The sequence below is a fragment of the Nothobranchius furzeri genome, chromosome 13 (genome assembly GCF_043380555.1).
Source record: "Nothobranchius furzeri strain GRZ-AD chromosome 13, NfurGRZ-RIMD1, whole genome shotgun sequence".
NCBI lineage: Eukaryota > Metazoa > Chordata > Actinopteri > Cyprinodontiformes > Nothobranchiidae > Nothobranchius > Nothobranchius furzeri.
In genome coordinates, this window is record NC_091753.1 from 36,085,686 (window position 1) to 36,157,774 (window position 72,089).

The window sequence follows — 72,089 nt, forward strand, 5'->3', positions numbered from 1 at the left end:
TGACTCACAGTGGTGAAGGTTATTGTTGTTTTAACGTCCAGGACACAGGAGACAACTTCCGGATTAGCAAAAGCTAACCGTTAGCATTAGCAACTCCACTAGGCTTGTGTTATTTGTAGAGATAAAACAAATTCATTGCAAATCAGTGATAGAGGTGCGTTGCTGTTATCCAATCTGAGGCAAGATGTCCAAATATCAGGTAAGACTGCAGCAGCAGACTTGTTGGTGCTGATCCAAACAATGCTGGGCTTTTTTTTTTTTTTGCACCTTGAGTACAGCTTGTAAGGCATTCATTCCTACCAGAGACCAATGCAAATGAAATGATTAACCAAGTTTACCACACCTTTAACAGCAAATAACCACCAGCACCCTTTATTTAAATCATTTTAAAGTTCTCCATTAAATATTAATTATTAAACTGTCATATTTAAATGTCAGCCTCTCATACAGGATGTGAGCTCCCTTCTTTCTCATCTCCTAGAGCTGAACCAAAACTTTATTTTCTAGGGTCGTTAATTCTGTCTCACATTAAACCATAGCGATCATTAATGCTCATTTGGTGCAAATAAATTTCGCTCTGCTTTTTAGGATCTGTGAAACTGTCCATCCCTCTTCTCTGACCATGCCAGCTGTGATTTCTGAGGTGTGGCGTGCATTTCCTTCAAGTGAAATAATTGTTAGGCTGCAGAATCCCATCCAAACACTACGAGGGGCTGTGTAATGCATAATTCATTCTGTTACTCTCACATGATTTTATTCTCCTCACACATGCATTCATTCTTCTCATACACACACACGATGCACTCATACACACATATTCTCTACACACACACACACACACACACACACACACACACACACACACACACACATATATTATCTGTGCGAAGCTCATCTTTAGCTGAGCCAGCGTCGGGTGGCTTGACTGCGTATTTAAGTATCAGCTTACATGACCACGGTCCCTGACGAGAGGATCATCGTGTCTGGTGTAAACTCCATTTTTATAAACTTTAAACAGTAAACTAGAAGTTGTGAGATCAGAGGCAGCTCTCATCTGCTCCCTGCGCTGAGCACACAGAACACACATGCAAGGGAGTTAGTGCATGCGCTCTGCCTAAATCTGTTAGTGTGTGCAGAGCTGGTGCAGCTCAGTGGGAGTTTTACGGCTTGTTAGTGCATCCCCTCGCTCTTCTGCTTTGCAATTGATCAGGAATCACGTAAATTCAGCGATTTTGACCATAAACTTGATGAAATCATACAGAAAACAAATGTATGAACCAGTCAGTGGCAGGGGCGGCATTAGGCCCGGCTACTTGGGCTGAAGCCCCGGATGTTTTATGAAAAGCCCCGGATCTAAATGGTGGAAGTAACATGCAGTACCAAAGTCCAACAGAGAGGAAGCAGCTGGCAGTAGTTTGTATACAGCCTGCCTGAGCCTCCACCACTGAAGAAGAAGCCCTTCAGCAGCCGGCTTCTTCCACACTCTCTGCCTGAAACGCATGTGTGAAGATGGACATAAGGACATTTTTTAGACCAAAAGTACAACGTCAGAACCCCAGCTTTGATGAGACTGTTGTTGACTCAGGTTTGTGAGTCTTATTTGAAAATATTTGTTGTGTTGCTGGTTTGCCTAAAGTTAGCTTATCAGGTAACGTTGATGGAGAAAGAAAGGGAATATTTACTATCATCTCACACTAAACACTAACAGGAACGATACTCTGTCCTGAATATGCTTAATATGTAGCTTCAGATTAAAAATTATGTAGTACAAGACAAATATATATGATGTTGACTAGTGCGTGTCACGTGTGTGCGCGTGCGTGCACGCGTGTGTGTATTAAGCCCCGGATCTTCTTCAGTCCTAAATCCGCCCTTGGTCAGTGGAAACGTTGATTTTCTATCATAGAATTTAAGCTGTCACGAAGACAGGAGGCAGAGCCTGCTTTGCCTCTTCTGACCACACATCTTCAGTGTGTTTTCTACAGCCATTGGTCAAAGCTTGAGGTTGCTGAGCCATTGTTGGACTAGTACTGCCATTGCTATAGAAACCTCATGCTACTGCCTTGCACTTTTCCTGGTTAACACGCAGACATTCATCCTCCTCTCTTCAGAGTAAAGTTCAGCTTGATCAGTTGTCACGTGCGATCCATGTTAGAATAATAAACGTATCATTTTCTGATGCCACCCACAACCTGAACAATAGGTAGCAAAACTCTTCTTTCATTTTTTTTCATCAAAATAAAAGGTAATCCATGTCTGGTTAGCTGGAATCGAGGCGCAGTTGACGGAAACACAGTTTCTAACCGGCTGGCCTGCAGAGGGGTTTCTTCTGAAAGGATCTCTCATGCCATTTTCAGCCACGCTTCAAAGTCAAAGTCAAAGTCATTTATTGTCATCTTCTACCACATGTGCAGGACATACGGAGAAATGAAATTCAGTTTCAGCACACACAATTCAAAGATCAGACATATGTGGGTAAGACACATAACAAGAATTGGTGACTGTGGTCATTCGCAACATGAGTCGCGCTTTGAGTAACATTAGGGAGAGGTGAGCTTGTCCTTTGCTGCTCAAGAGCTGAAGATGATTATTTCAGGACCAGATAATTCCCTAACATCTCCATTACCTGCTGAAGCCTCCTGCTTTGTCTTCACCGTTCATGATGAGAGCGCTTCTGTTTTGACTATGACCCGCCCTCGAACCTTTCAACCAATCACAGAGCAGTAAGGTGTCCTGCCTTCCGTTTCATCCAAACTAACATTTCAGCCAAGCTTTCTCTCACAACCATATATTCTCCTCCAATACACACATATTCTCACTTGCACATTAATACTTTCTGGTTTGACATTATAAGAATATCAGAGATTATATATATGTGTGTGTGAAAATGATGAATGTGTGTGTGCATGTAAAGATAATGTGTGTGTGTGTGTGTGTGTGTGTGTGTGTGTGTGTGTGTGTGTGTGTGTGTGTGTGTGTGTGTGTTTGCATGTAGAGAACATATGTGTGTCTCTATGTAGAGAATGTGTATGTGTGTGCAGAGAATATACATGCGTGCGTGTGTGTGTGTGTGTGTGTGTGTAGAGAATATACGTGTGTATGTCTGAGTGTATAATGTGTGTATGAGAAGAATGTATGCATGTGTGAGCAGAATATATGTGTAAATGTATATATATATATATATATATATATATATATATATTTATTTATATATGTATATATATGAAACATGGCTTACACGACCCCTCATAAAAGACTGTGTTGTGATTTTCTTGCCTCATCCAAATGTCCATTTAGGCAAACATGCAAACACCTACCTGACAGGGAAATAAGTGAGCATCTCTTCTTTTCATTCCTTCTACGTGGGAGGTTGTACCTAGGACGAGATTGCTCCTGGGATCTGTAGAAGCCATTTCCCATAGTTTGTGGGCTCTAACAACCCATTCACAGGCTTTTCACAGTTTTTCTATTTCCTCTTTCATCCATCCAGCCATTATCTGTACCCACTTATCCATGCAGGGTCAGCGAGCATACACGCAGGGTACACCCTGTACAGGTTGCCAGTCCATCACAGGTTTATTCTTACAGGTTTTGCGATTCTTGAGCTTCTCATTTTTCTTCCTGATGTTACTATAAGTTGAGATCTATCACCACTACCTTGGTCTGCAGTTTATCCTAGCCATGTAGCCTCCCACTTTTACCAATGAATGCTTAAAACATCTTTATGCATGCGATACTCTCACCAGTTTTCTCTGTGTGCTCTCAAACTGTCTCAGAGGGCTGCAGATAATTTCCTCATTAGCATTCTGAATGTTCAACATACACCACACTACCAGAGCTTGTGATAAAAAAGAAAATTGAATTGAATTAAAAAGCAAACGAGATAGATGGCTTTCACAGACTGCAGTTATTTCATTTTTTTTTTTATCTGAGTTTAGCTGAAATTAGGACAATCTTTTGATCGGTTAACTCTGCAGCGGATAAAGTTTTATTTCTAATGTTTTAAGACCTCTTTCTCTTTAACAGGATTAGTACTTTCCTCATAAACCTATTAAATTCTATTTGTGTCTGCTGCGCTCTGGTGGATGATTCATGTACTGCAGTTGGCAAATGCAAATTTCACTTTGGTATAAAACGTTTATCTTAATATTTTTTTCAATTGTTATATAAACGCAGAGACTTCAAAGTTCCAAAACTTCGATTTTTAATTCATCATTTAATGTTTCAAAGAGGTATAAATCTTGCACAAAGTGTAATATCCATGTCTGAGTTCAAAGTAATTCATCTATTATTTCTTCTCCTCTTCACCCTCCCACCCGTTTCCTCCCGTCCCCACAGGCGTCTTGCCCTCTCGCGGTGGGGTCTTGTGATGGTAACCATGATCCCCGGCGGCCACTATGTCTGCAGCTCTCACGCAAGAGAGGATGACTCCACTAACGACCGCGAGGAGCGGATTTTAGCTGTGCTGGGCATCATCGGGACCATCCTTAATCTGTTAGTGGTCATATTTGTCTACATCTACACCTCCGTCACTTGAGGTTTTCTGCAAGACTTCAGCGAGAAATGCCGGTGGAAAAGTTGCCTCACCATGCCACCGTTTGTCTTTCATGAACCTGAGAGGTTTGACCACATCTGTTTGCCGCCTGTTCACCTGGAGAGCTTTACAAATCTGCCTCATTCCTTCTGCAGCCTGGAGGGTAAAGCTGGTGAGGACATTTTGCACTGTTAATACTAAATAGTATTGCTGCAAACTGATTTTAAATGACTGCCGGTAGCATTGATCAGCTATTGATATCTTTCTACAGAAAAGCTTTCTGCATCACCCATTTTTCGTGAAAAGTGTCTTTTATACGCGTTTCCATTTATTTCATTTTTATTATTTGTGACCTTTAGAATAATATCACTGCCAGATTAAATTTATGAAGCAATTGCATGAATGGTTGGAACAAACCAAGAGATGAGGAGGAAGGAAATCTCACAATTAAAACTTTTATTGTTGGTAAAAAAGCATAAATCAGTGTTTTGAGTTATTGGGTGTCTATAAATCTACACCAACATCACAGGTTTAATAAGTTTAATCAGTTAAACTCCCACTAAAGGTTTTGAATGGAACTGATGTGCCCAAATCCGAGCACACCAGAGGAGAGATTCCTGGCTCTGCTGGGTCTTATCGGCATCGTTCTGAATTTACTGCTGCTGGTTTTTGTTTACATATACGCCTCTATCTGATGCAGCCCTACTCCCACATCTCCTTTGTTTAACAGATTAATACTGCACAGCCACACGTGCACACACTGAAATTTGAGCTTAATTCCCAGACTAGGTTGAGATTTTCTGTCAACGATGCAGTTAAAGTGGTGAGAAGATGCCAATTGCTTGTCTGCGCCAGAAGGTGTTTACTTAAGTTTCTACTGCTTCAAGTGTTCCAAATAACAATAAAAGCTGCCAGTTTAACAAATGCAGAGACATGGAAGATGTTCGCGATTGAGTTTTTAATCCCTGCAGAGACGCTGCACCTCAGCTGAGACCCTTCTTTAAATCTCCGGTGCTGCAGAGTAACCGGGTGTTTTCTGGTGTTGTGTTTCTCTGGTTTGATGTGGGAGCCAGACACGGAGCAGCGTGAGAAAGAGCAAAGCCTGAAGCTGACAGGTTGCTGCACGAGGAAAGAAAGAAGGCTTCTGCAGTGTGACTCAAATAAAGAAAATGACCAATATGCAACATCCATTCAAGGAGAGCTGGAGGTGTTTCCAAACGGCTGCAGCATCAGCCTCAGAGGTGAAACAAAGAGTGTCCTGCAACGCTGCGTCTACATGTCTGACAGAGCTGCCCGCCGTTGTGAGTCTAAGTTCCCAGACTCTGCCTCGGCTGGAGATGCGGAGGCAGCTGACAGGCGAGCTGCAAGGACCAGGCTGAATCTGTACTTTTTCTTGCCATTCTCTTTTCCACCAACAAGCTAACACCAGAGAAGACATAGTAACACATGAGTCTCTCCTTTCATTTCACACACGGTTGCAGAAAAACAGCTCCAGACTCCACCTAACCGTCTGCAGTTTATAACATGCTGGCTTTTGTGGGAAAAGTGTTTGCATTTTGATAATTATTGCATTTAAATGCTTGTTACGCTGGAAATAGATTTAAATCGCTTTAGTTTTAGAACCAGTTTTATCTTTCAGCGTTGTGTTTGGTTTGCGATCGAACGCAGAAACCTGAATCACTAACTTGGTCATTTATGTGGAATCAAGCTAATCAAATATATTTCTGGTGATTACAGTATATTTTTATAATTGTTAAAAGTACAGATGCAACGTATGGGATTGTGGAGCAGCTGCTTTAAAGTTTAGAAAAATATAATGGTTAAATTGTTGGCTTAAAAGTCAGCAAAGAAGATACATTCATCATAAATCTGTTAAAGGGAATATGTTTCTTGCTTTTGAATTCCACTTCAGGCAAACATGTCTACTACTTCCCCTCTTGTGGATTTCATTTCTTAACTGAAAGGCACACAGTCCGTTTGGCTATTGCACTTGGTTTGTTTTTTATATGCCATCTTGTTGAAGTCATTGTCATGGCTGTGATGATAAATATTAGGGATGCACCGATGCCACTTTTTTCCAGACCAATACGATACCGATACTTGGATCTGAGTACTCGCCGATACCGATTACGGATACCGATACTTCTACCACACAAAACAATACAATGAATTATAATACAGGTTTTATTTTCTTCTCTGCTTTCAACAGGAAAAGACAGTGAGGTAAATAAAAAAATGTAATCTATAACTAGATATGATCACAAATCTAAAAAGGTGAACCTAAATGACAAGTTACAGTGATGCTCCTTTCAAGCAACGGCAATGGTATCAGTTCCTGGTATCAGTTAACTTTTACTGATACCAGCATTTATATTTATTACCGACAATATTTATGCTACCACTGCATCCCTAATAAATATAAATGCAGAAATAGATGTTTTTTCTTTACAGTTAAATCTTAAAAAAAGAAACCATTTGGTAAAAAAAATAATAAAATTCCATCTTAAAGAGATGGTGTGTATTTACCCTGGCAATAGGGGGCAGTACATACATAAACCACTGCAAACAAGGGTTAGGGTTAAGACCTTACCAACAGATAGCCATTAGAGTCAAAAATCCCTGGGAGCAAAATATTTGAACGAGTACTTTGTCAGATCGTTCAACCTCCAGCAAAATAACCAGCGCATCAGACTCTCTTTATCACTGGCAACAAGTGAAGAGGTAAATGTGTAAAACAACATTTATGAATGGTGAAAGTTTTCTAACCGTTTGTTACAAATCAGTAAATGTGTTTTGTCCTCATGGGCTCCCATAGAAGGAAACATTATATGGCATCACCCAGAGACTTAGACCCATGCTCATGTATTTTTTTACCCAATTTTTGTGGTTATATTTTACAAAGTCACCAATATTTTTCAAAAACTGGGCATCATTGAATTCATTTTCAATCACATTTTGATGGATATTTCCAGAGGTTAAAGGTAAAACCTACACATTGTCACTTCAAAAATACAGCCCAAACTTAATCATTGCTTTCTTTAAAAAGAAAAAAGCCCCCTACTAAGATAATAATACTCATACAATAATAATTTCATTTCCAATCAAAAAAAAAATCTAAATATTAACCCCCCTTTAGGAGTAAAATACAATGAATGGGGCAACATTCCTTCATTAAGTCACAATAATGCACAGATCAGATGCTTTTGACCTAATTAAGATAGAAAGAAATGTAAAATATATTTTTATAATAATCAAGAATTTGAGCAATCCTGCTTATGAGTATAAAGATGAAATGAAAGATTTCATATTGAAGCTGAGTAGAACTGTGTTTTTAACAAATGAGCATTTCTGCACTGACTCGTGCTGGATGAAATATTCTGGCTACTTTTATTAAGCTGACAGGATGTTGTGGTTGGTGTGTCTGAGCCGAGCCCAAACGCAATTCCAGATTTCACTGGGGACCCGTCTTAGTTTTAGTGTTCTGTGGACCAATCAGAGAAGAGAACCCAGGGGGTGAATCCCGACCATCTGCAGTCCAAACAGACACCGAGTGCACGCACATCAACAGAACAACACAGCTCAAACTCTCACCCTTCATTGGCTCCGTTCATGCACAGAGACATTTCTCATTTGACAGAATAAAATCAAATCTGCGCTCCTCAGACCAGAAACTGAGTCAGATTTAAAACGCTTCTGAGTGTTTAGGAAGAAGAAGCTGCATTATTTTATTTTATTTTATTTTTGGAAAGACAACACTTATTTTTTAGAGCAAGTATGGCAAAAATAAGTGCCTGGAGGATAAAAGACAACCACATGGAAGGAAATTTGGCCAATTTTAATATCCTTTTTTAAATGTTTTTGCATTATTTTGTAGCACAAATTCACTTAGAGGGGAAGGCTGTGCAATAAAAAAATGTAATTTATATTTTTGCCAGCAAATGAAACTGGACTGGTTTTGAACAATGACAGAAGCAACGATAATTATAATAATATTAATAATTAAAAAAAATAAGGTTTATTACAGAAGATTTGACTGTCTTGTTTTTTAGGTTTGCTTTTGTCCATTTTTAATCAAAGATCCTTTTTTTTTGTTGATTATGAAATTATATAAAAAAATTGATTCAACAACTTGGAGCAAGAATTTTAAATATCTTTTTGAGATCTGCTGTACTTTCATAAAATTGATAAATGTATGTATAACTAAAAGAAATATTAATAAAAATGTTAAAAATGCTTCTGTTGATTCTGTTATATGTCTTATAGAACCTCTGAAAATTCTCCTGAGATGTGTGATCTGTTCCCACCGGATCATTTCTCACACAGCTCAGAGCTCACATGATAGTTTGGTAATTGAATAAGGGAACACAAAGATACAATTGCAACCAATTGTTCAACTGCTCAGAAACGTCAGGGATGTAGTCTGAGTTGACAGATGTCTTGTGTGGGAACCTCTGCAGCAGTGATTTGTAATCCTGACCTTCGAAGGATGGACCCTGGATTATTGGATTGGATTTGGTGGCAGAATCCTTGTTCTACAGTTGGAAGATCAGGAGCTTAGTCTACCTGGGCTTACCCCTGCACCACTGGGATGACACAGTATCTAAAGTATTTATGTGTCATAGTTTTAAAGTCAAACTCCCCATTAGTCACCATCACAGATTGGTGAAATTACATCTCTGCATTTGACCCATCCCTGGGGATGTGATGAGTTGCAGCTGTGGCTGCGCTCAGGAACTATTGGGTGGTTTAACCCCCCAATCCAACCTCTTAAAGCTGAGCATCAAGCAGGGAGGCATTGGGTCCATTTTTAAAGTCTTTGTATGACCCGACCAGATTTGAACCTCAAACTCCCAGTCCCAGGGCGGACACTCACTAGGCCACTGAGCATTTTTAAGTGTAATTATGAGTGTTAATAGTGAACAGAGTGGGGCTCTCGATGGCCTTCGTCGCCTTTGTTACTGCTTCTTGGTGTCTGCCACACACTCCTCCTCAGGATACAAAAAGTGTACTAAAAATCTCTCAAGATCATTTTCTCATCCAAAATGGAAGGTAAAGCCAGACTTCAGTTCAACCCAGTAGAACTCCGTGTTCACAAGGAATGTTGAAATTATCTATAAGTGGACAATCCAGTCACTCCTTCTGATCTCCAGTGACTCCAGTTCTGCCTCTGTGCCCCAAAACTTCCATTGAGAGGATCAGATTACAATCTGGATTAAATCCAACCTGTTAACAAACCCCTTTGTACACAGAAAAACAGCTGTGACCTGCACCTTAGTGAAACGGTCTAAGGGACTGTTTCAAAACTAGGTGGGATTAAACTCAGACATCACCGATGGAAGGATATTTATGATGAATGGAAAGAGAACACCTTTAATGGTGTATGAAGTAAGAATGACATCCTGTGGTCAAATGTGGTTATTGTACATGTATCAAAACAATCAAGTCCACTCTGAGCAGCTGTTGCCTGGCAAACCAGACTAAATAAATATTTATTTACAATCTCTGCATGCTACTGGACAATGAACAACGATAATGAAAAATGTGACGTACTCACTGCAATGAATGAGGCAGTCTGCTGTTGAAGAGGAAGAAATTACATTTTTTTCTAAATAATAAAGGACTTAAATACATATATCTGCTTCTGATTCTAATAAAGCCCAAGTCCAAATAGTCCAAAATTTGATGGAAAAGTCGTTTTAAATAAGCTGTCGCCATCTTGTTCAAGTCCGTGGCATCATCCCACCCACCAGACAAATGAAGGGCCTGATTGGCCCACAAAGCGGATAGAGTGCTGTGATTGGCCCACAAAGCAGATAGAGCACAATGATTGGCCCACCACTGTGGACCAATCACAATGCTCTACCAGTTTGAAACCCCTATAGATAGCCGTGATTGGCCGGCTGGAATGCTGCTGGGGAAGTGCTGGAGTGTTCCTAGACCAAACTTTGCAAAGCAAGATTTTGGTCTAGTTCACTAGGCTAGCTGGTGCCAGCTATGGCCAGAAAATCCTAGATGACAAGTGAAGACGAGTCATAGACAGTGAGTTGATAAACAGATAAAGAGATTTCATGATTATATCAAGTTGAAAAAAGTAGGCTGAGATCATTTTAGAGCAAGGTATTCTTTTTCTAATTCATCATTGGCCTTGTTAGCTCACCGTTAGCCTCTAGCCTTCTATACCTGATTTTAAAGTAAAACAAAACAGATGCTGTGGCTTCTTAGGAGGTACAAAAAACAAATTCTGGGTCACTCCTGTTACTTGCTTTCATTATGTCCACAATGCTGTTGCTCTGTTTTGGCTGATGTCGAAGACTTGAGTTGAAGACTTTACAACTTTGCAGGCTCAAATGTGATTGGCTCTAGAACTAGGAAGTATGGAGGTGGTAGCCTGGCAAGCCATTCTATATATGTGAATAAACCACGACCCATAGACAGAACTCAGTCGTGGGTCGGAATCTATGGTTGTTTTTCAAACTGTCTCCACATACATTGGACAATGATCAACGTGACGTACTCACCGCTACATAGGCCAATGGGTCAGTTTGCTATACCCCATCGAAAAATACGCAAATACGTACCTCTGTCTGCTCTTGATTCTGGGGAAAGCCCAAGTCTCAATGGTCCAAAGCTGATGCCAAAGCTGTTTCAAACGAACCATCGCCATCTTAGTTCTGCTCTGTCACATCATCCCACCCACTAAACTGATAGAGCTCTGTGATTGGCATAACACCATACTGATAGTAGACCTGCTGACTCTCCTATGCAGACCAAAATCATTTTGCTTTAGCTGTCTAGATTTTTCTGCTATGGAGGTGGCACTGACTGTAAAGAATGACAAAGTCGCGCTTCTGCCTTTTTAATAAGAGAAAACCTGACAACCTGCCAGCCAGCTGCTAAGGGAATTTGTTTCTATGTAACCTTCCCTCCAACATGATTGAGACATTAGACTGTTTTGTGACTATTTCAATGTAAAATTCTTACTTATTGCACCTTTAATAACTGCGTGTTTCTTCAGCAAACTGCAAACCATTAAAAAACCCAATCAGGCTAGCAAGAACCAAAAATTGAAGGCTGTGCAAAGACTATTCCTTCAGTCCACAAGTATGATTCTCCAATTTTTCATTCTTTGACAGCAAATACACAGAGGAACACAAAGTTATCGCTGGACTCTTGTAACGCACAAAAAGTGCCCAATTTCAGGCTGTAGAGCAGACGTCTGACTACTATGAACTCAGCTGCGAAAAGTGACTCACTTTCACTCATTGTTGCCTTTAATGTTCTGATATGTTTGACAATTACAAAGCAATTAATAAATGTTGTTGATTAAAAAAAGATACACTGGATGCATGTTTTCCAAAAAATAGTTCAGTTCGGGCTTTTTTACTTACAGAAAACCCAAACTGTAATAAACTAAAGATTCTGTTTTAATTTGCAGGAACACTAAAGTTTATATTACTTGTTTCCCATCTGATTAGATAATGGAGAGCAAGTAGCACCCTTTAAACTTAAAGCGCATGGTGTTGTTAACCTCCTGAGACCCGACCATTGTTTTCTTGTGCATTTTTTATTTTTCTTAGTTGTTTCAGTTTAATAGGACTTATAAGTATAATAACAAAACTTTTATGTCCTGGTTCATCCTTGTTCAGAGCTGATGCAAAAAAACACAAACTTTTTTTTATTAATGCACTTGTAATTTTAAAGCAATTGAAGAGTCAAGGTGAAAATGTAACAGAATTGTCCTCTGGCTCACATTCATTCTCAACACGCTGTCGTTGACACCCATGTTTGTGCACATGTGGATGGAGTGGCTCATTGTTATCATTGCTGTCAGCATCTCCTTCAGATGGTCTATAATCTTGATCTGAATCATCCTCTGGTGAATGTTCTTCAGAATCATCAGGATGATGCTCCACAGTCATATCATCAAACAAATGTGGAACATTTCCATCCAAAGCCAGATCATTGTCTTCACCATCTGATAAACCTTCAACATCAGAGTTTTCTGCAATTGCATTGAGCAGTTGTTCTGCTATTGACAATGAAAGTATTCCTGTAACAATAAAATAATAAAATAATCTCCAAACTGCAGTAATATTTTATAAAAACATAGATTGCATACATATGACTCAGACTTGCTTGCTGGTTAGCTAGCTAATTATTTCTAAAGCTGAATAAAGGTCTCACTTGCGAGAAGTAATTGGTTTTTTTATGCTCAAAACATTTTCAAGCTTATCTGAACACATAATTGTAAAAAATTTTTTTTAATTACAATATTTATTTTCACCTGAAAATTTTTGCAAAAGTTTGCAAGTTTATCTTACTGCATGGCACAATTGAGAACCTAACATAATCCCGATGTCCTCAAACAAGTACTTCAAGTTTAGGTATGTTTTATTTGGCTAATCTTTTCAAAATATCACACATTTGCAATTCATATGAAGCAATAGACTTTACTTTGCATAAATACTACAGATTCATTCATGGACGTAATTTTCACTTTAGGGGGGGGGGGGGGGCGTCTTTACAGTATGCTCTAATGGGAAACAGGCTTCAACACAAACGGTTGTTTTCCGCTTGGTCCTAGAGCTCAACCAGTGTCAATTTAATATAGCGTAATATTGTTTTTGGATGGTAACAAGTGCAGGGGTCAACCCCCCCCCCCCCCCCCCCAAATTACGTCCATGGATTCATTGATGAAAAATGAATTTAACTCTTACCTGGCTCTTTTTTGTTTCAGGACTGGGCTGGCCATAGAAGCAGGGGCGGATTTAGGACTGAAAAAGATCCGGGGCTTAACACACACGCGCGCGCACACACACACATGTGACACGCACTAGTCAACATCATATATATTTGTCTTGTACCACATAATTTTTAATCTGAAGCTACATATTAAGCATTTTCAGGGCAGAGTATTGTTCCTGTTAGTGTTTAGTGTGAGATGATAGTAAATATTCCCTTTCTTTCTCCAACAACGTTACCTGATAAGCTAACTTTAGGCAAACCAGCAGCACAACAAATATTTTCAAATAAGACTCACAAACCTGAGTCAACACCAGTCTCATCAAAGCTGGGGTTCTGTCGTTGTACTTTTTGTCTAAAAAACGTCCTTATGTCCATCTTCACTCATGCGTTTCAGGCAGAGAGTGTAGAAGAAGCCAGCTGCTAAAGGGCTTCTTCTTCACTGGTGGAGGCTCAGGCAGGCTGTATACAAACTACTGCCAGCTGCTTCCTCTCTGTTGGACTTTAGTACTGCATGTTACTTCCGCGATTTAGATCCGGGGCTTTTCATAAAACATCCGGGACTTCAGCCCAAGTAGCCGGGCCTAACGCCGCCCCTGCATAGAAGTTTTTGGCTGACACTCGCTCCATTTTATTTTCAGGTAAATGGGTGTAGTGTTGTTCTTTGACCACTAGATGGTGCTGCCAGTGGCCCCAAATGAGGCCAATAGGTCAAAGTTTTAAAAAAAGAATTATTACAGTGCGGAAGGATACAAATTTAATGTCCTCATATGAGTTCGCAGGGTAGTTTTTTTAATTTGTTTTTGTGAAAATTAGTCAAATTGTTACTAAGACTTTGTGGAAGGGAAGAAAACAGATTTTTTTTGTTTGTTTTTTAAACGAGTTGTAAAATAAAGGCTTCTTTTTAAGATAGAAGTGTAGTACCCTAGATGACACCTATTTAACAAAATCTCAAAGAAGACGAGTCTCAGTGAATACTTCTAAAAAAACTAGTAACTCTCCTCCAAGGTTGTAATTTAATTAGTAACTGGTAACGGATCAGAGATGTTTAAGCCTTTGGACATCAACCCTGAATTGGGCTAATTATGGGTGATTTGTGTGTAGTACCAAGTATAGTGTTGGGTGAGTGGGCAGAGGAGCAAGATGTGGGTAAAAGGTGTAAAGCAGGGGTATTAGCATAGAGCCCTGAGGGATACCGATAGAAGCTGTTTAATTTTTCTGAAAAATCTGAGATTTCTCCAGTTTCCACATCATCATAAATGCAACAGAAGACAAGATCATCACCCAAAGTAAAGCTCTTCCGGTTCCTTTGGCAAACCTGGACTGTTGTGTGCAGATATGTTCACCCAGCCATGTAAACTATTAGTGTGTCCTCAGGCGCCCCATGAGACAGCCACTGACCTAGCTGATATGGGTGCTGGCCTCTGTGCACATGCATGCACGCACCTACACACACACACGGACTTGACCACAGCTGAAATGCTTTCTGGTCTAGTGTCTGTCCTCTCCGCCTCACTCTCTGCTCTTTAATGTTCCACAGACATTTCTGCTCTTTCCTCAGCACCCTTCTGTGCTGTTTGCTGCGTTACTATTTTAGACGTTAGATCGTTAGCCAGCTCGAGCATGAACCCCGTCCTCATGTGCAAGCCTGGAGCCACTGTTGCTGGAACAAAAGAAGATGTTTTATATAAAACTGTAACATTTTATGTTCTACTTGCCTGTTGAGTGTAACAAAAAATAGTAAAGAATATGGAAGTGTTAAATAAAAAATGAAAAAATAAAATAAAATAAAATAAAATAAAATAAAAATTACATTTACATTGATTTGACCTTATTATTAACACTATATATTTATATTAATATTGATTTACATTTTATTATAAACCATTTTTTTGTGTTTTAATACAAAACAACTGTTTCATTAATATTTTTTATTCTTGGTGTGGACGTTAAGGGGGAGGTGGGGTTTTGACTTTCACAAAAGTTCATGCAACTCTTATATGTTTTAATCCTGCTATGACACTAGTGTTGTTCTTTCTCTGTGATTGAGTGCCTGAAACAACTGGGACACACACACACAAACACACACACACACACACACACACACACACACACACACACACTGGTGATATACGTTATAAATGTGTGATAATGTAACTTTATTGGTCTTGTTCGTTATCTAACTAGTAATCTTATCTTTATTTCAGTTATTAATGTAGACCATACTACAACGTACATTTTAGGACATCCTTAGGACATTTTCCTGAGTCCTTTTTGTTTGATGCCATTTTGTCAAAAGTCTGATGGGTTTTTGAATGAAACCTGAGTTATTTTTTATCTTTATGGTCTTATATCTGACATCTGAGGATTGTCTCAAATGTATACGGCCCCTAACTGAAATACTGATGGATCTTTGGAGCAAATCATCTCAGACAAAAGAAATTAAAGCAGAGGATGAATGCCAACCTTTATTCTATCTACGTTGAGCATGGAAACATGAATAACAACAATCTGCTGTGTAAAACGTGTTCTTTCCAGCCTGGAAATCATGTTACTTTTCTCTTTTCTCTGCAGCTTTTCACAGATTGTCTGCATATGCACACATTTTGCTCACAAATGATCTACTTAGTGATGATTAGACACACATATGAGTCCTTCTGGCATTAGAGACCTCCACAACGGCCTGTGTCCCCACTGGGCACAAACAGCCATGTCTGAGCCAACTATGCATGTATGACCTAACACAGACGTTGCAGCTGGGCAGCTTCTTGGCCTTCTGTGTCACTCTGTGCAGTTCAAAGTGCAATAAAACAAACCAGCGTTCCTTTTATACTCTCATTTATTACAGACCTGTGAGCCTCTGTAGCCTCAGGAGAAGTGAAGACACAGAAGGTTTCAGCTCCAATAGCTACCAGGGGTGCGTCACACTCATATTTTCTGGGACAGTTGTGATCGGCTCGTTTTTAGGGACTTGAGAAACTGACATAGAAAGTGTAGCTATTACTGCTTTTAAGGGTTGGAGATTGAAAAATGGAGCCTACCGGGGTGATGAGAGACAAGAGAGGACAGAGGAACGCCAGAGAGGTAAACAAAAGCATTAGAAACATTTTTAATGTTGTTTGAGAAATGCTGGTTATTACAAACATTTTAGAGCAACGTGGGAATTGATGCTATGCTTTCTTAATTTAATTTAATTGATAATTTCATAAAAATTATCCATTTTAATTTAATGAAACAAAATTAAGTACAATGGAAACTATGCACATGACTTAAAACAAATTTGAATACTTATATTTAACATTTTTTATTTTATGAGGCTTAATTTAAATCCATCTTTCATAAAAACTGTTTTAAATAAAAATATTTCAGGAACATGTTCCTAGAAATGAATTTTTATCTAAATTCGTCATTAGAAATAAGATCAGTAGGTGCAGATTTGAAATAAGGTCTTTAGAAAATCAGATATACTCTGATGTTTTAACATAAAAAAAACTGTGTTTTTACTTGAGTTATGGTGAATACAATTTATAAATAAAAAGCAATAAATCAGGGAATAAAAAAATAACCTATAAAAACAAAAACAATAAGAAATGAAAATGCACAATGAGAAGTTTTATGTTTAACAGTTGGGTCCTTCTTTTATTTTAATCTATTAAACATGTGCATGCTCAAAAATAAACATTTTCTTCTGCATCGGGATGAGCAGTTCTTTGTTAAGACCAGGGAAGATTGTGGAATGTAAGTGGCGCCATCACGTGGGCAAAAATAGTACTTCACTTAATTCTGATCCACTTGTGTGTTGTTGTTTTTTTTCCCAGCCAGCTGATCGTCATGTGATTTATACCAACGGGCCGCGGTGCAAAGTTGACCCTGACCACCTGCTTGGCATTGCGGGTATCGTGGGCACTGTTCTCAACCTGCTGGTCGTGGTGCTGGTGTACGTTTACACTCCTGTGTAACGTGCACAAAGCGATGTGTAGCTTGTTGCATCATAATGAACTTTATGGTTGTTTTGCTCATTGTAATTAGTTTTAGACCACCACTTATGTTGACTTGTTTTTGGTTTCATACACCATGGAAGTGTTTTATTTAGCAAAATGTCTGCAAGAACTTTTTTTTTTATCAATTTGTAAAAATAACACACTTTGACTTGAAATTAGCTATTTTAACACATTTGTAGGTATTTTATTTGTGCTCATAAATTGCAGTGTTGTACATTGGTTTGTGAGAACAATGCATTTATTTTTGTAAACAAAAACATTTAAGAGGCAAATCTTTACTTATTCAGCAACATCTGTGAACCAAGCTGCTGGTTTCCAAATAAATATGGGGTCAGGACTTAAATTTGGGTGATGGAACATTAAGTGAGGAGACTTTGTTCGAATCTACAGGTTGTTTTCAGCTAATTCAAAAAGTCTAAACAAACATTAATGTTGTTACACAAAAATCTCCTTAGGCAGCTTCATTTGGCCCGCTGTTGTCTCCAGGCAACTGGTGTAAGTTATAGATGAAAGAAAATGCATTTTTAAAATCTGTTTCTTCTTAAGATTTATTAAACACCCTGATGTTTCAGTTGTGTTGAAGTATCTCTGGTGGACGTCTTCAAAGTACAGCAGCTGTCACATGACTGGGATCACTGATGTTAATGTCCGGTAGTATCTGACAGCTGGTGATGATGTCGATCTTCTCGGACACGGCCTTCAGGTCATCCAGGATCAACCTGATGTTGTGGGAAGCGTTTATGATAGAGCTCTGAGAGGCATTCAGCTGGGACGTTGCACTGTGTACCTTAAAATCATTCAAAAAGTTAGATTAAAACTGTGACATTATTTTATGTTCATCCTAATATGCGACGTAACTATTCAGAGCATAAATTACATTTGAACCATTAAATGCTTAAATAAGACACATTGAAACAGAATGTACCTCTCTGCTGGCGCTGCCGTACACCTGCCGTAACATCTGACCTACATCAGAATACAGCCGACTGTTTGATTCCTGCAGCTTCTGCTGCAAAAGGGTTTTACCTGTGAACAAAACCAGAGGTGATTCCTGGACTTTTTCTTTCTCCTTCTCCCTTATTTGTTTCCAGCGATCCTTTGTTTTGTGTCTGATCACTTGCTTATGTGCCCTCCAGATGTATTTTCTTTCTTGTTATACTTGACTACCTCTGATCATGGTTTTAGGAGAGTTATAGGCTGGAAATAAGAAAACAAAGTGGGGACTCACTTTCAAACTTCCTATCTAGTCTGTGCCACTTTAAACTGAAACTGAACGATCAAAACACGTTTTGTGTTACAAATAAACCTCTAAAATTGCTGCTTCTATGATCAAAACAAATGCATATGATGTGAACTCCTCACCATGGGGTTTGTGTGAAGGACTGGGCCTGTCTTCCACTATGGATTGTACAGTAGGATGGTCTCGAACCACAATAAGGGGTGGCAGGTCTCTCCTGAGGATCTGGGTGCTGTCCTGACCCGCTGCTGAGGTTCTGACTGTCTTATCTGGGTCGTCCTCACTGTCTGTCTCAGAGGCCTCCCCAACAACCTGAGAGTATCCACAAAAACAATCAGTGTGCACAACACCCCCATGTTTCTTTCTATTATTTAAAATCACACAACCAAGAAGAAAACCTTGGCTCCGACCGTGGCTGTTTGGTGAGACGACAGTGAGGTGATGTAGACTTCATCATCAGAGTCTGTTTCTGAGGCTTCGCCCTGCACTACCATAGAGTATCTGCTAGACATGATCGATCAAACGCACAGACACACACAGACTGGACTACAACTGCTGCTAGAATTGCATAGCAAAAAAAACTAGAAACCTCACCTACATTCTTTTCTCTAAGTCCTAGTTTATTCTGCTAATAAACACCATGTGTTATAGCTAAAACAGGAAGACTAGCAAAAGCTGTTTCCCTTCCAAAACATAAATCACATGATGGCGAGGATGTACCTTTTTATTCAAGGTCCAATCTGATTTGAGCTCTTTTAACACGTGATAAGGACGTTTTGTGTTTGATTGGTCCCCATGAAGGGCACCTCAAGGGGTTGGTTTGATAAATTCACCAATACTCGCCGGAATTTTAAGTAGTCACGTAACCGTGCGTAATTTGATGTTCATTTTAATTTAAAATGCTGTGCGAGGAAAATAACATTATCACTGACTACATAACTATTTATGAGCTTGACCTGGATGTTGTTCAGACGTCTGTCTAATCGATGAGGGATATTCTTGTCCAAAGTCAGTACCAGTTGGTGGCGGTATTGCACCAATTTGTTGTTTGTCAACCGCAATTAAGCAAGCAGAAGAAGGAGAAGGAAAAGCGTTTGGCAGCTACGGTAGTTGTAGCCCTCAGCTGTATTTAAAACTAGCATTTTTGGTATAGTGAACTCGTACGTTGATTTTTGTCTTGTTTTTATTGATAATATGCACAAATCAATGTATATAAAATAGGCTATCGCGACTTAAACTGTTTGTTAGGAAACAACTTACACCATTTAGCTAATAGCTGAAGCTAATCAGAGAGCTATCACATCCGAGTGTTTGTTAGAATGGCAGACGAGTCCCTGTTTGAATTTCTCCATTTGGAGATTGTTTCCCATATTTTTAGTCAGCAGTCAGGCAAAGGAGAGATGGACAACAAGGTGAGCTTGAATTACATCCAATATGCGAAAATTCTAGTTAGTCTTCAGTTTTCTGTATGAGCAAGCATTTGTTTGGCTTTTCCCCGTCTGTTTTTTTAACATATACTTTATTTATGCAGTGTTTAGCAGCAGCATTATAAGTTTACAGGACTCGCCGTGTGTAGGTAAAAATGTAGGTTTCTGTCTAATGTTTACGATTTATTTTTCCTCTTTAGGACAGAGCTGTCTGTATTTCTGTTTTGGAAGCCATGGGCTTCAGGGTGGGACAAGGTCTCATTGAGAGGTAGATAATAGAAACCACACTGCATGGACAGCAGTAAATGGGTGTGTGTAATCTTTTGTTTAGTAAATATCTGCATTGTTTGTAGGTTGACCCGGGACTCTCCCAGCTTTAAAGATGAATTGGACATCATGAAGTTTGTCTGCAAAGACTTCTGGACCAAAGTGTTCAGGAGGCAGGTGGACAACCTCAGAACAAACCATCAGGTACCAGAGCACACTTACTGAAAGTTTAGTTTAAAAGTTAACTACAAACTGACAAAATATAAATTTCAAATCAGTATTTATTATTCATGGTCCAAAGCCTTCAAAAGCTCTTGGAAAAATTAAAACCACATGTTATTGAGTCTTCTTTGGATCATTACACCATGATAGATTTATTTTTGTAATGGTTACCAGTTAAGTGTTGAGCGTTTTGTTGTTTTTCTACTTTTGTGCATTGACACAAATTAAGAATGTTAGCATTATCTGCTAATTCTTACATTTTAAGTGCAGGTTTATAATGAAAAGCTTTTATTATCCCATAGGCTTTGTAACCCCTTCTTTCCACCGCACAAGAAAGCGTTGTGTAACGGCCGCAAAACGCACTACTCAGCATTTAGCCGCCATGGCCATGGATGAGATCCTTTGCACTGGCGGCAAAGTGTAACATTTTGGATTCGCCCTAGAAACGAGGGGGCGCTATCATTATGTTATTATTATTATTGTGTGCGGACTTCTGAACTCGTGTGTCGTGTTGCAAATCTCTCATGATTTAGTGACCTCACAGAATCAACTGTGTGGAGTGCTTTGGCTCTCATTTTGCATCAGAATAGCTCCCGATTGGGAATGAGCTTGCGGGCCGGTGAAAGAAGGGGTTATTTATGTCTGGGAATGTGTCTGCTGTTCTAGAACTCTATAATTTGCACCACAGGGTACCTATGTCCTTCAAGATAACAAGTTTGCGCTACTAACTCAGCTCTCCAATGGAAAACAATATCTGGATCAGGCCCCTAAGGTATACCATATTCACACACATACACTAGTAGATGCTATTTAACTTCCTCTTGTACCATGTTCAGCGCCTTGGGCTTCCCGATAGGGTTGCGGAAGGCGCTTTATAAATAAAGCTTTGATTTATTGATTGATTGGTTGATTGATGAGTAGACTGCTTTTCCATATTAGATGATAGAAATGTGACTATTTGTTGACTAAAATTGAAAGAAATTGGATATTTTTTCTATGCGGTGGTGTTCATCTGAGATGTTTTTCTTTTTAAATATATTTTTAGTATCTTGCGTTTTCGTGCGGTGTGGTGAGAGGAGCTCTGTCTAACCTCGGTCTGGAGAGCGTGGTGACAGCCGAGGTTTCTAGCATGCCTTCATGTGAGTGCGAGCACAAAGCCGACATGTAATTTGTTTCCCTGTAGGCGAGAGTTCAACAGCATCACATGATCACCATCCACAACTTGTAAAGTGTGGATGGTTGTGTTGCCAGTTAATAGAAAAGCCCATTGAACTCCAGTCTTTGAGCATTTTCACATGTAAATGACACTAAACGTGGTTTATTTATGTTTTTTAAACCATTACAGAAATAAATCACGTAACATTTTGTCTCCACAGGTAAGTTTCAGGTGGTGATCCAGAAGTCGTGAACCAATTATGTTTACGGCAGAAGATGAGTGCATCGTAGTTCTTGCTCTTTCATCAAGCATCACGGCTGCAGAAGGGATCAAATATCACAACCGGACTACACGGATTGTCCCTCTAAGAGAGTGAAACAGACTTTTAAATTGGGTTGCAGATAATGGACAGAGAATGTCTGTTTCCTTCTTTATTTTGATTGAGGTTTTGTTCATTTTTACTGTTTAGTAAATGACAGGATCTCTAGTTTACAGAGGACCTTGATTCTGGTTCACCTTATTCAGCTTATTAGAAATGTTCCAGTTACTACATCAGCATACATTTAAATGTTTTTGTCAATGCACTGTATTTTTTGTAATGTGTTGCAGAGTTTAGTCTTGTAAATGTTACTGGAAAACCTCTAAACACATAAAAACTAAAATCAGAACAAAGAATAAATATTTAAACTCTACCACCTGCAGGACTGCCATCTCTGACGCAATGAGTGTGAGACATTTGAATGTCTTCACACGCTCTCACGTCACACACCCAAATTCTCCTGCTGAAAAAAGTTAAAACTATCTGAGCTACACATTACACTACTGTACACGCTCCCCTAGCTACAGCACTACAATGTCTGTCTTAAATTGAACTTGTTTGAACAAGATGGGGAATTGATGCCCCCAGTGGTGAAAAGCTAGAACTAAACTCTGGTTCTGTTAAACCATAGAAATATGTTACCCTGAAGCAGAAAAAAATTATCCAAATTGTTTTTGTCCTTTTGTAAATATTAACATTGAGGATAAGGAGGAGGAGGAATAGGGAACTGCACATAAAGTTACAATATTTAGTAGAAACTTCCTGTCAATTTTTTCTAAGGAAATGCTACAGCATCTTGGCGTTGTAAACAATGTTTCACCCTAAAAGCATTTATCTTCATTTAGATGAAAACAATTTAAATTTTATTTATGTAATTGTGTTAAACATGATGGTTGTGTGCTGTGGCCGACTGGTCATTAGAAGCACCAGGACGCTAAATTTCCGCCCTTTTCCGGTCGGCTCATGGGTCCCTTGAATAGAAAAAAAGCAATATAAGTGAATATGTGTTAATTAAACAGAAGTTATTTGTCACATTTGAGATTTATTGGCTTGTAAAAATGCATAATTAACCCTTTGATGCATAATGGTCACTACAGTGGACAGGTACTCATAATTGTTATTTATTTTTGCTATTAAGCACAGCTGTTGAAGACTTTATTGCATTTGAGCCCCTCCATTTGGACTTCAAGCCAACATATTTCATGTTCAGCATGCACGCTGTCCACTAAGGTGGACATGTAATAAATTATTTGTAAATTAAATGTTACAAAAAACATGTAAATATGAAATTTGTTTCATTCACACCTAAAGATGAATGAAAAAAAATTGTTAAAGATAAATCATGGTTGAAGATTTCATAATTCATGCATCAAAGGGTTAAAAAGACAAAAAAGTTTCTTTGTCTAAATAAACATAATTGAATTACTTCTAATCTGTTGTTAGATTTGATTGATGATCACATACTCCGTCTATAAGAGATTTCTATGTTTGATTTAGGTCAGCTGGATGGAAACTCAAGAACTCAACCCTTCAGTGTCTGGCGTTTTCTGCCCTCTGCTGGAGACAACTGGTTACTACAGCATTCATGAGCTAAACGTAAAATAAAACATACAACTTGAAAAATGACCACATTTCAAAAGAATTGCATTAACAACCATCGACTAGATACGAGGAAAGCCAGAAGGTCTTCACTTATACAAATTAACTACTAAAACTCCTTATGTTCTGGTTTTCTCTTCTAACACAGAGCAGCTGAGTATTTACCTTATTTTGCTAACAGTTTCAGCTGTATGGTAAAAACCCTGCAACTCTAGAACAGAACTAATGAAATTATTTAGCTACCAAAACTCAAATATATTTCATTTATCTGTTTCCAGCTGGATTAAATCAATGAGCTACAGCATGAGCTATGGGTTAAAGGGGCTTTCTTTCTCAGAACTTTATTGATCTGAATATGTCAGATCATACGCCTTCTGGTGGCCACAGGGCGACACTAAACGCATGCTAGATTTAGAAGGATTTTATTCACACAAAATTTCAGTTAAGTTAATAATAGGTAATATAAAATAAATATATTAAGTTTTAACATTTAACAGCATACATTTGTTGTCCAGAAAAGACAAAGATTGGTCTTTGATTGATCTACAAACCAAATTCAACGCTTGTCCTGTTATTTGTGAATATTTATGTTGATTACCTTTAACAGCTGTCCTTTATTAATTATATTTCCTTTTAGGTTCAAATCTACAAGGAATAATTGGTTCTGAGATTTTTATGTGTAAACTGTTATGTGATCATCTGACACAGCATCAGCCTCCACTAGTACTTTATTATTAAGTATTTGCTTTATATTTGACATATTTTTTTCTATATTTGACCAGCAGATATATGATTTTGAGATTTTCTGACAATAATTTGGAACTCATGCGGGCAAATGGAGCAAGACACCCCCGACTAAAGTCTATAATCCACTTCCATTTCCTGTTTGAAAAATGTGCCACTGTCGGTACAGGATCTGCTCGGGTGCAGGATCGACTCGGGGTCCTTCGACTGCCGATGACGTCACATTACTGTGAATCTACTCAACACGTTTTGGAAAGACATCAGCAGTTTTGTTAATAAGTTCTTGTTTGTTAACACCTACATGTTTTCCTTATAATTGTAATTTGTTAATAAAACACCATATTATCTTTGTAAAAAATGTGAAACTGCATAAAACCAACATCTGACTGACAAAAAATAAAACAGTTCTTATATGTGAAGCCATATCAGTTTGTATTAATGTGGAGTTTGTCTGTATATTTCCTTAGTTATCTAAATACATCATTTGACTCAAAATATTGCTTGGTGTCTTTCAATAAAGTTCTTAGGTTTTATTTTGCTCCATCTCATCAACATCAAGAGCTTTTGAGGGTCACCATTTATCATTAGCTTATATTTTGCATTTCCTTTAGAAATTCAAACATATTTTCTCCAAAAAGTGTTGATTTTTGGACTACAGGACTACAACCGCTAAGAGTACGACCGCAAATTTGTTCTGACCAATCAAAATCATAACGTGATAACGTCACTTCCGTAAGCTTCATGTTCAGCCAATCAACTACTTTGATGTCATCGGCAGTCGAAGGACCCCGAGCCTATCCTGCACCCGCACACACACACACACACACACACACACACACACACACACACACACACACACACACACACACACACACACACACACACACACACACACACACACACACACACACACAGTACCAGCTAACGACATAGGGTACCTCTTTAGCCAATAGCGATGGCAGATTTCAATTCAAATGTAGTGCAGATTTTTTACCTGAAGAGGGTAAAACACTGACTGTTTTAGGCAGCATATTTAGAATTTAACTAAGCTACATTAGAGTACACGATTAGGCACTCAATTAAATAGTTTATCAGCAAAGAAAAGTTGATTTGGGGGTGACTTGCTCTTTAAAGTTTTGGGTTACATTAATTCAATTTCATTTAAAACATCTATGTTATTACTATGTTTGGTATTTGTTTTATACTAGAAACATTTCTGTGATTTGAATGCATAAATAGTACTGTTGAACATCCATTAATAACTGCAAAGTCTGTTTTGAACCACCAGAGGGCGGCGCTGCACAACACTTTTTGATCACCTATCTGGTAATCTAGCTTTTAGTGGTGATGACGTTCTTCACTTATTTGTACCAAATAAAATTAAGATAATTTTGACTTTTTATGCCTACTTTTGTTGAGTTCTTTATATTAAAACCTTTAAAACTAATCAAAGCATCTGTTGACCATCTCAGTTTTTTTCACCAGTCACATTTTCTGGCACAGTTCACATGTGTGGACCAATACGCACAAACATATCAGACACCCCTGTATTCACCGGTATTTCTTGAATAGTTTTATATCTGTTTTCCCATTGCTGACATCAAAATAGATGTTCCCCCTAAGAATGTCTCATCTTTTTATTTATTAGCATAAACAATATTTTTTATCCTTTTCACATAATTTAGTTTCATTTCATGAGATTGTGCCCCCATTTATAGAACCTTGCCTATAAATAAAACTTTTAGAAGTTGTGTTTTCAGTAGATTCACTTCTACATCAGATTTTTACTGCTGGACACTGATTGGTTGTGTTTTTGGAGCAGCTAAAGCTTTTGGCTTTTGGGGTTTTGTTGGGTTCTTCTGTGAAGAGACCTAAAGAGTAAAAGGAACCTGCAGAAACCCCCAGATTGTAAATCACACTTTCCCCTCACCTCTGTTGATCTGCACAACACAGCAGAGCAGAACCGACAGATGAAACTGTGGATTTTTAAAGATGTTTATCCAAACTTAGAACTGCTGAGAGGAAAGAAAAACAGGAAGATGGAGTCTGCACCCATAGCCCAATCTTTTCCTATTTGTTGCGACCCATTAAACACTTTGCTTAAATCCTCTCGAGAGAAGTGGGGGTGGGGGTGGGGGGGGGAATAGAAGCAGGGATTAGAGAGAGACTAGGAAAGGGTAGAATTGCAGAAAGTTGGTGAAGGAGATTAGGAGAGGATAGGCTAGAGGAAAATTAAAAGGAGAGACTGGAGAGCCTCAAAATGAGGTGGCAGGAAGATGAAAGGATGAAAAGGGAGGGTTCTGTAAGGGGTTCTGGGAGGCAGGAAGCAGCAAAGAAAGTAAAAGATGATGAAGGAGTGATTGTGAGTCCTGGTGAAGGTGCTGGGGGAAGGGGAGGGGTCCTTTTACCTCTACTGTTTCTTCTGGTGAAAGTGAGGGACAATGGTTACAGTTCAGTTGGACACCCCCCCCCACCTCACCCCCCACCCCCACCCCCCACGTCCTTGCACCCCTTCCCCGTCTCACAATGACACCAAATGGATTCACAGCGTGGAACATGAATAGAAGAAGGAAGGAGGAGGAGGTGAAAAAGGTTCTCAAGAGGTACTCCCATAGAAACACAGTGAATGTTTAGAACTTTAAGGTGCAGTTTTTAGTGATGTACACGGAAAATAAAGTGATCTTTTACAGAATGACCTCCTCCCTAGGTATGCATGTTTACTGATGAAAATCCCACATTCCAGGTCTCAGCCAATTAGAATATTGTGAAAAGATTTGATGTTCTAGGTACAACGTGTCACACTCTAATCAGATAATTGATCCAAAACACCCGCAAAGGCTTCCTGAGCCTTTAGATGGTCTCTCGGTCTAAGTAACTTTTGCACCATTTTCTAATATACCGAGTTTCACCTGTAGAATGATGGCTTTTGTCTCCCCAGCAGGTTGTTGACGTAGAATAATGCTAAAAGTTTTAGTTTGAAAGTATAAATGAAAAAAAAAATCCCCATAAAATGATTTTTTGCATATTGAAATAAAACAAATCCCATTTCTGTGGCCCATGAGGAGTATTCACTTGGCCCTGGTCTGCAGAAGAGTGAAGCAGCTGCAATATAGCACGCTAATGAGCTGGAGTAGTATGATTAATACACCATCCACGTATCTGAGCTGTTGGGATAGTAGATGCACACACCCTTTTCTTCTTGACAGTTTTTCTTCCTCACGTTTTCAAATTTCTTGTTAGTTTATTGAACTTTTGCTACTCATGCATGGCAGGATACCCAGCCGCAAACACAAGGTCCATATGTTGACCCGTGGTGGCCTTGATTGCAGCCATCTGCCTGTCTTCTCTGTCCGACAGGGCAAGAGTGTGGGAGAATGTCTATAGGACACAATACACACACCCATACCAGCACACACACGCCTTTAACCCCTTCACAGCCACTGATCACCCTGGATGACCAGCCCATCTTGTGTTTTAACAACATAATAGCTCTTGTGTGTTTATTCCCACTTTTAGACAATTTGAGGAGACTGGTTTTATTTTAAACTAGATTTAACACAAATACAAACCAGTAAAAAGAAAACATTTGCACAAAGCAGGTTTGATTTGCCCAAGACCCGTTTCATGGTTTATCCTGAAAACGGCATGTTTAGAAGTGGTATGCAGAAGGTAGAGAGGAAAGGATGTTACTTTAGGTCTTTTTATCGTTGCACAAGATCTTAGCCACACACACACACACACACACACACACACACACACACACACACACACACACACACACACACACACACACACACACACACACACACACACTGGTGCGACCCAAAACAGAGAAACCAGCATGAGTAGTCAAACAAGAGCTAAGGTTTGCAAACAGCACGTCTGCCTTTAGAATACATGGAGTCACTGTTAAGGAGTAATAACAGACTCCAAAACATCTTGGGAGAACTTGTCATTAAATTCCTGGAAACACACAATGTTACGAGGTTAATTCTGTGTTTGATCAAGTCCAAGTGATGTTTTAATTCACTAGCACAGGCTTCAGCGTCATTTAGAACCAAAACCTACACATTTTTAAAGGGGAACTAGGCAGTTTAGGTTTGCTTTTACCACCCCCTAGTGTCTGTTTGTAGAATTGAAAGCAAAACCCATCCTTGCTGTGAATTTGTCTTTTAAAGAGACAATGTGTAGTTTTTACCATTAAATAAAATATACCCTTGTTGAAAAATATTGGCGGTTTCATACTATATAACCATATTAGTCTAAAATACATGGGAGCAGGTCTAAGTCTCTGGGTGACGCCATATTGGATGGCATGTTTCCTTCTACGGAAGCCCGTGAGGATGGAGTGCATTTACTGATTTGTAACAAATGGTTACAAAACTTTCAGCATTAATAAACATTCTTTTACACATTTACCTCTTCACTCATTGCAAGTGATAAAAGGGAATATGATGTTCTTGTTATTTTGCTGGAGGTTGCGCTCCCGAGGATTTTTGACCCTAATGGCCATCTGCTGGTAACGTCTTACTTTAACACAAAAATAATGCTTGCAATGATTTAGGTATCTACTGTCCCCATTGCTAAAGAAAATACACACTGCAGTTTAACTCAGCGGAAATGATCTCCCCAGCCTTCCTTTGTGTGCACAGGAGTGATGTATCACTACATTAAACAAATCAGCTGTGTTCATGATCTAAAACATGCAGGCAAGGTGTTGGGAGCGGACTGCAGCTCCAGGGGCCTCATTTATCAAAAGGTTCATACGAACGTTCCTATATTCCTTCCTACAAATGAAAGTTAGGATGTGTGTACTCCTGATTAACGAAACGTGCGGTGGCCTCTCATACGCACGTTCCTCCGCAATCATTTGGTGACAAATCCCACTGGTGCGTCTCCAGGTGCTTGTCTATTTACCGTCATTTACATACAGAAACACCCTCAATTATGCAATCACGCTACATCCTCAGCACGTGAGGGATTTCCCTGTTTATTTATTTTTCCAGAAAAAATAAGAAAAACTTTATCGACAGCAAGGTTGAGACACTAGCTGCCGAAGTGCAAAAAAAAATTTTTTTTTAAGTTACAGAGGTGGGCTGCGCAGTGACGCAGTGGTTAGAGCTGTTGCCTTGCAGCGAGAAGGTCCTGGATTCGCCTCCCAGCCTGGGATCTTTCTGCATGGAGTTTGCATGTTCTCCCTGTGCATGCGTGGGTTCTCTCCGAGTACTCCGGCTTCCTCCCACCATCCAAAAACATGACTGTTAGGTTGACTGGTCTGTCTAAATTGTCCTTAGGTGTGAGTGTGTGTGTGCATGATTGTTTTTCCTGTGTGTCTCTGTGTTGCCCTGCGATGGACTGACTCTCTGTCCAGGGTGTACCCCGCCTGATGGCCCGTTGACCACTGGAGATAGGCAGAGGGGGTTCTGGGAGGTTATCGTAGTTGTAAAATAAAATATGAACTGGAATCAGATTCACGGGGTTTATCAGTCGCGCCACAAAGGGTCCCAAATCACAGCAGAAGGATTTCTTCCTCATGGAGAACACGTTCTCTCCAGTGTGCACGCTCTCTTAAGTCTTCAAATAACACAGATTAGTCATGATATAATGTCAGATTCCTGTCGGTCACATGTGTCTTTTATTGGCTTTAGCACCTATAATGCACCAACATAATTACATAGTGGGTAAGTGTAATTTGTGGATGAGGAACACGTGTGGATGACTGAGACCTTCAGTACTACTGTTCCCCGTTCTTCCACTAGATGCTGTTCCTACGCATGGTCAGAGCTGGGGCCTCATTTATAGAGCTTGCTTACAAACAAAACGGGGTTGGAAAACTGCGTAAGCAACTTTCCATGCAAACTTTGGGATTTATAAAAGAAAATGTAGTGGAAAAATGTGCGCAACTTTAAGTTGACTAAGGACCTGGCTTACACACATTTTGGACATGGAGAGCACCTGCAGTGCTGCTGCTGAGGATACAATTATGACTTCCAGCAGCATTATCTCTTGTACCGCTTCGTGTACACACACAACCGGTCCGAGTACTGCTGAGATCCTAACGGCGAGCGGTGGGAGATCAGAGGTGCCAGGGCCTCTGCCAGTGGCAGACACACTCTGGCAGTGGCAAGACATCTTTTTTGCCTCTACCGTCAGATTCTCTCTGAAGAACTCACAACATTGACGGCTTCAGCAACGCTGTGCCACTCTGTGGATTTTCTCTTGTTTTGCAAAATCACTTCTTTTCATTTTTCCGCCTCACCCACAGGTACCCCAACTTCTGCTTCGGTGAAATTGTGCTTCCTTGATTTGCGGTCACCATGGTTAATGGTGGAATGCTGCAACGAGCTGGCTTTTAAGCATGAGATCGACAAGACACTTTGCAATGACCATTTATGACAGATAGTGGGCGTGTTGAGATCAAAAAACACCTGAGAACCTTTCTAGGAAGTTTGTGATTTATGAAGCGGAGATTGCGTGCAGCTGTGCGTACTCCATGTTTGATAGATCACAAACCTACTTGGCTAAGTACATTTTTTTGCTGAGCCTAAGTACGGTTTTAGTAAGGATTCTACGCAATGTTTCATAAATGAGACCCCTGTTTTTAATGTCCATGCACAAGTACTAATTGGTAAACACCACACAATGCATAAATTCGTGCCTGTGCATGAAATACACTCAGAACTGCGTAAGTACGGTTGATAAATGAGGCCACAGATATGTCAGCTCAATTTTCTAAGTCCTAACAGTGGCTGCCAGTCTGAAGTTGCAATGTTCTGCCACAGGGGGCGATATAGGGGCTGGTGGCCTTTCATTAACCCTGTAAAAGCTCATTTTAGTATATAGTGGCTGGAGAAAATTATTTAATATTAAATATTTGCAAAGTATAATTTAAAAGTTACAAAAAAAGATAGAAAATAAGCCATCATCCTACACAGCTGATCGTTAAACCATTCCACGTGCAGAATCAGTTCAAATGGAGAGTTCATACTGAGGAAATGAAAACCAACTTCCTGCTTCCTTCCTTCCTGCACCTACGAACACAGATAGTACATAACACAAACTGACACACTTTACACAAATCACAGAGCCGCTTTAAAAAAATGAAACCTTTATTTCAAGTACAAACACAGAAGAAACCCAAATATATTAAACTCGATACAAGCGTTAACTGAGAAGTCTTCTATAAATACGTTAAAATAAATTAAAGAAATTAATTTACTAAAGATGATCACCTCGTCACTAAACAGGTGTCAAACGTGTTGATGAAAAGGCAGTTTTAAATAGAACGTACAGGAGGTCTGGCCCTCTAACCAACTACATGACACACACACACACACACACACACACACACACACACACACACACACACACACACACACACACACACACACACTAACATTTCCTAAAACACTACTACTAAATCGTACAATATGCTGGAACTAGTCTTCAGGAAGGTGGAGGAGATGGACGTCTAAACAAAACGAAGCTTTAACAGCAAGTAGTAATACTGAATGATGACATGTGAGGATCAGAGGAAAAAAAAACATTGAGATGTCAGAAACCATCTGTGGATCAAAGAGAGCTGGTAACATTTGTTGACAAACAACTCAGCAACAGAAACAAAGGATTTTAAACGTCATGTCAACGTTTAGGCTTTTGTCTCTTTAAATCCTCACCATCTACTGATTTCTGACGTCTTGCTGCAGCCGGCAGGCAAAACCATCGACGCTCTCCTAAAAGCGTCAACAAAAGAAGAGTCTCACCTTTGTTCACAACTCTTAACTAATCACAATATTGGTTCGACAATGCGACAGGATCTGATTAAAAAAAATAATAAAAATTGTTCAGGCACATCGCGTAAAAACCTGTCAGGTTCAAGGCCCAGTGATGGAAATATAACCCCCATACTGCAAATTGTGGATGAAAAGAACAATTTCACAAGCTTATAAACAATACTGAGAACAATAATTGGAGGAACTCCTAACTGTCGGCCACCACGAGTGCGTTTCACGAGTCTGAGCTACAAAAATATCATCTTTGGCTTCATCGCAGACTAAAGTCACTCGGGGTTTGTGAAAGACGCAGTTCGGGTTCGACACCAATAGCTCACTGTGATTTGGATTATAAATATATATATATATATATATATATATAATGTTGTGTTTAATCCCCTCTGGTCACCATTTAGATAAAGGATAAAATACATTTTTGTCAGTGTAAAACATCTCGATATGTCATCTGTTTTGGTGGCAACACTTTTAATATCTGAATCACTGGTTTGCAGACAGAACAGGAATAACTTAACTGTGCAGATCTAACAGCCTTTAGTCCCTCAGTAAGTCCTCGTTAACTTTAATGCTACACAGGTGCAAAGAACATCGTCTGTGTAGACCGTGTGAAAGAGCGCTGCACATAACTGTACGAACACATGCACGGACTTTAAAATGTTCTGCAGCCTAAAGAGAGACGCCAGCAGCATCTTCAGGAACCGACAACTGACTGAACACCGCCAGACGTTTGCCGCTGCTATCATTATTCCCCCCGGGAGAATCGGAACCGCTCAGTGAGCTAGCAGAGCTGCCTCCATCCTGGTCCTGGTCTGACAGAGAGGTGTAGGACAACGAGCGTGCCCCAAGTGGCCCCGAGAGGACCTCGGCAATGCCAGGACTCTGCCTGAGAGAAGGTGAGCCACTTGGGGAGAGCGCGCATGGGGAATAGCCAGAATCAGGAGAGGGCAGGAACGGGGACCGCGGGTCAGTTGGGGCACTCTGGCTCATAGAAGGCTGGCACTGATGGGCAGGAGAAGCCTCGAAGGCAGAATCCATGTCCATGAAGGTGTTGGAGAGAAGGTCAGTGATGTCAGCGCAGGACGGCGAGGCCAGTGAGCCACAGGTGAATGAGCCAGCGGCAGGAGGAGCCGAGACGGGCTGGAGGGCGTGCTGAGGGACAGAGGGGAAACCAGCAAAGCTGAAACTCTGCCTGATGAGGGGGGGTCTGTGTGAGCGCGTTGACGACGGGAGCTGGTGAGGAATGATGAGTGATGAGCGAGAAGAGGCGTGCTTATTTTCCTCCTCGTTGTTGTGGATAAAGTGACAACGGATCCCGTACGGGCAGAAACCAATGGTGTGGAAGGTGCGACACGGCTCAGTTTTATACTTGGGGTGTCTGTTCAGGTCACGCAGCTCTTCTGACCCATGGGCAAACTGGCACTTCCCGCCATATTTGCACAACCCATTCTCTGTGAAAGAGCGACACAGTTCAGTTTTGTAGCGCGAGGAGGAGGAGCCAGAGACCGATGATGTGGGAGATACAGCGTTGAAAACAGAGGGGCCCATCTCATCCAGGTGAGTCTTTTCAGTCCTGGACCAGCCTAGACTTGCTGCTGGCATGCAGCTCGTCTCCACCATGCTGACAGAGCGCTGGGAAAGAAAGCTCATCTTTCCCCACTGGGAGGAATTACCACGCTGGGAGGGCAGGGGGCCCTCAGACTGCTGCGCCCATTGGCTGGACGTCAGAAAGAGACTTTCTGGAGAATCCGTGGGGAGGCTTGAGAGAGAAAATGAGGCGCTTTTACACGGCTGACTGAAGAAACCTGGTGTTCTCATCTCCAGGCTGAGGGGCGGAGCTGCTCTGTGCTGCTCCTTGAGGTCCAGACTCAGTAGATGCTGTAAAAGAATAAAAGAAAATTGAATACCTATATGTATAATTTAGTTTAATTTTAAATGTCTGACACATTGTTGTTTTTCTCTGACTCTCTTCTTATTCTTGTCTTAAATACTTTCAGCACCACTTAATTCAAAAATACCATATTAATCCCAGAGGGAAACTGATTGCTGTAGTAGTTCAAAATAATAATAATAATCAAGTCGTCAAAGAGTTGTTGTATATTACAATGGCTGTTGGCAGGAAGGATCTCCAGTAGCGGTGAGTGTTGCAGCGAAACTGAAGAAGCCTCTGACTGAAGACACTCTTCCGTTGTCGGACAGTCTTGTGAAGAGAATGCTCAGGGTTGTCCATCATTTTCTTGATTCTCTGGAGAATCCTTCTTTGCATTATCTCCTCCAGTGGTTCCACAGTCGTCCACAGAACAGAACCAGCCTTTTTATTAGGCTGTTGAGCCTTTTCAGGCCCATGCTTCTGATGCTACTACCCCAACAGACGATGGCTGAAGAGATTACACTCTCAATAACAGACTTGTAGAAGATCTGCAGCATCTTGCTACAGACACTGAAGGACCTAAGCGTCCTCAAGAAGTGCAGTCTGCTGTGCTCCTTCTTGTAAAACGGTTTCACTGTTCTTTCTCCAGTCCAGTCAGTTGTCCAGGTGAACTCCAAAGTATTTGTATTCCTCAACCACCTCCACTTCTTCTGCCATGATGGAAACAGTGTTTGACTCCACCCTGTTTCTTCTGAAGTCTAAAATCATCTCCTTTGTTTTGTTCACATTCAAGTTCAGATGATTGTTTCCACACCATGCCACAAAGCGCTGCACCAGCTCTCTGTACTCAGCTTCCTGTCCATCTCTGATACACCCGACAACTGCAGAGTCATCTGAGTATTTCTGTAGATGACTGGTGTCTGATTTGTACTGGAAGTCTGAGGTGTACAGGGTGAAAAGGAATAGTGAGTACAGTCCCCTGTGGTGCTCCAAGAGCCCAATCTCAGTTTTCCCAATGTTACCAAAATCTCCCCTTCCATATTGGCTCTGGTGTTGATTTAGTGTCAGCCTTCACTGGCCTGGAAAACTGGTGCTGCAGGAGCTTCAACTCGTCGCCCGAAATAACATTTATAAATATAATCCTGCTTGCAACAATGTTTATAATTACCAGACAGTGTTGTCACCAGTATTCAATAACAGGCAGCTGCTACTGTTTTTGTTTGCAACATGTGTATAAACAGACTGGAGATATGATACTGGTTTTTGGGGAAAATGACACAAACACAGAAGTCAGTCTGTCTGAAGGCTACGACATTAAGAAGGGTTAAACAATATACTTGTTAAACAGCATCAATACAGTTGTTCTTTTGGTTATGTTTCCAAGTTCATCAGCTCTTAACTGGTGAACAGCTATTTATGGGGGATTTAGTAACCCAGCTGTAGGCAAAATCAGCAATGGTTCCAACTTGAGGTATTAATATGATATATCGGCCTTCTCAATGTGTGTTTAAGAGTAAACATTTCTGACCTAAACCTCCCAACTTCTCTAAAGTTTGTTAAATGGAAATTAACACCCAGGACGTGCAAAGTTATTCACTTATTCACCCAAATAACCAGTAATATCAACACTTTATAGAGAACCAACTGTAAAGGGAGAATTTAAAGGTGCCATGTTGTGGAGGGGGTTTGCTTTCTAGTTTAGTTTCAGGACAGAAGCTGAAGCTTGCGCAAATTGGTTAAAAACTAACTTTCTTGACCTTGCAGCTTAAGATAAAAAGCTGCAGTGTGTTGCAGCTAAACTCGTTGCTACGCGCAGCTGCTTGACAACTTTGTAGTATCAAGCGGAAAAGTTGTTTTGGTTCAAATTCTCCCTTTTCTACACGATTTAACCGCAACTTTAAACGAAGATAAGGACTAACAAGTGGAAGTAACGCCGTTTCCGTTTTGAGTTGGCATAATAACTAAATTTGTGCAAAATAAACTTGTTTGTTAGAGAGCTCGATAGGCCGCCATAACACAGACGTTTTAGCGTCGGGTTCATGTTAGCTATGTGAAACGCGGTAAAGACGAGCAGATACGACCAAATACTAACTTTAATGTTCGATAACCAAGGCAGAAAATCTGTAAACACACGGCAGCTAACAGTTTTCAGCTAGCAGGCTAGCAGCGCCACCCTCCCGAGAGTAGCGAGCTAACTTCTGCTCCGCTCAACTTTCTTTAGCACTTTTCCGTTTTTACCTTGCACATCATCTCTTCTAGGTCAGGGTACTCGTTGAAAGGGTGAGATGGCATCTTATACGATTGTTCTGACGATATATCCGATCCCGTGTTTGCTCCCTTCTACCCCTTTTGCGGTGGAGGGGTGCAATGTGCTGGCATGAGTTTGGTCAGAAGTTTCTAGCTGTGAGTGCACGCGCTGCTAAACAAGCCCAAGACGGAGGAAGAGGTGGGTGGAGACCACGTGTGGATTTTAAAACCTAACAGCACTCTTGGCCACGCCCACACCGCCATCGAGAAGTTAGCAAGAAAAAAAAACCACAAATAAATTTGAAAAGTTTTATTATTCGAGCTGTTTGATTTCCAGCCTTTAAAGGAGACATAACATGCTTTTAAGTTATTCCTTTTTACATCTAAATCATTCAGTTGGGGGTCTAAATACAGTGGAACTGCAGTTCTTTGGTCTGATTTCCTCATTATTGTTGCTCTACAGACCCTCATCTACCCCTGTTCTGAGGAGAGTCTTGAGAACGAGCCGTTTTGGGTACTGTCTCTTTAAACTGGAGGAGGAGCTGTAAACTCCGCCCCCCTCCATAGTGCAGACCTGTACTCTCCTCCCCCAGCCGGACTTTGTAGTTCTATAGAGAAATCATTATTTAGCATAGCAGATTTAGCATAGCATATTAGCATTTTTAAAACATGTGGGGAGGGTAGTTCATCAAGCTGTTTCAAGGCTGCTAACTCTCTCATGCATTTGTCTGTAGTCACACACACACACACCCGTCACTGCCGACGGAGGGACCAGCTAGCAGGCACGTGCGCGCGCGCGCGCGCACACACACACACACACACAAGGAATGCTGCTTGCTTATTTATTTCTATAAAAAATGTTTTAAAAAATGATACAGCTCATTAAAACACCATTAAAAGAATACATTTTATTAAGATCTCTATCTATATATATACATACATATAATTATAAATAATTTTATAAGTAGTCTTATTTTATATTGGGTGTCTTAATGGCTGAAAATGGATAAAAAGCAGTTACATTTTAATTTAAAGATTTGAGATTCGAGTCAAAAATAAAGAACATTCCTCCAAATGTTCTTTAATGTGATCATTATAATTCTAATGCTTACAACTTTGTTTTTATTGTCTGCAATGCGTAGCCTATATCTTTATTAAATGTGTTTAGCTGAAAAGTGGTAATTCTCTCTAATGTGTACAGAGAGGTGGAAATCAGTGCTGCAGTGAAATTCCCAGGATCAGTCTGCTTTGCTAACAAATATAGTTAAATCTTACCTGCATTCTAAATAAATACCGTTAGGTGAAAACATCAGTAGGCATTGAGTTATTGATACAATCCCTAACAGCCAGAATGGAAGAAGAGCATGCTGGGTCATCCTGAATCTGAGCCTGTTCTGTGTATTTACCTACAGGATGCAATAAATGTCTACAAGGCTGAGTTTGGACCATTACATCTAAAAGAAAACATACAATCAGTGATTTTTTTAAATTGTTTACATTAATATACAAATGTTCTAAGTATTAACCTCACAGCAAATAAGTAGAACAATATAATAAACAGGCTTTAGTAGTTAAACAGGCGTTGTGCACACAGGTGCTTTGTGTCTCGGTGCTGGTGGTATCTAGGTCTCAGAGTTCCTGTCCTCCTGCCGTCTTCTGTTGTCCTCAGGATATGGATTGATGTTTCCTGATGATGAGGGAGGGGCAGTATGTGGGCTTCAAACTGGTCCTGGATAACAGTGGGAGACCTCCGTTGTCTGAATACTGAGACCAGAGAGTTGGTGAGATGCAGATCTTCTCTACCTCATCTAGAAACGGAGTTGGTTCAGGGAAAACTTTTCCAAAGACCAGTTCCATGATGTCATCGCCATATTCTGCAATGATAGACGATAACTTTAATGACATATTTTGTTTACAAGCAGCTTTAGGAAAGTTGTTTCTTTAGCTTTCATGTTTATAGTCACGTTTGTGTTTGTTCACAAGTTCACTTTGCTGCAGTGACTTCATATTCTTACAAATGTAATAAAATAGTGACACTAAAATTATACAAATGATTCCTTATGAAAGGAAGCTCATTAGAGAGCAGTGCAGACATAATTACTACATGCTGCAGCTGTTTTTACAGGCTAGCTGCTGCTGAATTTGGGGAAAGTTATTCTGCACACATCCAGATCAGATGGTCGATTACAGAAAATAATGTAATTCAATAATTTCTAAACAGACTAAACAAGTAAAACATCAAATAAATCACTCTGCTGTCATCAGACGGAGTGATTCAGGGGGTGAGGTGTTCTTAATGATGAGGGTGGCTGAGGTGTGTCATCACTCACTTTGGTCTGGTCCAGACCATCTCTTTACTGGTGGGTCTCCTTCCTCAGTAGGTGACGTGAAATGCCAACATCTGAACGTTCTGTGTTCCTTAGAGGAGAAGAAAAGTAACATTAGCAAGCTGGCTAAATTATTTTTTACTAGCATCTCGGAGAAGCAGATCTTCACTTACCTAAACATCAGACCAGTTTGTCCCAGCTGAGCTCATCAGGGCTTTAGTCTGACAGCCTGTCAGTGAAACACGGCTCCAGTCTTCTGGATGTTGACTCTAAAAAGCAAAGGAGCATTTTTACTTTTGTTTTACAGCCGATTTTATCAGCTTTCCGACGCTCACGCTCATACAGACGGTGAGCTTTGCTGCGTTTGACTGATAAAGTTAGTTTTTATATCTGCAGTGAGACAAAAAACTAACCTCACTCCACTCAGAGATTGTTCTTTAAAACTATTAAATCCACTGTGTTGACGCACTTTAATGACTTTGTCACGCTGCATTTTAGCTGATATGGGACTTTATTTACTGGATGCTAAGATTACATCACACTCATGTAGAATAACACACAGGCTCTCTGCTGCTACAATCAGTGGGAGGTTATCATCTGGTGTAAAAGAAGGCGTTGATCAGAAATCACGTTTTATTCCACGAAAATCAGCCAAATCCACATTGATCTGGGTGCTAACTTTACTAGCATACTGTGCTAGCGATAGCAAGCCGGATGCTAACGCTTTAGTGCTGCTAATGCCCGTAAATCTAAAGTAAAGTTTGTCGACATTTTAGAGTGATATGAAGCTTACCGCTCTGCTGCTGTGTCCCGGTGCTGCCACATTCAGATGCAAATGACTCCTTTTAGATAGATGAAGCCCTCAGTACTTACTAGCCTGGAGACAGGAACGAACGAACCACGCGCGCGCGCGCACACACACACACACACACACAAACACAAACACACTACTTTTTCTTCTGTGTTTTTTTAGCAGTAGTGTCATCAGCTCCTGGGTTTAAATACTGCCACACCACCCTTCCTTAAAACGAGGAACAGTTTTGAGCTGTGTGTGGCTAAAATAACCAGACATTCTGCATTTTTCCAATAGGACTACAAAAAATCTTAGCGAGAAGAAAAAATGGCGGATTGGCTCTGTGTTTAGCCGAGGGCCATTACCATATTTGGTAGTTATCCTGACTAAATTAATTACTGACGTAATGGATAATGTAAAAACTGAACGGGTGGACAAATATGCCCAAAACTTAATTATTAAATATCTAAATAGCAACTCCAGTGAATAATATAAGCCTTTTTGCTCACTTAGACACTTAAAATGTGAAACACACTGTGTTAATGGATAAAAAAGTGGGTTTTTCATGTTATGTCTCCTTTAAATACTGCTATAGACACGTGCAGGCTAGTGAAAGTGCAGGAGATAGAGGACAATCAAATAAATGAAAGAACATTTGTTTTAGATCTACAAACAATGGAATATAAAGATGACCTGAGTTAATTCACAATTAACTTTTTATCCATTCAATTCAGTTTTATTTATATAGCGCTAAATCACAACAAGGGTCGTCTCAAGACACTAAAGTAAACCTAAATTACCTATATTAAGTTCATTTCATTTAGCCAATTTGTAAATTTAGCAGATTGCATGAGTCACTTTACAGCAATCCTCATACAAAGTAAGCATGTAGCGACAGTGGAGAGGAAAACTCCCTTTAAACAGGAAAAAAAAAACAACAGAACCTGACTCTGTATGACCAGGTATCTGTCATGACTCACTGGGGCTTGAGAAGACAGAGCAGACATAAAAAAAGAAAATATACTCAAGCCAACCTAGCATTGTTTTTTTATAAAGTAACTCTCCCTCTTATTAATTATGAATAACTGAATTAACAGGATTTAGAACATTGGAATAGTTTTCACTAGCCTCATCTGGGCCTGATTAGCACCAGACTTGTCGAATTAATAAATTACTTCAATACCACCTGTCTGACAACATGAAGTAGGCTAAAATATCTCAAAAAGCAATGCATAATGTTCTAAAGACAGAAAGAACCCAGAGCAACATCTCAGAGAAATCAGGATTCAACAATAAGGAAGAGATGGGAGGAAAACATTGCATCATTGAAGATCTTCTTTTTCCCTTTTTCTTCTGTCAGTAATACATTTTATTTGGAATAAAGGGATACATTACTTACTGTTAACAATCACAATAAGGCAAATAGTGGATGGGATGGGAAGAAGTTCATTTTTTCCATGGTGAAAATACAGCTCACACTTTCCAAAAATGATCTAAAAAGAGACAAAGGGAGAACTTTTGGAAGGTGTGAGGTCAGTGACATCTGGTGTAAAACTAACACTGCATTTAAAAAAAGGAAGAAAGTAACACATCTTCACAAATGCTGGAAGCAAGAACTTATTAAGTTGAAGCCATCAGAAGTAAATTTGTCATCTCTGGTTAATGTTTTCTCTTGTGTGAACAAAATAGTCTAAAACATAAAAATACACATAATTTTTTCCTGCCAGATTCAGATTTTTATTCATTGATGTAGTTCTTGTCTTGCTGCAATGTCTGTAAATCTGGAAGAGGGTCTCAATGATGTTTGGCTGCAGGACTTTTAAGATTGTTATAACAAAGAAAGGATGAAGAGATATCCTACGGGTAATAGCAAAGACAACATAAGGAAAAGGTTTGACAACTGGGAGGTAAGAGACAAGCAAACAAACACTAGCGTGCAGATTAACACCAGCAAGAAAACCCATGGGGCAGAAATAAAAAAGCAGAAAGCAGGACTGAACATATGGTAGGGACAGACAGCGTTGGAGACAGCCTGACACCATGAGGCAGACAAGGAGGAGCGATGATTTCAAAGCTACAGGCAGATGTGTGAAAAATTCCACTGCAGAGCTGAGCCATGGGAATATCTGACAGTCCTCACATACACAAACACTGGTTCCCCTATCTGTCTCTGCATGTGCATACGGTCTTTTAGTGTAATCTGCAATGGAGCCTGCAAAACCCTAACAAACACCCTTTCCCATTAGTGGTGAGACATCTGGTCCTCACAAAGGTAGCAGCCTGCAGGACACATTTGCACAGGTTTGCTGCTGAGGATTTTTTAAAACCCTTAAAGAGCAAGTCACCCCCAAATCAACTTATTTTTCTGATAAACTATATAAATATGTGTCTAATCGTGCTGCAGACACGTGTAGTCAATAGTTTTGCACTTGGGTGCATTTTAGTTAAAAAATTAATTTTCTGCCTAAAACTGTCAGTGTTGTGCCATTGTCAGGTAAAACCTCTGCACTGTATTTGAATTTAAATCTGCAACCGCTATTGGCTAAGAGGTATGCTATGATGTAAACTGGTACATTATGATGTCACAATGCTGTGGTGAGCCTGTGTGTGTGTATTTGTTAGCGGCTCCACCCTCTTGGTCTGCCAGGCAACAGCATTTGCTGCATTTTTTAAACATGAAGTGAGAGTGGAGTTAGACTCTGGTAGGGGGTGACTTGCTCTTTAATGTTTTGACTACCGCTTCGAGTTTGTTACGAACGCTCCCACCTCTCTTCTTCTTTTTCTGCTTTCTCTTCTTCTTATTTGTGGTCTTATGGCACTTGGCAAACAACAATTTGGTGTATTACTGCCTCCAACAGGATTGGAGTGGAATGACTACCAATCACTTCCTGTTTGTGCATCAGCGTCTTAAAGGAATAGTCCACTGTGGCATTAACAGAGGGGTACCAGCAGCCAGAGCTAGGGGGCCCCCAACATAAGGGGGCCCCAGGCGGCTGCCAACTTATGCCCAATGGTAAAACCGTAACTGTTTCTTCTATTAATCATAATGAAATTATGATCACTAAAGCTCACACATACTGACATAGCCTTAGAGCACTGTGATTTTGCTGTAGTGACAATTAAATCTATACATGAAACAGTTTTTACTGCTCCTACAACTTTTCTTGTTGGTTTTGTTACCACTTGTGCTAAGTTGCATGCATCAGTAATAGAACATAACTTATTTTTCAAAGAACAATTTTTCAAACTCCAATCAACATGGAGGTCACCCAATACATAAATCTCATTATTTAAGTCACATACTTTATCCAACATATTACAGATCCTTTCCAAACATACTACTGGGGCATTGGTGGCCTATAGCAAGCACATAACAACATTGATTTAATGTATGGCGACTGCACCTCCAACCACAATGCTCCACCCCTATATAGCCAAGGTCAAACCTAGTTCTAACAGGTATTTGATCTTTAACATAAAAGGCCACCCCTCCCCATATATATTTATATCCCTTCTATATAGTACATATCCACTTATATACAATAAAGAATTATCAATACTTGCATCCAAATGCATCTCAGATATAGCCAAAAATGTGTAAATTATAACTGTCAATAATTCTTTTTACCTCTTGGATCTTATTTCTCAGACTACAAATGCTCAAGTGACCTATATTTAATCCTTTATTTGAATATGTTTTGTTCTTCCCCATTAATCACATCACAATCAAACTTCTTACCTTACTGGCCGCACTCAGTTCATCCAGTTAAAATCCTTTTCCTCAGAACCCTCCCCAGTCAAGTCAGGTGTGCCCCAGGGCTCTGTCATGGGGCCCCTCCTCTTCATAGTATATCGCCTCCCTATCGGCAAAATCTTCCGCAAATTCAATATCCAGTTTCACTGCTTTGCGGATGACACCCAGCTCTCCATTTTCAGTAAGCCCAACTCAACTCTACCACCATCCTCCCTTACACTCTGCCTCTCAGGAATCAAATCATGGTTCACCTCTAATTTCCTCAAACTCAACGGCAATAAAACTGAACTTCTTCTAGTTGGCACTAAATCCACCATCTCAAATTCTGACAGCTTTTGTTTAACTATTGACAGCGCCATAGTCTCCCCCTCCCCTCACGTCAAGAGTCTGGGTGTCATCCTCGACAGCTCACTTTCTTTTCAAGCTCACATTAATAACATAATTCGGTCAGCATACTTCCATCTACGTTCCATAAACTGTCTTCGCCCCTCCCTTACCCCTCACACTGCCGCCATTCTCGTCCACAGCCTCGTCACCTCCCGTCTCGACTATTGCAATTCACTTCTTTATGGTCTCCCCAACAAACTCCTTCATATACTGCAACTGGTCCAGAATTCAGCAGCTCGTATTATCACCAGAACCCCTTCCTTTCACCACATCACCCCGGTTCTCCAACAGCTTCACTGGCTCCCAGTGAAATTCAGGTCCATCTTCAAAATTCTCCTCCATACCTTCAAAGCAATCCACAACCTCTCTCCTCCATATATCTCAGACCTTATAAGTATTAACACCCCATCCCATTCACTCAGATCTTCTTCTTCTATCCATCTTGCGGTTCCTTCTGCCCGTCTCGCTACCATGGGGAGCAGAGCTTTCAGCCGCTCTGCTCCTTGTCTCTGGAACTCACTTCCCCCAGACATCAGGAACATCGACAGTTTTACCCTTTTCAAAACAAAACTCAAAACACACATGTTTAAATCTGCCTCCAACCTCTGATTGTATTGAACTGTTTCTCTCTTTGTTTTTTCTTGTTTGGGTTTTATTATTGTTTTATTGTATTTTATGAAGTATTTTCTGTCAAGTGACCTTGGGTGTCCTGAAAGGCGCTTTTAAATAAAATGTATTATTATTATTATTATATTTAACCAATGTCTGATTGAAGAATAAAACGACACAAACAAAACCAATACACATAAAAACCAACTCAAACATATATATATATGTATATATATATATATATATATACCCACACCCTTTCCTTCATTTTTTGTTTGCATCTCACCCTCAATTCACGCCACATTAACAAAATTTTTTCTACCTACTATATGGTTATCATCTTTCCAATAATCAACTTATACTCTCTCAAATGATCAATAATAACAATACTCATATTTTAAGAGCAACCAGGCTAGAGTAATTATACTCATTATTAGTCTCTCCTTCCACAACTCCACCTCAATCAGCAAGAAGTCCATACCTCTCCATCAGTCATTTTCCATCCTCCTTTCTGTCCTTCGGTTCAATCACAGACTTAAAGTATTCTTCTGCCTTACGATGATCATTAAATCTCCTCAACTGTCCTTTAAACATCAGGATCAGAGTTGCTGGATGAATAATCCATGCTTAACACCCGCACTCCTCATTTGGTTCCTCACTTCCCGAAAACTCGTTCTGGCTTTTGCGGTCTCCGTAGAAAAATCTGGAAAAATTCTTATCTTCATTCCCTTAATCACAAAAGCACGTTCCGCTATTGCCATTCTCAAGATCTCTTCTCTTGTTATCAAACTTCTAAGCCTTACAATCATTGCTCCCTGACCAGTTTTATCCACTGGCCCTACTCGATGTGCAAATTCCACTTCCGGAGCGCATTGCAGTTTTCCTCCAAACAATTCCTGCAGCAGCGCAGACATATAAGATGTTCGATTACCTTTCTCAGCATCTCAATTCACCCCCAAAATCCATATATTACATTTCCTCCAGTCGTTCTCCAAACGATCCACCTTCTCCTTAAGGTCAGAATTCTCTTTACTCAAACTTTCGTTCTTCTCCTCAAGCAGTGTAACTCTGGTGACCGTGCTGTTTAATGACCCCTCCATCATATCAACTCTTTTAGTCCATTCAGTCACATCCCTTTTAATCTCATCAAGTTGAGGCTGAAGTTTTTCGAAGACCACATTAATTTCTTCCTTTATGATTGTTCTAATCAACTCCGACAGCTCCCCAACGTTCATCTTATCTGTCATGGTGGTGATCACCGACACCTGTTCCTCCAGACCTCGTCCACTCTGCTTCATTTGCGTCCTCGTCTTCCTTTTCGACATGTCATACGCATCCCTTCCAGACCAACAACTCTCAATAACTTTCTTCACCCCTTAGTATTAGAGAGAAAAAAATCTTATTTTACAACCATTTCTCCGGTTTAATCCATTCATCCGAGACTGGCGTCTCACTCCACTCCACCCAGCTTTGACGCATGCACATACTGTCACACGGGTAGGGTGTGACTTGCTCTTTAAAAACAGATTATGACTGTTGATATCATAGAATCATCTTTGAAAATGTTTGTAGGTTTTTGAATGTAACTCACACATTAAACCACCTTAAAAAGACGAATTTAGGAAGCAAAGCCTGCAAAAATCGTTTGCACATTTTTTTAGAGATTTAAAGATTGAACATGGAACAGTTCAATAAAAAGCTATATTTAAAAAATAATATCTCCACGAGCATTTAGAGGTGTGCAGAATCAATGTACAATTTTACCTTTAAAATGTATATTTAAAAAAAATATCAAAAATCTATTTTGACGAGCACAACACTGGAATAAGGGTGACCTCAAGCAGCCAACAGAGGGCTCCATTGTGGTAAAAAGTCCACTGGAAAGGCGAGTAAAATGGCGGACTTGATAAGTCAAGCAGCTGATGGGGAGCCCAAGGGCCATGGTGTACTTGCTGTTTAACAAAGCAAACACATTTAAAATGGCTGCCATGCGTTACTTGCATTGGTTTGAAGCGTCGTTTGTGCATGTCACCTGAAATTAATGCGATGTGGCTGAACACTGCAATATATGAGTAACCAGTAGGTGGAGTTGACAAATTGAATGAGACACATTCACCATGGTGACTCCGTCTGTGCTTTAGAGGTCTTTCACACCATCTACCGCTGCTGTCTTTTTTCGCTGTTGTGATCTCAAAATTAATCAGTTAGTGAGGTCGTTTACTGACGCCGTGTTTGTTTTGGTTGTACCCACAAACCCGACGCTCTCTAGCCCATCTAAATAATCTAGTGTGCCCCCTCTAGTGGAACACTCCAGTACTGCTGCAGTGCAGTGCCATGTAGCAGCGAGTATGTGAACAAAGACACATGAGGTTGAACAGCAAGTATATGTATCATGACCCATCATCTCCTCCCTTTCCGTTCGGTTCATTGGGCCCCGGGAGAATGAAAAAAAAATGAATGCAAGTCAACGGGGCTAAAAGAGCTATATTCTAATCCGCTTTGCCTTACACCCTGAATCACATTTATGTTGTACTTCAATTTAAATGAAAAGTAATGATGTGTCTTTTGACCATTACAGTCACATACTTTGATATTTATCAGCTTGTTAACATTCCTAATTAGCATGACTACAAATCAGACATATATGACATATATGCATATATGACGTCACCACAGAATCTCCTCCTCCATATAGTAGCTGCTACTCAACATATGGCCAGATTTATGGTGATTATTTCCTCCTCCTCCTGCACATTTGTAGTCCTGGACATAATTTCACACAAAACCTAAAATACCTTTCCCTCCTATTCGGAAAAAAAAAGTGTCTTTAAAATTTACGGACATAATATGTGGAATCCACGGCACTTAACAAATGAGATTAAAAAATAACGTTTTTATCCCCATTGACTTGCATTCATTTTTTTCATTCTTTCATGGTCAAGAAGTATGGGCGTGACTTAGGCTTCCTATTTTGAGCCCAGAAGATGTTCCAATGTTAAATATTGTTGTAAAATAAAATTATTGGTAGAAATAAGTGCTTACCCTATACGATTCGTCACTGGAAATGGTGCTGGATGGTCACTTCATGTATTGGCAGTGAACCAACACCCCGACAGCTGGAAAATGTATTCTGTTGTTGAAACTACAACATCTACACTCTGGATGTCATCATGGTGTCCATGTTCCAATTTCAACCTTCCAGCCCAGATGTAAGGGTGGTCCTTTTGAGTGACATCACCATACCTGATGTTACTTATACTGGTGTCATAAAAAATCAACTTTTTTATCATGAAAGGAAGACATTCTTAAGTAAAGATATTAGAAACTACCAAGCTGCTGGTTGATCTTACCAAAAAATAAAAAAATCTGCATAAGCAAAGTTGGATAAAACCAAGGAGAGTAGGGCAAGAATGCTTTATGGGCAAGCCAAGCTTAAAAAATGTTAAAGTGTCTTGATGAATTTTGTGGGACAATAATTTAGGTGTTATGTTTTCCTTATACTATAGTCTTGTAATGTTAGCATGTGCTTGCATTGTGTTGTCTTGCTGACGGCTAACTGATAATTGCACCAAGGTCCTCAACTGTGGTTTTCAGTTTTACTTTCAGTATCTCTGAGAGGAAGAAAACCTGGATGGAAGACTGTAAACTTTAGAAGGACATAAGGTCATTTGAAGTTTAGGGACATGATGTGAGGATCAAATAGTTTACAGAATCAGAGTGATGCTGAAGGGAAGCGTTGCTCACCAACCAGTTGTTATTCAATTCAATTCAAATTCAAAGATACTTTATTAATCACAGGGGGAAACTAGAGTTTCAGTACACACAATTCTGAGATCAGACATACATACATACAAAGACACATGACAAGAATTGGTGACTGTGGTCATTCGCAACCTGAGTCGTGCTACCTTAATGCGATCAGAGGGGTTTACATGAAGAATGAGTCAGGTGGAAGAAAAAAAAAGGCCCTTCAGAGTTACCCTCCACAGGGAGGGCAGCTTTGCTATGCAAAAAACACTTCAGACAGAAATGCAACAGACTTCAGACATTACACTACATAAGTGTCCACTAGGTGGGGAGGTAGGGTTGGGGACTCACATCAGTGCATGCAGCCGCAATGAGCAGTGCTCGTCACCTCCGTTTGGACAGGGGAGGGAGGTATTTGGGTTAGAGAGCACAGTGACTAAACGATTCCACGGCCTTCACCGGTCACAGTCCCGCCCAGGCTGGGATAGGGAGACAGAGTTGCCGTGGCGACGGCAGCATTCCACATTTCTTCTGAGGGGGAGTAATCTCTTCAGCCTCACAGGCTCAAGGGCACCAGATTCAGATAAGAACTTGTTTTGGGGCCAGACAGAGATAATTTCCTCTCTGTCTTAAAGTTCTGTTGGTCTCCAACCCGTCTAGATCCAATAATGGCATAAATTAATCTATTCCCAACCATGCTGTCCCGTCAACTCGCTCCTTGATCGAATCAGCCTTCTGTGCCAGAGCCTGAATCTCAGCCAAAGTTCCAAGCTTACGGCTCATCTTGATAATTATATGAGTTTGTGCGTTCACAGCGCGATGTAATCCATCCCTGAGCTTCGGGATTGAGCCAATATTCCTTGAAAGCTTGTTAATTTTCTGGTAAACCAGGTAACTGCTCAGGCCAAACAGCAGGAATCCCGACACCAACACCACGGATATCCAGGCGTCTTCAGAATCCTCTACAGACAGTTGAGAGAGGCAGATCAGGTTCCACTGTTTTCAGGCATCCATGATATGCCCAGCTGGCTCTGTCCCAGAGGGGCATCCGGGAGCCCCTTCTCCCATTCTCAACGTTGAAAAAATGTTGTAAATCGTGTTGAGAGACCAACTGACCAGGTCTATTTTTAATAATTTCCAGTTTCCAGAAAAAATGCAGAGGCGCCGTACACCCAAAGACAGAGAAAGAGCCTTGGGAAAAGATAGGGAGGAGAGGAGGAAAAAAGCGTCTGTACTCTCCAAGAGCCGGAAGAAGAAGCTGCATTTCACTCCCAAATCCAACCAGTTTGGGTAAATTCCACTCCTTCTCTCTCTTTTCTACCATTTTGGTAGGTTTGATGCGCTTTTCAAAATCACTGTTAAACTAAACGCCGCAGCAATTTTCTCTAAAATCACTGCCAATGTGGTGCTTTACTAATTTAGAAAATGTTGGTTGTGTCAGCCATCTTTGTTTTGACTTGTGTGAAGTAGTGTGATTTGTGAAGCTGAACTGGTGTTAGTTTTCACATATTTGGGATTGACGGGGTGGTGTAGGTGTACTGGTGTTGTTGCCATGTCTGTAGCTCGAAAAACACAAAGTAAGTTTTTTTTTGTTTTAAAAGAAATTACATTTCATACAAAACAATAAAGTCACAATGGTGGAAAGATGTAGCTAATTGTTTAGTTAAGAGATCACAGTAGAGGGAGCCATGAACTCAGCAGCATTTTATGTACTAGGTGCACACACACACAAAAAGGAGACAAGACCCTGCAATAGCTCTGAGAAATACAACAGGAAGCTATCTAACTACCAGGTGGACACCTTTCCAGAAAATCCCGCTTTACGAGTGCCCTCTTGAAGGTTGGTTTGCCACCAAAGGTGAGCAACAAACAATTACATCACAAATTACCTTTGGTTTCTTAGCCAGACATTAGTGATTGCCCTAATTAGTATACCAGCACATCATTAACAAGCTGTCAGCAACATGAGTGCTTTTAACTAACCCGTTCCCTGTGCTAATTTGGTTAAATCCAACAAACACTGGCTGTAGACAAGCTAAGCAAGTTTACTCTGCTGGAAAAGCTTCTGGGTGAGCTGGGGATTACTTGGAGAAAGGGGTGAGGGGGCAAGTTCGAACCAGAGAGGGAGAGGGGAGGAGATAGGAGGTGAAAGATTTGAAAGAAATGTCTTGCTTCTTGTTGAGTCCAGCTGGGCCAGAGGGCCTTTGGAGCACAATGAGCTCAATGAGCTGCAGAATCAACTAACAAACTAATGGCCCGCCCTCTGCAACTCTTTACCAAACACACACACACGCACGCACGCACGCACGCACGCACGCACGCACGCACGCACGCACACACACACACACACACACACACACACACACACACACACACACACACACGCAGGCACACACACACACACTATGGACATGTTAGAGCACGGTGAATGGATAGGAGAGGAGGCCTTGTTAGGACGGGGTGGGGGGTAGCCATTTAGGAGAAGCAGGGGAATGAAAGGAAGATGGAGAGGGAGTGAATAAAGGAAAGTGTAGGAATCAGAGGCCAGAAAGGGTTTCATTGGGATTGGATCTGCATCAAAGTTTCATCTAGAACATAATATTAGCAAAATATGTTATTGCAAATTATTCTTGAACATTGCAACCAGGCCTTTTACACCTAACACCAACACATAAAATACCAATGGAAACAGCTGGTAGCTGCAAATACCATTGGTTGAATGACTGCTAAATAATAGAGGACACAATAATAAAAACACGTACATTGAACTATTATCTTTTTAGCTTTTTATACCAATTAAAACACTAATCCTTTCCAACAAAAATTGTGAATATTCTCTTTCTATGCATTATATTTCAGTTTTATTTGCTTTTCAGCGATCACATTAAACCCATAAGTGAAGCATTTTGCAACCCCAATTTTGGGACCTTCTGCTTTTAACTTCATGTCAGCATCAGAGCATCTGATTGACCTGCAAATGCATGTGATCAGTGTTTATTGTTATTCTAGCAGTTTTGTTATATGGATGTTGCACACTGATATTGTGATAATACGTATGTGATACTTAGTGCAGCACCAATAGCTTTTTTAAAAATAGAGATAGCAGTTTCACACTTTTGGTTTTGGATAGCTTAGGCTGTTACTGCATCAGTCCTGTAGGGCAAAAGCTATTTTTCCTGAAAAAAATAAATAAATAAAAGCTGCTCAGGAAACCATCTTCAGCAGCTAACTTTTACACAGAAACAAACTTCAAAACATTTGTACAAAGCTCCCCTTAAAACATGTGCTTAGCTTAGCAAGTATGGAAGAATGAGTAAAATGAATTAAGGCAACCATAACTATTATCTCAACCTCTGCAAGGGTATGCACTCATTTATTTACAAAGATTAATGCTTTAGATCAGCCATCAAGAAATTCACACACACACACACACACACACACACACACACACACACACACACACACACACACACACACACACACACACACACACACACACACACACACACACACACACACACACACACACACACACACACACACACACACACACACACACAATGCACTTTCAGCCTACTGAAGCCCTCATGATTAAGTGAAGTCAACACAAGCTCCTCCAGATGAGAGGCTACTTTTACCAGTGAAATAATAAAGGGAAGGGAGGAGGGGTCACTCAGCCTGATGAACATCTGCTTCTCTTCTCTTCCCACTTCCTTGACCGCACCTCACTCCCTTCCTTATTTCACAATAGGCCCCCCATCTACTTGCACCAATCAGTGTGTGTTTACGTGCCGTGAGTGCACATTTCCACCACATTTGTGAAATTGTGTAATCAAACAAGCATAGAATGCCTTCCCTGTTACAAAAAGATCCAGATTGATCACTGATGAACTCATTTTTAAAAAGCAGCAGATCATTTGTTGAAAAGCTCTTAGGTTATTTCTGAAGTTATGAATGCACAGTAAAAAAAAAGTTTAACACATAGTTAAATAAATAAAAACAGCCTGTTTCTGTAAAATCCAAACCCACTCTCCCAAACACACATGGCCCTCAAAGACACCACTCTGAAGGATTATACTTACGGAGCAAAGGTCAGCATCCAACCTTTGACCTCTGACATAACCCCATTCGCTCTCCAGCTCCCCTGCTGGTGGAATTCACTCCTGTGGATTCAATTAGGAGGAAAGTAGGACAGTTTAAAAAAAGATGATGTAACAGTGACAAATGTCTCAAAAAAACAAAACAAACCAGACTGGACATTAGTGAGATGGAAAAATAATTTGTTTTTACTCAAACAACCATTTCTGAATGAAGTACCTGATGCAGATTCTACCTGTTGATTCAAGATGTTTATGAGGGATTTGTTGACTGTGTTTGTTTGCAGCACCAGTGGGCAGATCAGGGGTGACGGAGCGTAAAACACCAAAAAGAAATGAGTGAAAGTCATCTACACACACTCCAGGTTAAGTGTTTGTGGTTTAAATGAAAAATAGTCAACATACAGAATTACAAAACAATAAACCAGCAGCACCAAAAATACATTTGCTTTGTAACTTAGGCAGACAAGCAGCTCCATTGTTAGCATATTTGCTGACCTACTTTGCTCATGTTCGTGTCTAGCTCTTTATGGAGGGTTCCTGTGAGCTCATCAGCAAGCTTAAACTGCACACAACTCATGACCTAATGAACAAAATCAACATTACATCAAATCAGATGATAAATCAGATCTCTCACACTGCCTCCAGCAGTCATTTGCATCATGCATTCTGTGCATGCATGATTCTAAACTGAGACAATGTGCAAAACCAACTCACGCAAAATTCTTTGTTTTTCTTTATGAGTACAGCTTAGGTAAAAATGTATAGAAAGGTTCACATTGACAAGTGAAATAAATCTTTTCATTCTGAGGCTAGTTGGTATTTTTTGTAGACCACTTCCCCCTGCTGGATAGAAATGGATCTTTGCTTTCATGTAATTTCTTGATCAAAACTGATTTTGAAGTTATCATGAGCATTGTCTTTTATCTGAACTTCTGGTATAAATGGATTAAATGGAACAAACATGTTTATTTTTGTTTGCTTTAAAACAATTTCTTTCCTTTTCTCAAATTTTAATCACCAACCAAACCTCTCAGGCAAACATCTTCCCTTAATAAGCATCTAATTCTGAAAGTAAACAACGATGGAGCTCATGTTCAGAGTTTACTGTAATTTTATTTTTCAACCCACATAATATGGCATCTCCTATGAATTTCATTGCTTTTTTCTTCCTGGAACCAAAATAGACAAACTTTTTAACCAAATCAAGGCAGGCAATACGATCTATTCTCCCAAAGTGAAAAAACAATAATCCTCCTGCTGAAACTCGGCAGCCTTTCAGACCACATGCTGCATCTTCAGTGACATTAAAGCATTGCAAAAGCCTGCATGCATGAACAACAGCCACAAGTGACTTTTTCTGTTACACCTTAAGATAAAGTGTAGCAACATTTAGCAATCATGCAAAAGTCGAAAAGTCAGTAGTTACAATAGGGTTGGGTTCAATCCAGGTTGCTGCAGTTTTGGATTTAATTCAATTAGTCTGTTTTGTATTTAAAATGTATTTTTTTTGTATTTAACTGTTTATAATTGGTAATATTTTTAAATCAGTTAAAAAAATCAAATTTATTTTTTTGTTTTATACGTATGTTTTTATGTCTTCTTCTTCTTCTTCTTCTTCTTCTTCTTCTTCTTCTTCTTCTTCTTCTTCTCCAACAAAGTTTCTATCTCATAATCTCCAGCAGGGGGTGCTGCTGTTCCACTTCCATGTTGGCTTTGGTGGTCCACACCTACAAGAATGGATTATTTTAACAAATTCATTTTTTTTAACAGGAAATACTTTTTCCCCACTGTGCTTTTCTGGAAAGTGTGTCCATTCAGAGCTGTAGTAGAGACTTACTTGTGTTTTAGTGATGAATGATACAGAATAGGCCCAAAGGTGTAGCACCAGCGCTACAGATGGCACTCTGCCAAACAAAAGAAGAAGTTCTGCAACTTTTAAAAGCTGGCAACCTGCCAGCTCGTGTTTGCTGTTCTTAGAGGTTCATCTGCACCGACAACAAAAACAAAACACACGAGACAAGAAAACATTTCACTTTGACGTTTGTTCAGTTTTAACCCAAACTGGGATTCATCAAATTTCAAGCTGCTGATGGTGGAAAAGATGTATAATTTTAGTTGATAAAAAGGTTTTGTAATTGAGATTGGAGAAATGTAAAAGAAATTAAACGTGGGAAGGAGAATGTAAAGAGAAAACATTTTTGTGAAGCATAGTTCTGATAAACGTGTGTTGGAAAACTCAAGAGATAAAAAAAAGAACAGTGAGGGTGTTTGTGTTATTACGAAGGGAGAAAGGAATGTAGTTCGAGTGGTTTGTCTCCATGTTTTAAACAGATGTATGGAGAAAGATTTTGTTGTTTCTTAGAAATAAATAAAATACCTCAAAGTTTATTTATCTTTTCAAATTTTATCTAGACATCAAATCACAGGCAGTCAGAGAGGGAGAATGATCACATTCAGAGTGTGAGGCGTACTGGTGACCACATCTAGAACAAGTGTCATGAGATGCTGTGTTGCAACCATTTTTTTACGTAAGAGGAACACCGATTTTAGAAACAAGATAGATAATCACCCTGGTAATTTGCAGTTCAAGTCATTTTTGGTGATAAACATCTGAAGTCATGAGCTGGAGTTGGTGCAGATGGGGATACAACACTATGCGTCTAAAGTATTCAACCTTTGACTTGCATAAAATCACAATTTTCAATGAGAATTAAACGGTTTTACGTTGCAGATAATCTGGTTTGGGAGTGATTTTGATGATCAGGTCAAAAGTATTCTTGCTTTTTCTAGTTAACATCAGTGAACTCAGACTTGAGATGTTCGTGGTTTTGTTGCATTCAGTATAGAGCGTAGCTGCAGCTTCTGCACATTTTCTTTAGTTGTAAAACTGAGAGAGAAATTATGTTTATTTTTAAATCATAAGAGTTAAAACATTTTTAAGTCATGATAATCATGGGTCTGAGGAAGTACGTTATGGTGCACTTTATGGTGCAGAGGTAAATAGACGTGAGTCTCATCGACTCCTGGTCTGTCTATTCTCACACACACACACACACACTCATCCCAACGTTCCCAGGCAACGGCTCATAATATTGATAATCATTTTTAATCAATGGATGGATCCAGACTAAAAGTTGTAATCCCCCATTTCTATTTTTATTTTTTGGTAACCAGGAAGCTTGACAAAAACACAGGCAGTGTGTGCACCTGCATATTTAGGTGTAATTTTATTCCACTTCCTTGTCTTTTTGCGCAGCTCCAAATCCATATGTGGGCACAGTTCTGTCTGCGTGGGCGGATCCAGTTTAGGAAGTGTGTCTGCCACGCTGTTACCTGTGCCAACTTCCCATAGTAGTTTCCGTGTTTTGTACCAGCCTGTCAGCACGTCTTGGCAATGACCACGTTTCATCATCTGTAAAGATTTGCCTTTGATATTAATGTAAAGAGATTTAACTAACAGTGATGTGATAAGCTACAACAGACAGCTGGTTTTAATGTTCTGTCCTTTTAATCCAGATTATACTCTCTTCTCTCTCTTTAAGGATGTCTGCTCTTTATGTCACAAGCAGCTCAAGGTTGAGTGTTATTTATTTTTGTTGTTTTATTAAAAGATACAAAAACAACTTTAGGATTATTTTTGTCAAATAGAAATGCATCCCTGTTAGCAGTGATTTTGATCCCGGTTGCCCTGTTCTCCGTCTGTTTTAGGATTAGAACTGTAAATATTAGGACAGGCTCGAGGTCAGGGATGCTGGTTTGATCAACAAAACTCAGGAGTTTCACTGTGAAGGCCATCAGCTCTCTTTTCTTTAAAGGGCCCCAGTTCCATTATCTCAACTGCACCTTTATTTGTTTTTTTCATAATTCATCATGGGTTTGTTATTTTGTCCATTTATTTATTTAATTGCATGCTAATTAATTTTTATTTCATATTTTAGCATTTTTTTTAATTATTTTAAGATTATAAACAAACTATAAACAAACGTCACCACTGACGGGCCAGTAAAGCCCTAACTTAACTTAACTTAACTTAACTTAACTTAACTTAACTTAACTTAACTTAACTTAACTTAACTTAACTTTACTTTACTTTACTTTACTTTACTTTACTTTAATTTACTTTGTTCATTTGTCATTTGTTTGTTTGTTTTTTCTTTCTGCATCATTACGTTATCTGCATTAATAAAGGCAGCTGATTCCATTCTGAAACAGTTTAAAAAATTGGACTCCTGTCATTGTGTCCTTTTTGTATTAGATGTAAACAAAAGTTCAAATGTTAACAAACCCATTTAGCATCCTTTCGGCTTTACCCAACGTCATAAAACTTCCTCTTTTAAAGCAGCCACTGGTACCTGAAATCCACCTAACTCAGCAAGTCACTTCCCAAAATCATCACTTCTGACATGTCAGCATGTTGTGCATGTAAACTTCCCGGTTCAGTGACATGTGTGGTCGCCCACACCTGGAATAGCAACACGGGTTTGCATGAAACAGCATTTTCTGGACTTCTTCACCACTTCTGTCTTGTTTGTACAATCCCAGCGGGAAGGGTGGGCGTTAGTCAGCATGACTATAAGCAGCATGTGGCACTGATGGAAACATTTTAGAAAAAAATCAGAAAGGCTCTTTACAAAATAAACCATAAAAAGTTGGGCATCTGATTGGGATTTTTAACTGTTCTACTTTGGGTTCTCCTGAAAATATTTACTTTGTTCTCAGTGGCTGAAAAAAACCCCACTGAGCAGCAGTTGTTTGGGTAGAGTCAGAACATTTTGTGCTATTTTCTAAAGTTTTTTGCCTTGACGTATAGTCACTCAGGGTATCACTTCCACCCCGCTTGGCCTTCGTTTATCTTGTGTTTTGCTTCTTTCCCGCCCTCCTCTTCCTCTCCGCTCCGTTTCCATGATGCTTATTTTCACAAGAAGGAATTCTGCTGGTGTCTGCACTACTAGAGTCTCTGTGGTATGTATTCCTGGGAGGTCAGCCAAGGCTAAACATGCATATGCTGTGTCCATTCCTTTCCTTTTTAATAACCAAACCCACTATAAACACACACACACACACACACACACACACACACACACACACACACACACACACACACACACGCTGCTGCCCACCTGTTTAAACACAGCACCGTGTGCATACATGTGTGAGCATTTGCAGACAAAAAGGTCCATTGTTCTCTGGACTTCGATGTCCATGCCGTGTCATGAATTGGCTCAGCAGCCACAAGCTCTCTGCTGATTTTAGCCTAAAAATGAAATACGGAACCTAAAATAACATGACCGCCAATGAAAAAGCAGCTTGGCCACAACACTGAGCCCTCAGCATTGTGGCTCAGAGAAAGAAAAAAACACAAAATTTTGAAAGTCCTGACTGAAAATGTTAGGATCAATTGAAAAGTGAGAATACTGCTTGTTGCATGGTTAAATATCAGGAACATGGTATTGGAAAAGAAAAATAAACAGAAGCTGGTTGTAACAATGTCCTGCAGACCTGATGTGGAGTTGTATGAACATGCAAATGTCCAAACTAGCTTGGCTCAATGCTAAACAGACGTTAAATGTTCCTAAAAATGAACAGCAAGAACAGGGTGCTGCAGGACTTGTGTTGTGGGAATGCATCAGACAAAGACAGCCATCTGTTCTGGGCTGTTGTGTCTGCACGTTGGTCGGCGTTCATTTGCAACTGAAGCTGGGATGTGACTGTTATTGCTACATTTTGAACTTGATACCACAGACAGTTACTCATGCAGGATTCAAAACAGCATATATATTTACACAAAACCAAATTCATGTTCACTTTATAAATAAGTCATGTTCATTCCACACGTCTGTGTTCTGCAGACTTCACTGTTTTTGTATCTGAACATGTCTGATGGCTAGGCTAGATTGTGCTAACTTTGTTGTTGAAGTGATGAGGCAATGCTTCATTTAAAATGATGATTAAAACATCAAATCTCACAACAGACATCTGATACGAGTCATTCATGATGCGTCATTCTGACAACTGTTGATGACCACAAAATAGGTGTGAAGGTCAAGAAATCATTTATAACTAGAACAAAGGGTTAGACATGTGAGGTGCAAAGTGTTCAAATGCCAAAACTAAATATAAGATAGCTAACTCTCATTTTGTGATGGCCACATAGCAAGAGCTCATTGTGAGAGTAAATACATGTCTTCTTGAACTGGACCACGTAAAGATGTCGACTCTCTGCTACAAACTTGTAAGACACAAGAGTAGGAGTGTGGTTAGATGGTTAGCATGCTAACTCTAGTACTGTGTATGGAGATATGCAAGAGTACCTGTCAGCAGGCAGTGTTGGGAAAGTTTAATTTCCATATGAACTAGTTCACTAGTCACTGTCAGCGCGTGGCAGGGCAGCTGTGGCTATATCGTAGCTCATCCCCACCAGGGTGTGAATGTGTGTGTGAATGGGTGAACGACTGATTGTGTTGTAAAGTGCCTTGGGGGTTCCAGGACTCTAGAAGGTGCTATATCAAATACAGGCCATGTACCATAGTTCAGCTCATAGTTCATAATTCAACTAACTAAGCTCACAGTTCCAAAAATGAAATATCTCCAAGTTCTTTTTTATTATGTCATAGTGAGCTGCAGCACTCAGGAATCTGACCTATTCCAACTCTTGCCTCCCTTTCAGTCCACACGTGTGCCCAGCTGCAGCTTTTACTCCCATACTTTCTCAAAAACATGAACAAAATGTTGAATGTTTGAATGGCTTCTTAAAATTAGGAGTTTTTAAACAATATGAGGTAGAAAAAGTGGATATGCCTCAAAGTGACAAAACATTTAAACATTAATTATCATCCACTTTTCTATTTATGTGAATTAATTTTCTGACGTGTTTGCCCAAAGAAATAAAAAGGTTATGGTTGTTTGGATCAAGTGTAACAATCAGCTCAAATATGTAAACAAAAAACAAAGCCAAAAAAAAAAAAGAAAGGACGAAATGGTGCAACTTGGTGATGAGTGTTGCCAGATTTGATGTGTACCTTCTTATTAAAGTTCATTGTTAGCAGCATAGACCTTAAAGAGTAGACGCCGTATCAGCCACTACTGCCGACTCAGGTATCTTGGATCTCATTTCATTAGTATTTATTTTTATCATTTAATTTTATTTATTTTTATTTATTTATTCACAGAAGTCATTGGGTTATACATTTACAACTTCACTGAATACTTCAATCTGTAAATAAACTTCCCAAAAACCAAAGTTAGCTTATAAATAGAGGTCTGCATAGTCCACAACAATACAGTTGAGCAATACATAAAACACTCACCCAGATCAACAAATACATTTGCCACCCTCCCAAAGACTCACCCATACAACCTCTAAACATTTCCCACCTGCATAAACACATCTCCTGTCACAGCTATCACCTTCATTATAAACAAACCAAGAATACGGGTGATCGTCAACTTCTGTTGTTTTGTCTTCTGCCTGCTGATACTTGTCCAAGACGGTGGCCGCATTTCTTGAAATCCTGCAGCTAATGCAGTGGTTCTCAATTACTTTCCATTGCTACCCACCCACCCCTCCCTACAATCCCTCGAGCCGCCCCAGGGGGGCACCCATCGCTAATTGAGGCTCCATGGAAATCTGACCCTTTCTTGAACTGAATTAAACTGCGAGATAACACTGTTTACAAATGCCAGAACAAATGTTCACTATAACATTCATCAGACAAAATACAGAGTTCAGTTAAAATAATATATGAGGCTGAGTCATTGTGCCCCCTAGGCAGCTGTGGCTACAGTGCAGCTTATCACCATCAGTGTGTGAATGGCTGACGGTAGTATAAAGCACTTTGGAGTCCTCAGACTCAGACAAACAATGTAAACGTGCGGGTTGTTTGTTCAGGAGAAACCAACCTGTGCTTATGTGACGCTGGACAGAAAACGTAGCACACAAAGCTGCGCTCAGTGGTTGAACTGCAAAATATCACACCCTCTGGCCGGAGTACTCAAATCTTAAAAAGACCAGATCAACATAGGTGAAAGAGTCTACTGGGCCAAGATCCAACTTGCAGCCCTCAACCCTATGGTGTACTCTATGTTCAGCACAATCTAATGATTGAATGATTGAGTAAAAGATTTTATCAAAGCAGTATCTACAGCCAGACTCTTCTTGCTAAGCAAGGCTCACAGACTTTATTATCATATGGTTAGCATGCTAACCTCCACCATTGGCTGCCCTTTTCTCACCCTGGATCACATTTCCACATTCTGCCTCCTCAGGAGAACCAAGGTCATCACTGAAGACCCCTCACACCCTGCCCCCTCTGCTCGACCTACTACCCTTTGGGAAACGCCTCAGGTCAAAAAGCTCAAACACCACCAGACAGATTGTTCCCTTCGGTCGTCATCCTCGGCTGAGCAACCATTGCACGTTATGTTTTGCTGCATTTAATGAGCCATCAACACTTTTTCCACTCAGACCCCCCCACCCCGAACTCTGTTGTAGGGTCGAGCTGCTAACACACACACACACACACACACACACACACACACACACACACACACACACACACACACACACACACACACACACACACACACACACAAACAAAAATAAATATTGGGCTGCACAGTGCCGCAGTGGTTAACGCTGTTGCCGTCCAGCAAGAAGGACCCGGGTTCAAATCCTAGCCTGGGGTCTTTCTGCATGGAGTTTGCATGTTCACCCTGTGAATGCATGGGTTCTCTTCTGGTGCTCCGGCTTCCTCCCACAGTCCACAAACATGATTGTCTGGTTGATTGGCCTCTCTAAAATCATCCCTAAGTGTGAGTGCGTGCATGCATGATTCCTGTGTGTCTCTGTGTTGCCCTGCGATGGACTGGCGACCTGTCCAGGGTGTACTCGACTTTACTCGGGCTTTACTCGGGTCAGATTGAATTTGAAAACTTTCTTTGGCACAACTGACTAGAGCAGGAGGTAGTTCAGAGGGACTGGTGGTGCCGACTGTGCGGCAGCTTCGCTTCCAGAGCAGCTGTGGCTTTAATATAGCTTATCACTGGTTTGAGAATATTTGTGTGAATGGTTGAATAATTGTTGTGTTGTGAGGCGCCTGTGAGGCTTTTAGGACTCCATAAAGCGATACATAAATACAGGACATTTACGAAGGTTAGATGGTAGTACGTTTATGTCAGATACTCATGTTATTGTTGCCCTATCTTAGAATTCTGTGAAATTATTTTGTTCATTTTTTGATTTGATTTAATTCCTTCCAATTTGATGTACATTACTTCACTCAAAAGTGCTTTGAAACTGACAGGTGACTCTTCCACAACCACACTAGTAATTACAAGTCATCGGCTGAACACGGTTCAATAAAAGCCTAGGCCCCCTAAAACCACACACTTGTAAAATAGGACAAGGTTATACAACATAAAAAAAATCCAGGCTCTTTATAAGCTAAAGTGAAGTCATTTGGCCTTCAACACAAAAATCTGTTTTTAATTCCTGCAAGAGAGTCACATCTGTTTTTAATAAGCCACCAATGCAATATTTTGGGTCATAAAAAGACAAGAAGAAAAAAACAGGAAGTGTGATTTCTAAAAGGAGAAGTGCAGACTGAGTGAGCATGAACAGGAAGTGTGCAGTGAACATGTATGGGCTCAACTGTTTTAATACCACAAATAGATGTGAAACTAACTGAAGGGACTTTCTGCTTCTGCCCAGCAGTCTGAAACCAAAGATCTGTAAGGGTCATCAGAGTACAGACATACGATTGTATTTATTGTTGCGTTGGAACATGAGCTACAAAGTGGAATCTTTGACGTAAGGATAGACAGATCAGGGGTTTATACATTACAAACAACTGTCACTTTAAAGTGACAATGTATGGTTTCTTTAAAGTGACAATGTATGGTTTTTACCTTTAATCTCTGGAAATATCGATCAAAATGTTGAAAATAAATAAAATGATGTACAGTTGTTGAAAAATATTGGCACTTTTGTAACATATGGCCATAAAAGTTGGGTCTAAAGTACATAGAGTGCAGATCTAGCATCTTTGGAGGACACCATATTAGATGCCATGTTTCCTTTTGGCCAGCTCGGGGTTCTACGCCCGTCAATGACATCACACTAGATGACCGACTAGATATACGACCTACGGAAGTTACGTTGCCACGTTCAAAAACACGTAGGCAGTAAGAAACATGAATTTAATAACAAAACTGCTAAACTCTTACCAAAACATATGCGAAAGAACAAATTCGAAAAAGAGATGCGATTTGTTTTGGCCGAGCTGTATTGCTGTAGCATGATGACATCATCAACAGTAACAGGACTCTGAGCAGTTACGAAAAATACAGCGCCAGAAAACTGCAATCAGCATTTCATTCTCTCGATGGAATTAACTGAAGGACCATCAATGTCTGAAGAGTCACGCCAAGGTCGCATGCTTTCTCTTCCACAGTCACGGCAATATGGTGTAAAACCACCCTGAAATGCATGCACTGCCCCCTAGTGCCAGGAAACGACACACTGCCACTTTAAGGTTTGTTTTCAGGCTTGTGTCACATCTCAAAGGTTTCTGCTTTTCAGAATATTCATGCAAACTTGTTCTCTAAAATAGGAAGCAGCTGAATTACGACCTCAGGTTGTCTACTTTCTCTGCAAAAGTAAACAGTTTTCATGCTGGAACACACAACTTCCCACTTTTACTTTAATTGTTTAGTTTTTATTTGTTGTTTTCACCACAACAATGCAAAAAAAAGACTTTAGTGATTAAGTGATTAATGCTATAGTGTTAAAATTAAACTTTTTAAGATCTCTTGAACATGATAAGGCACCTTATAAGGAACCATTAATCCTTACTAAAATGTGCTGCTTGTGGGTGAAAGTCCCTCTCTACCTTTAGGGCCAATAAGACCCAGTAGTGAAAGTAAAGCTTCGGAGAGGAACAGAGGTAAGATACAGAAAAGAGAAGTGTTGTAGGGTGCCAAAAGGGGGGAGTTAGGGACTTTTATCCTATATTTTTCCTCAGAGTTTGCAGACTCCTCCTCCTCCTCTCAAGTTTGCTTCCCCGTTCCCTCTTGTGTTTGCGTCAGAAACGAAGAACGGGAGGAGGGGTGAACTAAGGAATGTGGCAAAGGGAGAGAACATGGCTATAAAAGGATCGCACTTCCCTTCTGCTGGTGTGATGTCATGACTCATACATTTCCTCTTTCCTGGCCTTCTACTTTTCACTTATTGATGATGTTTCTCTGGAGCCCACCCTACCCTCCTTCTGCTGTTTTTGCTGAATAGGTCCGTCAGTTTGATATTAGGACATAGGGCATGACATTCTGCATTGCTGTCAGTAATTAGAAGCATCTTCTGCAAAGTGGATCAGGTTACTACCACGCATTTTTGGTAAAATTGGTTTCTAAAAATTTCAGAACTGATCAGGAATGCTGTGGCTAGACCATCGACACGTCTTTCCACAACACATATTATTTCTTTCTCGTTTTGGTTCTCTGTAAATTTTAGAATACATCTAAAATCCTGGTTACAGAAAACCGTCAGAGGCCTTGCCCTAGTCTTATTTAAAACTGCTTGTTCTCTCTTACCACCACAAGATTCATTTGTTGTTCTCAGAATTTCTAGAACTTGAATGGAAGGCAGAGATTTTTTGGACATAACTTCCTGTTTGGCTCCATGTCAAAGACTTCCTCTCTGCCTTGTTAACATATTTTGATCAGCTTTAGAATGAGCAGAGTGTAAAACAATAGATGTGTGGGTAGAAAATCTTCTCCGCCAAAGTCAAAGTGGCATCTAGCTTCAGCAGTTATCGGAAGAGAAGCTGGGGACACCGTGGACGGGTCACTAATCCATAACAGGGACACACAGCAGAGGTGTGACCAAGTCACTCCTTTGCAAGTCACAAGTAAGTCACAAGTCTTTCCAGTCACCTCTTGAGTCAAGTCCATGTCAAACACTACCAAGTCCAAGTCGAGTCCAAAGTCAATGATGTGGAAGTCCAAGTCAAGTCAAAGTTCTTAACTTTGAATTTTCAAGTCATAATCAAGTCATCTGTTCAACTTCAATTTAATGACAATGATAGTAAATAAATCCCAGAAATAAAGCTTCTTAAAACTTCATTTATTTGCTCAAAAGCAGAAAGTGCAACCGAAACTGATTTTAAACAAAGTGCTGCTGCATTTAGAAAAATAAGATCAAACCCAGAACGAAAAATGAGTTTAGATTTGTGTCCATATCATGCCACTTTTGTAATAAAATATCATGCTCAAGTCATCATCAAGTCAACAAATGCAAACCGATTCAAGTCACAAGTCATTGGCGTTCAAGTCCGAGTCAAGTCGTAAGTCTTTATAGATTTAATCAAGTCAAGCCAGAAGTCATTTAAATAATGACTCAAGTCTGAGTCGAGTCCAAGTCATGCGACTCGAGTCCGCACCTCTGACACACAGAGACAAACAACCACTTGCTCCCTCACTTACTCACTCTTAAGGACCATTTATAGTTGCCAATGTACCTAAAACACATGTGTTTGGTCTGTGGGAGGAAACCGAAGAACCTGGAGAAAACCCAACCATGTGGAGCGCAACCATGCAACCCCACTTCAAAAATGCAAAAACTGTGTCTTTGTGAAAAAATGGAAAGAAAAGATAAAAGGCCTTTCCACTGACATGACTCTTCACATGCTGCAGTAACCATGGGCTAATCATTATACCCAGTCATTGTCTGAAAAGTCACAAATATAAAAAAAAACTATTTCTGTGTGTGGTTAGAACCTGTATGGAGCTAAGGATAAGTGATGGATGCATAATTTTTTATTTTAAATGCATTCTATCTGGATTTGAAGGGAAGTCTGGTTTGGATTCTGCCTGGTCCTAAATGCCGATAGTGATAACTCATAATATTCAGAAGTTTAATCTAATCTTTGGTGTGTTCTTGCTGTGTTGAAATTCTAATTCCATCTTGTAGTTCTTTTTAAAACACAGAAAGGTTTTACTCCTCCTTGAACCGTCACCTTATCGTGGTGGAGGAGTTTGAGTGCCCTAATGATCCTAGGAGCTATGTTGTCATGGTGGCAAGCCCCAAACCCGCTGGTGGATACCAGAGGGTCGGGGAGCCATTAGGCTGAAGAAGGAGGCCTACAGGGCATGGCTGGTCTGTGGAACTCCGGAGGCAGCAGACAGGTACCGGATAGCCAAGCGGGGTGCAGCAGTGGCAGTTGCCGAGGCTAAATCTCTGGCGTGGGAGGAGTTTGGTGAGGCCATGGAGAAAGACTATCGATCGGCTCCAAAGAGGTTCTGGCAACCTTTCCGGCGCCTCAGGAGAGGAAGGCAGCAACTCGCTCACACTGTTTATAGTGGGGATGGGGAGCTGCTGACATCAACTGGGGCTATAGTCGGACGGTGGAAGGAATACTTTGAGGAGCTCCTCAATCCCACCTATGGGCATTCCGAGGAGGAACCAGAGCCAGGAGACCTGGGGATGGACTGTCCGATCTCGGGGGCAGAAGTTACTGAGGTAGTCAAACAACTACACCGCGGCGGAGCCCCGGGGGCAGATGAGATTCATCCTGGGTATCTCAAGGCTATGGATGTTGTAGGGCTGTCATGGTTGACACGTCTCTGCAACATTGCGTGGTCATCTGGGGCAGTTCCTGTGGAGTGGCAGACTGGGGTGGTGGTACCCATCTTTAAGAAGGGTGACCTGAGGGTGTGTTCCAACTATAGGGGGATCACACTCCTCAGCCTCCCTGGAAAGGTCTACTCCAAGGTACTGGAGAGGAGGGTCCGATCGATAGTTGAATCTCAGATTGAGGAGGAGCAATGTGGTTTTCGTCCTGGCCGTGGAACTGTGGACCAGCTCTATACCCTTGCAAGGGTGATGGAGGGGGGATGGGAGTTTGCCCAACCAATCCACATGTGTTTTGTGGATTTGGAGAAGGCTTATGACCGTGTCCCAAGGGGCACCCTCTGGGGGATGCTCCAGGAGTATGGGGTGGGTGGATTTCTGTAAAGGGCCATTCAGTCCCTTTACCAGAGGAGCGTGAGTTTGGTCCGCATAGCCAGTAGTAAGTCGGACCTGTTCCCGGTGAGGGTTAGACTCTGCCAGGGCTGCCCTTTGTCACCGGTTCTGTTCATTACCTTTATGGACAGAATTTCTAGACGCAGCCGTGGTGTGGAGTGTGTCGAGTTTGGTGGCAGGAGAATCTCGTCTCTGCTTTTTGCGGATGATGTGGTCCTCCTAGCTTCATCCAGCTCTGACCTTCAGCTCTTGCTGGGTAGGTTCACGGCCAGTGTGAAGCGGCTGGGATGAGGATCAGCACCTCCAAATCTGAGACCATGGTTCTTGACCGGAAAAGGGTGGCTTGCCAACTCCGGGTCGGGGGAGAGGTCCTACCTCAAGTGGAGGAGTTTAAGTATCTCGGGGTCTTGTTCACGAGTGAGGGTAGGAGGGATCGGGAGATTGACAGGCGGATTGGTTCAGCGTCTGCAGTGATGCGGACGCTGAGCCGATCTGTCGTGGTAAAGAGGGAGCTGAGCCAGAAAGCCAAGCTCTCGATTTACCGGTCGATCTACGTCCCAATCCTCACCTATGGTCATGAGCTTTGGGTAATGACCGAAAGAACAAGATTGCGGATATAAGCGGCCGAAATGAGTTTCCTCCGTAGGGTGGCCTGGCTCAGCCTTAGAGATAGGGAGAGGAGCTGGGACATTCAGGAGGGGCTTGGAGTAGAACCGCTGCTCCTCTGGATCAAAAGGAGTCAGTAGAGGTGGTTTGGACATCTGGTCAGGATGCCTCCTGGACGCCTCCCTGCGGAGGTGTTTCGGGCATGTCCTGCTGGCAGGAGGCCCCCAGGTCGACCCAGGACACGTTAGAGAGGTTACATCTCCAATCTGGTCTGGGAACGCCTTGGGGTCCTGCCGGAGGAGCTGGTGGAGGTGGCCCGGGAGAGGACGGTCTAGAGCTCCCTAGTTGGGATGCTGCCCCCACGACCCGGACCCGGATAAGCGGAGGAAGACGACGACGAGAAAGGTTTTATTTACCTGCAATGTTTCGTTTGCGCAAACGAAACGTTGCAGGTAAATAAAACCTTTCTGTAGATGGAATTAGTTTAATCTAATGTTATGTCTTCTCCCATCCGGTTTTAACCTTATACGAACAGGACTCATGTCAGTGCTAACCTACTTCCGGAGCCAGGTTCGAGCCTGCTCAATTTGTAGCAGTCGTGTCCTTGGGCAAGACACTGAACCCGCCTTGCCTGCTGGTGGTGGTTGGAGGGACCGGTGGCACCAGTGCTCTGTCAGTGCACCCCAGGGCAGCTATGGCTACATTGTAGCTCATCCCCACCAACGTGTGAATGTGTGTGAATGCGTGTGTGAATGGGTGAATGACTGATTGCGTTGCAAAGTGCCTTGGGGGGTTCCAGGACTCTAGAAGGCGCTATATCAAATACAGACCATTTACCATTTCACATCTAGCATAAAGTTTTCAAGAGTTGATGGCAGTAAACCAAGGTTAAAATGAGTTAGCATATGCTAAATGAACAGAGTCTGAAAGATAACTCTCCTGCGGTGGTACCTGCAAGTTAGCTCACCTGCTAATTTTAATTCCAAGTGTTACTTTCATGGCTGACCAATGTGGCACGCCTAAAACAGAAGATTTCTGAGTAATTTATGCTGAAGTAACTCCTCTGGTTTAATCTTTTCCCAGGAAAACACTTTGCGATGACCCGATTAGTCAAAGAAAGGTGACATAATGTATTCCGTCAATCTTTGAAGAGCTGACGAAGGTTTGGGGTTAAAGGCTTTCTCAACCGTAATGCCTAATCTGCAAGTTGAGACATAAAGTGGGAGGGAACGACACACACACACACACACACACACACACACACACACACACACACACACACATGCACTCACGCACACACACACACACACACACACACACACACACACACACGCGCACACACACACGCACACGCACACGCACACACACACACACACACACACACACACACACAAGGTTTCCCACCTGAAACTGATTAGCAGGACATTTACAAACAGAGCTAATGAGCAAAATTCCTTTTCCAACCCTGTGAGATCCTTCAGAGGTGACTTTGAGATCTGTGCCTCATCAAACCTGTTGTTCTGCTTTCTAGATTCTGATTAAAACAAAAAGAGTAGAAATGCCTTTTCTGCTCTTTTCTATCTTTTGCTACAGATAACAGTATCTCAGTTTTACCTTTGGACCACACAATGTGTAACAACTTTGATAGGCCTCTCTAGTTAAAACGTTAGGTGTGTTTTTGCTTATGCTTCAAAAATTTTAACTAATGAAGTGAGGTCCTACTTGGAATGTGAACGTCTTCCAGGTTGTTTTATTTATTTTTTTCCAATTGGAATGAGCTCTACTATTTATCCTACGTGTGTGTGTGTGTGTGTGTGTGTGTGTGTGTGTGTGTGTGTGTGTGTGTGTGTGTGTGTGTGTGTGTGTGTGTGTGTGTGTGTGAGAGAGAGAGAGAGAGGGGGGAGGAGAGAGAGAGAGAGAGAGAGAGAGAGAGAGAGAGAAGAGAGAGAGAGAGAGAGAGAGAGAGAGAGAGAGAGAGAGAGAGAGAGAGAGAGAGAGAGAGAGAGAGAGAGAGAGAGAGAGAGAGAGAGAGAGAGAGCATACAGTGCTCAGGATCAGGTGACTTGGGTAAAGGCCATTTGAACAGAAGCAGCCTTGTGGTTGATCATTAACAGCTCCTAAGAGGGTGGTGGTAGCAGTTACGTGTTCAAAGCAATGACTGTGTAGTGTGGTGTGGAAAAAACCTGAACTACTTTAGTCTATAGTTGAAACTGAAACAATCTTTATCATTGTAAAGAATTAAAAACGTTGCAAACCACAGAAAATGATTATTTTGACCCGGCTTGCTGTAGAATATTCAGGGTCTTTAATTCCAACATGATTTCTGCAGATCAGTGATCAGTCCGTTTTCGCGAACAGGTTGGGTATTTAGCGTTTGTGAACAAACATGCTAATTTCTTCCTCCCGGCTTTGCTGTTTACTCTGTGTGGTCACTGTTGATCACCATGGTGACACATCCTGCTTCTGCTCGAAAGAGGAACAAGGTCTAGAGACACAATGTACAGTGATGTCAAGAAATGGAAGCTGTTTAGAGTCTAGTTTCAATCTAGTGAAAATCTTTAAAAGATTATTACTTGTGAGCTCACAACACTTAGATGGACTTCAGCATAGTTTGGATTCAGGAATAGCTTTAGCAGCAAAGTATAATAAATATCACCTCCAGCAGTTACAAAAGGCAGCACTCCTGCATCCAGAGATCAAGTCTAGCATTTGTTTTATACTAATTGTGGAAAAAAGAAGCATGCAGTAAGGTGTGGAAGATTTTACAAATCAGAGGCAGGGTTACTGAGACATCTACAGCATGGCTAAAATGAGTGAGTTCAGACTGTCCAACTCCAAAGTGGAATCCACTCATCTAAAAAGGCTCGAGTTTCCCAACTTACATAAACATACGTATCTGATTTTATAAACCTCCATCAATGAGACTGGAGCTGTTTTGGATAGCAGCAACATGCTCTGGTCTGGGCCGTCCTTGGACTACCCTTTAGCTTAGCAGTTTTGTAAACTACTTCTTAGAACAGAGGGTGTTCAAGAAGCTATGCAAATATACTTTTTGACATAAAAATAGATCAGAATAAGCTGCAAGGCTTTAGGATAATACACCATCTTAACTTTTCACACTGAAATCTTCAACACCTCCATGTTATCATGCTGGAGAGAGCAGCTGGATAAACCTACATCATTTTCGGTTGTATTCTCACTACGGCAATCTCCACCAGAACTTGGATTGGACCAAAACCAGCCTAAAGAAAGCCACAAGAATTTCCTTTAAATTGGACCAAATCTTTGTGAATGCTTTTACTCTTTAGAAAAATAGGAGTGAAGAATACATCAACAGTTTGTTAGAAAAAAACATTTTCTAATCTTTGAGTTATTGAGGTTTTCCAACAATCCATCCATTTTCAGCCGCTTATCCGAAGTTGGGTTGCAGCAGCCTATGTTGGGAGGCCCAGACTTCTCTCCCCCCAGCTTCGTGTGCCTTGCCTGACCAGCCAGCCCCATGCTTCCTAATGGGAAGCAATGGGTCTGGGAAATCTCCTATTCAAATAACCCCACCCCCTGAGAATTCTAGCCGAGCCAATCAGAGCTGGGCAGCATACGTCCCACACCACAATGCTGAGTTTGTCATAAACATGGCATCTGAAGCTGGCATTTGAGCTGGCTTGTCCCGCCCCTCATGTGCCTCTCTGTCTGTGAGTGACCAGTGCCTCCGGGGGAATCCCAAGGCATTCCCTGGGCAGCCGAGAGACGTAGTCCCTCCAGCGTGTCCTCGATCTTCCCTTGGGTGTCCTCCCAGTTGGACGTGCCTGGAAAACTTCAACAGGGAGGCATCTTGACCAGATTCCTTAGCCACCTCAACTGGCTCCTCTTGATGTAGAGGAGCAGCAGGTCTACTCCGAGCCCCTCCCGAAAGACTGAGCTTCTCACCTTATCTCTAAGGCAGATCCCAGCCACCCTGTGGAGAAAACTAATTTTGACCGCTTGTATCCATGATCTCGTTCTTTCGGTCACTACCCAAAGCTTGTGACCATATGAGAGGGTTGGAACATAGATCGACCAATAAATCGAGAGCTTTGCCTTCCAGCTCTGCTATATCTTCACCACAACAGACCGGTACAATGCCCGCACCACTGCAGACTCCACTTTTTAAATAGGGGGACCACCACCCCAGTCCGCCAATCCAGTGGAACTGCCCCCGATGTCCACACGATACTGCAGAGCTGCGTCATCCAACACAGCCTTACAACATCCAGAGCCTTAAGGAGCTCCAGACAGATCTCATCCACCCCTGGAGCCTTGCCACCGAGGAGCTTTTGGACAACCTCAGTCACCTCAGTCCCAGAGATTGGAGAGTCCAACCCAAAGTCCCCGGACTCTGTTTCCTCACTGGATATCTGCCAATGGGATTGAGCAGGTCTTTGAAGTACTTAGTTCTTGAGGTTCTTTTCTTTAAAAACCTCATTTAGAGGATCATTCACTGACACAGACATGCATATTCAGGTAACAGTGGTCTATTCATCTGCTTTCTTCTCCTTATCCAGGTTGTAAAGTTATCAGCCCTAGCATAGAGGCCCAACTCATTCTCTCCTTAGCAACCTCCACCAGCTTCACCAGCTGGACCACAAGGTGTTACCTGGCCAGCTTGGAGGTACTTTCCTTCTAGTGTGTTCTGGGTCAAGCCGAGGACCTCCTGCTTGCAAGACATGCTGACAAAAACCTTCATTGAAAAGGCATGCAGAAGACCTTCTGAACAAATGCTGGAACCACCTTTACTCCCAGATGCTCCTCACCCTATCTCAACTGGTAAATTGTATATTTCCAAACTGCACAGAGCAGAAGTTATCTTGAAGTATCAGCCAAGCTAGCGTGTAAACAACAGAGCGCATACACTGCAACTCAGAGTTGTGCCTTCCAGGATACAGCTCATAAAACACCTCAGACTTCTTCAGACTGATGAAACGACATCTTGTCAAAATCGATGCCTGTCTCTTCCAGTTTACAGCCATGTTTTACGGTATTCATCTCTCAGGCGTTGCAGCGGTTGCGGCATTGTGTGGGTTGCACAACATTCTCATTGGGAATAAAAACTGGAAATTGCAACAGGGAGTTTTTCTGAGCTTCTGCTTTACATCTAAATGGGTCTTGCACAACCCAGAGAACATTCAGCTCACAAAGCAGAAGAGATCAGTCCAACTGTCTGAAAGCTGGAAATGACAGCAGCAGTGGAGGATTTCTTCACAAAACCTGCACGTTGTGAAATTCAGTTACTTTCCATAAATGTGGAAGGATATTGCAAAAACATATTTTGGGTATTTTTGAAGGTGGATGCAGTTTTGGTCTCTGAGCATTTGAGCCAGAAGAGTACTTCATGATTATAACCTTAGTCTTTTCCAGATTTTTACTTAAATCACAACAACTTTGCCAAAATGCACAAACATTCCCTAATGGCCAGATTTACTGGTGTTGAATTAGCTTTTTTCTGCCCAGTTTGCAGGATTCACAGAAAATCTGTTGATTTCTCATTAACAACGTTTCCAAAAAGCTGTGAGAACTGATCTGTGGGAACAAACCAGAGACGTGTGGATAAAGAACCAAAC

At 40.7% G+C, this 72,089-nt stretch overlaps 3 protein-coding genes across 4 annotated transcripts; 1 reads left to right on the top strand and 2 right to left on the bottom strand.

The window, feature by feature from the left end:
- Positions 1 to 17,437: 17,437 nt before the first annotated feature.
- bloc1s3 (biogenesis of lysosomal organelles complex-1, subunit 3) lies at positions 17,438 to 19,229 on the bottom strand. Of its 2 annotated transcripts, none has more exons than XM_015951659.3 (4): positions 18,925 to 19,229; positions 18,640 to 18,826; positions 18,203 to 18,303; positions 17,438 to 18,064 (listed from the first exon to the last, which is right to left on the bottom strand). In XM_015951659.3, the coding sequence occupies exons 1-4, from the start codon at positions 19,024 to 19,026 to the stop codon at positions 17,879 to 17,881; spliced, it is 576 nt and encodes a 191-aa protein (XP_015807145.1). In that variant the 5' UTR covers positions 19,027 to 19,229; the 3' UTR covers positions 17,438 to 17,878. The 2 variants fall into 2 exon arrangements, with proteins under 2 accessions (XP_015807145.1, XP_015807143.1); XM_015951657.3 differs by having other exon boundaries at positions 18,913 to 19,229.
- Positions 19,230 to 19,557: 328 nt separating this feature from the next.
- Positions 19,558 to 23,012, top strand: trappc6bl (trafficking protein particle complex subunit 6B, like). Its single transcript, XM_015951661.3, has 6 exons — positions 19,558 to 19,926; positions 20,142 to 20,209; positions 20,295 to 20,412; positions 21,119 to 21,202; positions 21,476 to 21,569; positions 21,807 to 23,012. The coding sequence occupies exons 1-6, from the start codon at positions 19,834 to 19,836 to the stop codon at positions 21,836 to 21,838; spliced, it is 489 nt and encodes a 162-aa protein (XP_015807147.1). The 5' UTR covers positions 19,558 to 19,833; the 3' UTR covers positions 21,839 to 23,012.
- A 9,469-nt stretch (positions 23,013 to 32,481) lies between these two features.
- zgc:114130 (mRNA decay activator protein ZFP36L1) lies at positions 32,482 to 36,336 on the bottom strand. Its single transcript, XM_015951656.3, has 2 exons — positions 36,144 to 36,336; positions 32,482 to 33,913 (listed from the first exon to the last, which is right to left on the bottom strand). Exons 1-2 carry the CDS (start codon positions 36,195 to 36,197, stop codon positions 32,705 to 32,707), a joined length of 1,263 nt encoding a protein of 420 aa, XP_015807142.1. The 5' UTR covers positions 36,198 to 36,336; the 3' UTR covers positions 32,482 to 32,704.
- Positions 36,337 to 72,089: the final 35,753 nt, after the last annotated feature.

What these genes read in the sequence shown, in the direction of transcription:
- bloc1s3 (XM_015951657.3), bottom strand. Translation starts at nt 19,026, where the DNA reads ATGTCTAGCAGATACTCTATGGTAGTGCAGGGCGAAGCCTCAGAAACA. An exon ending in CAGCCACGGTCGGAGCCAAG is followed by an intron (nt 18,827 to 18,912) that starts GTTTTCTTCTTG and finishes GGATACTCTCAG; the next exon opens with GTTGTTGGGGAGGCCTCTGA. An exon ending in TCCTTCACACAAACCCCATG is followed by an intron (nt 18,304 to 18,639) that starts GTGAGGAGTTCA and finishes TTTTGTTCACAG; the next exon opens with GTAAAACCCTTTTGCAGCAG.
- trappc6bl (XM_015951661.3), top strand. Translation starts at nt 19,834, where the DNA reads ATGGCAGACGAGTCCCTGTTTGAATTTCTCCATTTGGAGATTGTTTCC. An exon ending in ACCTCAGAACAAACCATCAG is followed by an intron (nt 20,413 to 21,118) that starts GTACCAGAGCAC and finishes TTTGCACCACAG; the next exon opens with GGTACCTATGTCCTTCAAGA. An exon ending in ATCTGGATCAGGCCCCTAAG is followed by an intron (nt 21,203 to 21,475) that starts GTATACCATATT and finishes ATATATTTTTAG; the next exon opens with TATCTTGCGTTTTCGTGCGG.
- zgc:114130 (XM_015951656.3), bottom strand. Translation starts at nt 36,197, where the DNA reads ATGCCATCTCACCCTTTCAACGAGTACCCTGACCTAGAAGAGATGATG. An exon ending in TAGAAGAGATGATGTGCAAG is followed by an intron (nt 33,914 to 36,143) that starts GTAAAAACGGAA and finishes ATTCTTTTACAG; the next exon opens with CATCTACTGAGTCTGGACCT.